General features: G+C 42.2%; 6 protein-coding genes across 22 annotated transcripts in view; 4 read left to right on the top strand and 2 right to left on the bottom strand.

Annotated features, from left to right (window-relative positions):
* The window catches only part of wt1b (WT1 transcription factor b), an 8520-nt gene extending 7527 nt beyond the window's left edge, over positions 1-993 (bottom strand). For 11 of the 13 annotated variants that reach the window (XM_071907056.2, XM_071907058.2, XM_071907065.2 and 8 more), the window contains exon 1: positions 542-993. In XM_071907056.2, the coding sequence (XP_071763157.1) occupies positions 542-962 (421 nt within the window). In that variant the 5' untranslated portion in view covers positions 963-993. Of the gene's footprint in view, positions 1-537 lie in introns of all 13 variants that reach the window. The other 2 variants (XM_071907061.2, XM_071907062.2) reach the window with 2 other exon arrangements.
* Positions 994-12185: 11192 nt separating this feature from the next.
* On the top strand, positions 12186-18795 carry eif3m (eukaryotic translation initiation factor 3, subunit M). The gene is made up of 11 exons (XM_071907075.2): positions 12186-12310; positions 12772-12904; positions 13027-13165; positions 13445-13568; positions 13791-13885; positions 13995-14078; positions 14190-14289; positions 15413-15494; positions 16725-16868; positions 17200-17260; positions 18553-18795. Exons 1-11 carry the CDS (start codon positions 12269-12271, stop codon positions 18674-18676), a joined length of 1128 nt encoding a protein of 375 aa, XP_071763176.1. The 5' UTR covers positions 12186-12268; the 3' UTR covers positions 18677-18795.
* Positions 18796-22295: 3500 nt separating this feature from the next.
* prrg4 (proline rich Gla (G-carboxyglutamic acid) 4 (transmembrane)) lies at positions 22296-26388 on the top strand. 2 transcript variants are annotated; one of them, XM_078283349.1, is made up of 9 exons: positions 22296-22400; positions 22579-22676; positions 22815-22894; positions 23127-23240; positions 23355-23518; positions 23614-23641; positions 24203-24344; positions 24474-24659; positions 24781-26388. In XM_078283349.1, the coding sequence occupies exons 4-9, from the start codon at positions 23135-23137 to the stop codon at positions 24806-24808; spliced, it is 654 nt and encodes a 217-aa protein (XP_078139475.1). In that variant the 5' UTR covers positions 22296-22400; positions 22579-22676; positions 22815-22894; positions 23127-23134; the 3' UTR covers positions 24809-26388. The 2 variants fall into 2 exon arrangements, with proteins under 2 accessions (XP_078139475.1, XP_071763192.1); XM_071907091.2 differs by lacking the exons at positions 22296-22400; positions 22579-22676 and having other exon boundaries at positions 22711-22894.
* A 1059-nt stretch (positions 26389-27447) lies between these two features.
* qser1 (glutamine and serine rich 1) lies at positions 27448-39854 on the top strand. Its single transcript, XM_071907089.2, has 13 exons — positions 27448-27784; positions 29671-29780; positions 29961-30107; positions 30576-33926; positions 34648-34952; positions 35421-35537; positions 35706-35839; positions 35944-36131; positions 36271-36408; positions 36563-36660; positions 37098-37244; positions 37728-37823; positions 38167-39854. The coding sequence occupies exons 1-13, from the start codon at positions 27675-27677 to the stop codon at positions 38305-38307; spliced, it is 5082 nt and encodes a 1693-aa protein (XP_071763190.1). The 5' UTR covers positions 27448-27674; the 3' UTR covers positions 38308-39854.
* A 2309-nt stretch (positions 39855-42163) lies between these two features.
* depdc7a (DEP domain containing 7, paralog a) lies at positions 42164-53523 on the top strand. 4 transcript variants are annotated; one of them, XM_078290788.1, is made up of 9 exons: positions 42164-42267; positions 48212-48666; positions 49617-49747; positions 49917-50109; positions 50569-50789; positions 51537-51679; positions 51791-51916; positions 52640-52718; positions 52848-53523. In XM_078290788.1, exons 2-9 carry the CDS (start codon positions 48215-48217, stop codon positions 53060-53062), a joined length of 1560 nt encoding a protein of 519 aa, XP_078146914.1. In that variant the 5' UTR covers positions 42164-42267; positions 48212-48214; the 3' UTR covers positions 53063-53523. The 4 variants fall into 4 exon arrangements, with proteins under 4 accessions (XP_078146914.1, XP_078146893.1, XP_071763173.1 ...); XM_078290767.1 differs by having other exon boundaries at positions 42206-42267; positions 48207-48666; XM_071907072.2 differs by lacking the exon at positions 42164-42267 and adding an exon at positions 44575-44671 and having other exon boundaries at positions 48207-48666.
* A 2586-nt stretch (positions 53524-56109) lies between these two features.
* On the bottom strand, positions 56110-68459 carry cstf3 (cleavage stimulation factor, 3' pre-RNA, subunit 3). Its single transcript, XM_071907071.2, has 20 exons — positions 68278-68459; positions 67358-67462; positions 67073-67168; positions 62658-62690; positions 60963-61060; positions 60801-60867; positions 60682-60716; positions 60462-60588; positions 60248-60325; positions 59974-60136; positions 59687-59796; positions 59394-59510; positions 59070-59288; positions 58822-58924; positions 58459-58528; positions 58170-58365; positions 57895-58045; positions 57554-57648; positions 57367-57427; positions 56110-57250 (listed from the first exon to the last, which is right to left on the bottom strand). The coding sequence occupies exons 1-20, from the start codon at positions 68302-68304 to the stop codon at positions 57051-57053; spliced, it is 2151 nt and encodes a 716-aa protein (XP_071763172.1). The 5' UTR covers positions 68305-68459; the 3' UTR covers positions 56110-57050.
* Between the last annotated feature and the right edge of the window lie 1564 nt (positions 68460-70023).

Genomic DNA, 70023 nt, shown 5'->3' with positions numbered 1-70023 from the left:
TCACGTTCTAAATTATCAGTTTAACCTCAGCCGTTATTTATAATCAATTTATACTGATATAATACAAGTTTATATTTTTGCCACTGATTGAAATAACACACTTTTCTAACACAACTAGATTTTTCCCCACTGACTTTCATTTCAGTTGAAAACTATTGGAGACACCAGTGGAAAAGAACTGTTTGAGATCAGAGTGGTACCAGTGGATGGAAAGCTGTCAGGCCTTTTCCTGACATAGGACAGAATGACCCAGAACAGCACATAACATCCTCCTCAGACACAACACTGTTGACAAACCCTAAACACAGAGTTACACCCAATAACACACTATATACACACATGGATACAACACATACAAAGGCAAACCACAGAAATTTAGAAAAAGGCTATGGATTTTATAGATAGCTGTGTCAAAACATACAATCCTGGCTATGATTGGTACTCATATGTCATTGTATTTATCATGTATTCTGCTGATGAGAAACCAAGAGAAGACAGACGGAGTGAGCAAGGCGGGACAGAGGAGCAGCAGCATGCTTACCCTGGTTCCTGGGTGCTGGTGGATTGTCCACACAGCCGGGCAGGTAGGCTCCATTAGGAAACACCCTGGGCTGGCCTGCAGTCGGCTCCCCGAACGCCCCGACCCGACAGGGGCCCGTGCCTGTGAACTGCCCGGAGAAGTGCACCGTGAAGGCCCCCAGGCCGCAGTGAGGGTCCTCCAGGGGGTCCGGGGTGCCCCAGCCCGGCTCCTGCTTGATGAGGGAATGGTGGGAGGGCAGGGAGCCGTAGGGGGAGCCGGGGTGGAGGTCCAGGAGTTGGGTCCACTGGCCGCCGCCGACAGACATGCCACAGCCACCGCCGCCTCCCGGTAAGGACGGCACAGGAGGCCCCGGAGGCAAGAGGGTCAGATCTCGAACATCCGACCCCATAGAGCCCATGGCTGCACACGGCTCAGTCAGCATTGGACAGTTAGAGATGGTCCACGGAAACGGAGATGATATCCCAATAGAAGACGCCGTCGGGAGGGTTTACAATTCATATAGTCATAAACTCCTAGAAACTGGTAAGACACTAATTGAAGAAACAATAAGCACGGCAGAAATTAAAATAAACAGAAAGATAAAAACGAGGTGCGTTCTCGTCACACTCCTCCACAGGAACCAGTGGCCATCAGTAAACTACGGAGCCATCTTTCCCTCCTCTGACTGTCTGTGGAGCATTCAGAGAGGTGATGATGGCAGCGGTTAAATCAGGTGGCCAAAATCTGGAACGCCAACTCTCAAGCTCACTGGACGTCTGGAGTCTGCAGTGGGTTTGGAGTGGGAGTGTGTGAGGGTAACAGTGCCTTGTCCCTCTGTCTCTCTAATGTCTGGCTTTCCTTACTCTCCTGAAGGCTCAAATACTGCGTAACTCATTGGGCAGGGGGAGGAGCGAGGACGGCCGAGAGGAGGATGACTCCCTTGCTTTTCCCCAGCAGACACAGACTGCACTTCTGAGTAGATTCTGACTAATGTCGCATTTGCATGAGCGGGTGTTGCATTTTATGTTTGGTTCAAGTTCATGTGTTGCTCATATTGCGCATGAGTGTGTGTCTGTGTGTGTGAGTGTGTGTGTGTGAGAGAATTTTCTTTCATTTCTCTCAAATTGATTGACCAAGTTCCTGAGACAAAGGCTTATGGTATGAAACAGTTAGAGTTAGTGTTCTCAGGCTGTAAAAGTTCATGTTCGTGTTTGTTATGTTTGCAAACATTGGAGTGATAATGAACTGGATTTTACGGTGCTGAGAGTTGGAAAAAGCTTTTTTTCTGTTTCCAATGTGCGTTCAGACAAAATGTATACGGGTATTAAACCACTCAGAATTAGTAAAAATTGCAATTATACAGTCACTCATATTCAAAGCCGACCAAAAGGTAAGAAAACATATTCAAAAAACAGCAAAACTGAGTTGTTTTAGCATTTATACAATGTTAACCAAGGTCTCTCGACGTTGAGTGGGCTGTTTGGACGGCGTTCATCAACATTCCTAACTCTTCTGACTCATCACTTTACTGAGATATATCCTACTTTCAAAAAAACTTGACAAATGGAAGAGGCAACAAAATATGTAGGCCTAATGGCATCTACATTTATGATGTTAATCGTAGAGAGGCCGTAATGGTAATACATATAAAAAGGTGGACATAGGACTGTTTGTATTCACTTAATATATTGGATGAAAGTTTTCCATTTCACTGACTCATGTTAAAAAAAAACAATTGTTAAAAGTTATCTTTTTTTGTTATTAGTAATCAAAATGAATAAATGCATTGCTAAAAAGTCTGTATGAAAATAGCAAAAATGGTAAAACTTGCAGAAAATGTTTTGAGAATTGTCCCATTTTTGGAAATAATACTGTTATGCTAAGAGCAACTGACACAAACTGCATGGCCTTGGAAGAATGCCATATCACACAAAAGGATAATTATTTATTAGCAGAGGAGAGGGGGAGTTGAAGTGTGTGTGTGTGTGTGTGTGTGTGTGTGTGTGTGCGTGTGCGTGTGTGAGTGCTGAGGAGATAGAGGTGGTGACCTTAACTCAAGCTTAACTCAATGTGGAGCTGCAGAGGAATGCAGAAACATGGAATATGCCTATAAATTCAGGACAGCTGCTGTGGATCTTTTTGTATTATATTATTTGTCATATCAGGAGTCGGGTTCCTCCACCCTTAAAAGCTTAAACAGTGACAATATGCTACAATGCAATGACGTACTGGAAAAAAAAAAAAAAGCCACGCTACATTCACACGCTACAGTAATGTGATTACAAAAATTGTACCTTTATTCTGTTGCCATTACTGTAAAAAAAAAAGTAATAAGATTAAAAATACATTTTGGATTACTTAAAAACATGCTTGAAGAGGGGAAAGTAATTTAGATTGTGAGATTATAGACACTAAGATAATTTTGGAGATCTAAATGTTGTAGATCATAATAACACTAATCAAATTACAGTCAGTAGATAGGAAGAAATGGCTCATTAAACAGCAAAATCAAGGGATTGAGGAAGCAATTTAATTCCAAAGTAACTAAAAGTAATCAATTTACATGTATTCCAGTGGATTTGAAGCAGGTAATCGTAATCTTTAATGGTACCATCATGGAAGTAACATTCCCAAAACTGCATTTGATGAAACTTTTTAAAAACAAAAATAGCTTTTATGAGAAACCTTTCCCCAGTTTCCCCTCCATCTCTGTGCCCCGTAGGTTACCCCCCCTTGAGGTTAAATAATGCAGTTGCTCTTTCACTCCAGAAGACAGGAGCAAGAGCAAAAGCAAAAGTAAGTCTCAAGTTATCTGGCTGTGAAATCAATATACCATCTTAACCCCTGAAGTAATGATCAGTTGAACAGCTTTACAAATTAGACCTCAGCATGGTGGATAATGATCAATTATGGTGAATTAGTCCTACAACACGATTTACTACTGTGTCAAATACACATTTGTAGGTGGCATTAAGAATCCACCACCCATTCGAGATGCCCAGACCATGGACAAAGCCAGAGAGCTGCAACAATGCTGTGAAGTGAGGATTGTTGGCCAGTGCCTGTCACCACCATCTGGAATATTAGTCTAGGATTCCAGCGAAAGTCATGACCCCTATTTCAACTTAAAGGAGGTGGTGGGGGGGGGGGGGGCAAAGAGATGGCAAAAAGAATACAGGGGAAGATACAGTGAAGTCAGACTGATCTTCTTCTCTATAAAGTGTTAACCTTGTGTTGATACCTGTTTGGAGTGTCCACAGTAACATTTTGTTACAGCAAATCAGTTTACACTCTATGATGCACTCTTAAAAATGATGAAATCAGCAGACAAAGTGCTGAGGAGGCATTAACAAGCATTACTGTTGTCGTCTTGTCAGTCTGTATTACACAACATATGGCATGCTATTCTAAGACATTGATGAAGAATGTAAGTTCCATTTAAATCACTTTTTTACAATAGCTTGTGATATGAAGCTCGTCGCAGCTTCCCAGACACTGCAGTGGTTGGTGTAACGGTTATGGTGTAATGAGAGCTGGGATGGTGAGCAATCAGATGCAGGACTGCCTTCATTAGCTGGTAGCCTTGACTAGCAGTAACAGCAGCCTGCTAATGGGTCGAGGTCCAACTTCAATCCCTGTGAAGCTGCAAAAAGGCCTAAAAATGTACCGCCCTTTGAATCCTATGGAAGATCCTCACTTGGTTTTCAGTTATTCTGTGTCCATCTAATGTTTTGTCTTCCATTTTGAACCATATCATATCATGAGCTTAATATTGATCTTGCTAAATCTACATTACACCACCTTCCCTTACCCCTGCCTTTGTGAAAGAAGGCAATGGAAAACAATCACACAGTGTGTCCATCTGATAGCATCCGTTGGAAAGTCCATAACCTCGCAAACGCCCCTAAAAGTTAAGCCCAAATTCAGATGGGTAGTTTACGGTCATGAAAACACACAGAGTGCTCTCTGACTCACTCTATTCTGGGACAAAAATGAGTGCAAAGGCAGTCCTGTATCCCTGAGGAACACCCAGGCATTCGGAGGATGTCTACGTAGCTCATTTGAAAATAGTAGCAAAGAAAATAAATTGCTCCCAAAACAATTACAAAATCTTCCTCGGGCCCACCCACTACAAACAAACGCAAATCCAAAAATCCTAAAATAATGTGCCGCATGTACAAAAGGTTCTGGCACAAGTAAAAGTATCTTGCCAAGAAATGAGCAAAGAAAAAAAAATGCGCTGCCTCTGACCCAAGGCGAACGCTGGCTGTGCCTTCCCCAGCGGAGTCTTTAGCAGGGATTCATCAAAGGTGACGGGGCCAGGAGAAAACAAGCCTCTCAGTCCCTGTGACGGATGGCAGTCCCCAAATACGCTCACTCTCCAGATCAATCTCTGGTTAACTCCGGGTTTAAAACAACATCACTGTGGAGAGGAAGGGAAATGGTCAATACTGCCTCTGACCCTTAACTAGGAATATATTAAGGCTGTAATGTCCAAAGGCACGGGTAAGAGGGAATTTGAGTAGGGATTGTCTCAGCCAAAATGTCACATGATAAAGTACGCAGCTATGTGACCTGGCAGGACACACGAAGAAGAAAGTACTTTTTCCATTTAAGTAAACATTGATACTCATGCTACTGCATCAGACGAGTGACTGCTTATTATTAGGCTGTATTTCTGTTTAAATTAAGTGCGCTGGTGTTTTAAAACGTCATGATTTATTCATGATTTTGCAACATGAGTAATCAGTATCATAACGGCTGTGATATGAGGAGAGAGGACTGCAAAAAGCCTGGAAGAGAAAAAAAGCCACAGGTGTTATTTTGATATGCTGACAGTAGCATAAAAAAAACGCCCAGTCCTTTACTTCTCTGTGTGGGCATGGAAACCAGCTGATAATAAACCCACAGCAGTGTGTTGTAATGTTTCATCATTTCCTTTCTGTCTGCCTGCGGCCTCGAGGAAATGCATACAATATAAAACTAGAAGGGCACTCGGAGAGCGCAGACCTCCACCAAGGCCAATTGCTTGTTCGTGAGGCTTGTTCGTGAGTCGGATCCGGATCCGCTCCAAAATTTAATGGGTTCTTCCTTGGCCCATGTTACACCCTTCCACAAAGTTTCATGAAAATCGGGCCAGTAGATTTTCCGTAATCCTGCTGACAAACAGACAAACAAACAAACGGCACCGAATACATAACCTCCTTGGCGGAGGTAACAAAGCCCAGTCAGAACAATATTCCTCTGTCTTCCCTCGCCACTTTCTCAGAGCAATATGTTGAGTTTGTCACTTTGCCACTGCTCTATATAAAAACACAAAATCCATGATTGTTCAAAATTATATTGGGGAACATATAACTAAAATTATGTTGAGGACAGTACCAAAAGCCCAAAATAGTCCGTCCAATACAGTAGGGTTTTGTTCCTGTTCAGCTTTACCCAACTTCCCTATCGCCCACATGGAAGACAACAAGCCTCAGTTTTTTTTTTTGAATTTTCTCTCATATCAACTCTCAGCACACTTCAAAGTGCTGGATATCAGACTGGAGATAAGGAGAGAAGAAGGATCTGAGGGAGAGCAGACATTTCTATGGTTTGTTGTGTGTCAGACGCAACACCGGCCCAGTGTCTCTCCGCTGATGTTTCACACACCCTTTCTCCTTTGTGCTGCTGATCACCTCTACCACCAAACTATGACTACCCTCTCTCCCCCATTCATACTCTCTGTTCGTGTCCTGTAAGTTGTTACAGAAGCTACTTTAGACATGTATGGCTGCATACTCCCGGATCAGATGCATGAGTTCACTTACAAAGAGCTCTTTGACACCACAGAGTAAAAACGCTCAAACAAAACAACTACAGAATGCTAAAACTCGTTAAAGAACAACATGACAATTTTCTCCTTTTGAAGACAAACTGTATGAATCACAATGTATAAGTAGTAAACTGCAAAACCTACCACTCAATAAATAATGGATACATCTTTATGCAAACTCACAATGGACAATGGAAAAAAACACAACTGGAAAGATTTGGCAAAATAAATGTCTGTTAATATTTATTTATTTAATGTATTAATGTATTAATTTATTAATTTAGAACAACAAATTATGTTGGTCCCGTGGTAATGAACTTCATGGTGTGTAGTTGTCATCTTGTTTTAGTCATGTAGAAAAAGGTTGTTGAGGGAGAATTTCCATCAATGAAATGATCAGTGGTCCATCACACATCGTCATCATCAAACTAAGCAGTAGAAGCTGGAATCAGAGGACAAGATGGCTTGATTGAAGGCGGTAGGGACGGCTGTTCGGTCGTTCACTCACACGTATCGCTCATTTTCTCCACAATCTTTGGCTCAGTCAGCCTTGGGTCTCGATAAAAACACAAGAGGAAATTCTGTTCTTGTCTAAGCTGTGATGAATAAAATGTATCAAGCATGTTATCACTGAAAGAAACAAAATGCGTATGTTAGCATCTTTAAAAATTGTTCTACTGAATCTGGAGAGGACTGTGCCTGCGCCCCACAGCCTCCGTCTCATCCCAGCAGGTGCCTGTGAGTCAGGATCAAGGCCACCATTATCAGTTCATTACAGTAAACCGCGGCCTACTTCCATGCTGTCACACCCTAGCAGCTGCGGCTGGGGCGTAAACAGTCATCAGAAAACATTGCAGATATCTCTCGTCTGTTGTCATACCCTTGAGCTGCATTCTGGGGCCAGACAAGCAAAGTTTTACTGCATGACTCCGACGTGTTCTGTGATGATGGGAAAGAACGGAGAGCACGGCAATCGATATGTGATCATAACATATGACTCTTGACTTTAAGGATTGCAATGAACAAGTAGGTGTGTCAGTGGAAGGGAAATGTCTCTTTACTGTAACTTGCCACTCCCAGAAGGACAATATGACTGTATACGTTACTTTCTGTGTTGATCATGGTTTGGATGACTGAAAATAATTTGCCTGCTTAGCAAAAAGTAAGGTTTTCATTCTAGAAAACAGAAAAAAAAAAGTTGCTTGAAGTCTATTATTATTTCAAAAATAATTAAATCCTCAAAATCTTGCTGTTTTGTAAAGGTTTTAGTTATATAATAATTAATGTGCTCTACTATATATGTAGACCAGCAATCATTATGTAGATTAAGTGTCAGTTATTTCAAATGCTGTTTATCATATTTGGAATAAACCTTTTCAAATAAGATATAGCTTTTCTGAGAAATAGTGTGACATCAGCTTGGAAATTTATTGGGTTGTGTGCCTGTGGAGCAATCAAATTTGTTTTGGATAAAGTTTTTATGACTATGTGTTCTCTGCGGTCAGAATTTTATTCATCGGCCCTGATGAAATAGTCTGAACAGTATCTCAGAAGCAAAGGGTCAGATAGCTTTGCATGCGTCTAAACTACATTCAACAGCTATTTCTGAGATCTGGTTATCTAGCTTCAAGCCAAATATTGTGCACTGTATCCCCAAATGAAAACAAATTTGATTCTTTGTTTGACTGTGCCTTTTAAACTTCTATTGCTCCTCCTGGCCAGTGAGTGTGTGTAATATAAACACCCTCTGATGACAAGAGACCAATCCATCATTCACAAAGCCCCATTCCTGCCGCAGCGACTCGACCTATCCAGACTGGAACGTCAGAATTCCTGGAAGACTGTAGCTTTTTGCCGCTGCCATTAGGTTGAAACAGAGCACACACATTCCACATAGGGGGATTAACGACCTCAGATAGCTCAACACCACAAATGCGAACTCGATTTGATTGATTGCTGCAGTCTTTGGTGTGATATGAAGCTGGTCATGCGTGCTCATTAAGTGATATGGCAAGATAACACTGGTATTTCACGTACCACCTTCTTTTCTAGTCAGCCGTGAGTTTTCCCTGCAGATGGCTTGCACGGTGTGGCCGCGTTAGTAACGTCTGGGTGTTAAATAAAAGAAATTTAAAATTCAGATTGAATGAGCAAAGGGAATTGTCAATTAATTTTACTAAGTCTGAGGTGTATCGGACCGTAGCTCCACTGTGTGATTGATCATCTGGAGTTGGAGCAGATAATTGATCACAGGGACTGAACAGCTATCAAAGCAGACCACAGGCATTCAGCACCTATCAAGATGAATATGTGCATGTGCACACACACACACACACACACACACACACACACACACACCCCCTCCAGTTGATCACTTGGTTTCTCTCAAAGCAAAGGGCGTGACCTTTGGTGTTGTTGAGGTTAGTTATCCTTGACTTTCTTTGTTTGTTTGTTTGTTTCCTGACTTAGCTGTATGTGTGTGTGTGTGTGTGTGTGTGTGTGTGTGTGTGTGTGTGTGTGTGTGTGTGTGTAGTGGGGAAGGGGGCGTCATGTATGCAATTCTGTAATGGTCTAAATGACACTTAAACAACCATCCACAACCAATCAAAAACCCTCAGCTTAGCCTCGCTACATCTCCAAGCCCTGGGAAGTGGTAAGAAAACAAACATCAGCGGTTGGATCAGCATATAAGTAATTAACAAGCTATTCACTCCACCCAGGGAAGTTACTCATGCGATGCATCCTGACAAGGTCACTGGCTGATAGATGAGCCCAAGCAAGGGGATTTTTCAGAGGTTGTGGAGGTGGGGAGAACTGTGGGAACCAGACAATTAGTGGGTGGAAGGTAGGCAGCCATGTTGGATGATGACCATGAGATTGATTTACATGGATACTCACTACTTGGCTGGCTGACAGAGAGGAAGCAGACACCTGGGCTCAACTAGCTCAACACACAACCATTTATCTTTGCGCAGGCTGAGCAGGCAATTTGCCAGCAGTTTAGGAAGCCCCTCCACAGCCATCACTCTCAACCAAACATAGATGGATGGGATCAGGAGATATATTGACCAAAAAAAGATTTCAAAACCACACAAACACAAACAGATATTATCCTTTTTTGGACAAATGTGGTAGGCTTATTACTGTATGAGCTTGTGTTAAGGAAATATGTGGTGGTATGGATATACACAGACTCACACACACACACACACACACACACACACACACACACACACACACACACACACACACACACACACACATTATATATCCAGTCATGAACATATTCTGTTGCTATTGGGTGAAAACCTTGTATTTCCAAACTGTCAACTTTTCAGGAACTAAGAAAAACAGCCTTGTTTTTAGCTTGTGCCCCGTGCATTTTTGAGTTCATCCAATGGAGTTTTGAAAGGGCTTCATAAGACCAAGGCCCACGAGAAGAGAGGGTAAAACATTCAACATTATCCAAAAGTGGAGTTACAACATTTTCCCAGGACAGCAGCAAAATGTTCGATATTATTTGAACTTATTTATTTATTATATCTTGCTTTTTACTGATGCCTTTTTTACTTGCTTTTGCACTATCCCCTTTGCTGCTGTAACACTGTAAATTTCCCCGTTGTGGGATTAATAAAGGATTATCTTATTTTATCTCATCTTATTCTCTGGAATCATCTCAGGGGTCGTAGCTGTGAGGTTGGAGATAAAATCTAAAAACTAAAACCTGCAACCTTCAAGATTAAATGTGAATTGATACGACACATCAAGTTTTCCCACAAAAACATGAGATTTTATTGTGTCACAATATCTGTACTGAATGCACAATCCCCAGTGAACTCATATGAGAACAAGAGCAGAATGACCAATATTTTCCCACTGAACTCTGTCTGGATACGCACACCACACAGATATCAGACATCAGCACAAGCTATGGTAAAAATGTCTGCCGCCAGATACATACGGCTCACGTGAAGACTACATTGTCAGGCTATGGCCAGTCTTGGAATGATATAAAACAGGCTAAAACCTCCTTACAGACTGATATTTGTACCAGGTACAATCTCACTGGAATTTAAAGGTTTATTGTGGTCCAAGATTCCCTCAGCAGCTCGTACCCTAACCACATCATTTCCAGGACATTCTTCCATGAAGATTATATAGGCTACTAAGCGTCATATCACAACCCTGGCACTTTAAAGACCTTTTAAAGGAGACAAAAACAATGTCTCGCATGCACCTGGAGTTTCAAAGGCATCCAAAAACTCTTATTCTGGACTTGAAATACACCAGGCACTTGACAACAGCTGTTAATCAGCTAATGAAAGCCTCAGAGTTACACAAGCACACTTGTGGAGAAGCGGCCATAAATTCTTTGCCGTGACAGCGAACAAGGGCAGGGAGAGAGTGAGGGTGGGATTTGGTACCAGGCACTTGCCTTCCGAAAGAGAATGACGCATCGTATGAACGGGATGGTGAAACGCTCCATCAGCCATTTCCCCTCAGCACACTATTTTAAGATATTTGCCCTGCTGAATATAATAAAGCAAGCATTCAGTTCCCTATAACCGTAACTGCTATATGAAATATATATACGGCAAGCATGCTTTCAAGGAATGATGAGGTGGCTGATGTCTCTCCTCAGTGGATGAATCTCAAACAAAATACACACATTTCTATGACGGAGGAATTGTGATAGTGCAGGGAGGAGATCACACAGTTGTTAGGAAATGGAGGACACTCAGCAGCATCTTCACTAGGGCTGGGCGATAATTCAATATTATCGTTTATCATCTTTCAGTGGAATCATAGCATGATGATATGGTGATTTAATCATTACACACAATTCTGTTGTCTAAACTGATGATAACAAGCAAGTTTCATGTCAAAACTCTGACCAAAAAAATGAGGTATGGTAGGAATATTATTTGAAATTTTCAGTTACCTGACATTACCTTTCGGTTCAATGGGATGAACATTAATTTGATTATTTAACATGTAATTTTGCATACGTGAGCCATACCGTGATATATACCGATATCGAAAAACATCATTATGATTATCGTGATATTGATTTCAACCATATCACCCAGTCCTAATCTTCACCCATACAGCCTGTCTGACACCTCAAAAAGTTGCTAACCTGAGTCTATGGTTTTAGGGTGAGCTGGAGCTCCACTTAGCCTCTTAACCTCACCCACCTCAATCACCAAGTGACCTGCCATGGTAACAATACCCAGAATCCCACTTGATAGAGAGGCCCGGGGAGCGCATCTATGGGTCAGCAGGAGCACGGTGGAAGTGTTCCCCTCTGATACTTACATTGTTTCCGGTTTGGAAAACTGCTGGGCCTGTCATGGTGGTCCACACACACACAGGGACTGTAACTCAGTCAGATAACCTCTCCTGGGATCACCTTCACCTCTGTAACTCTCATCCAAGACATCCAGGGCTAATCTCCCACAGAGGAGAGATTGATACCTGGATAAGAAAGAGTGAAAGAATGGGACATGGTGGTGGAAGTCTTTGTGACTCATACAATTTAGGAGGCAGTCTGACCCCTGGGGGGGGGGGTTGCACAAGTTGATGCTATCCAGCCCTGGCAGGGTTTTCAAGCCAACTGAAAAAATGCATAACCTTCCTATAGTTCACGTTGAATTTGTGATAAAGACACATCACGGTATTTGAAAAGTAATAATGTAGGGAGAAAGAATTTGTGCTTGTACTGCTGTTGTGATACTCACTCTTGAGGTTCACCCATAGAGGTACAGTGTTAGTTCAGGAGGTTTTAGCCGTTTTAGCCTAGCTACTGTGCCTTTAACATCGTGACCCGGAAGTGCAAGACCTTCACCGGTACTCTTGCGTTTTCTTTTCCGCTGGTCTCAGCAGTGGTGGGAGCGTGGATATAATCTAGGCTCACAAAATCACCTTACAAAATGAGCGTCCCAGCATTTATCGATATTACGGAAGAAGACCAGGTACGACATATGTCTTTAAAAACCCAGTTTTGCTCAGTTCTGCATGCGGATGACTTTATATAAACAATGACTATCCAACCAGATAGCTTAGCTAGCATGCTAGCTAGCTCGCGAATGCTAACCGCCAATGTGATGATGAACTCAGCAACTGAGACAGTTATACGCGGATAGTTAAATGCTAATTGCGACTTAAGGCTGTTGTTTAAGCATGTTGTCATACGCCATCCTTCAACTAGTTTAGCTAGTTTGTATGTTATGCTATGAGGGTCCTGGATGTAGCTTAGTGAACTCTGTGACAGATGCTTTCAAAACTGTCTGATAGCTAAGTTAGCTGCTTAGCCACACATCCAAATAAACAAAGAAGCCCCCAAAAATAGCGATCTATAGCCTCCTAGTTACCGTAAACCATTAGCGGCTAGGCTGCATTTCTCCATATATAATACTTATTGTCCTGTTGATAGGCTTCAGAGCTCAGAGCCTACATCAAGTCCAAAGGAGCTGATATCTCAGAGGAGAACTCTGAAGGTGGACTTCATGTGGATCTGGCTCAGATCATCGAGGCGTGTGATGTCTGTCTCAAGGACGATGACAAAGGTGAGTGATGATGAAGACCACACATCACACAGAGCCAATTAACAATTAGACAACAACAGGCAACTTATGTCCAAGGCACCTGACACTGAAGCTCCCCCCCCTCTCTCTGTCTCTCTCTGCAGATGTGGAGAGTGTGATGAACAGCATTGTGTCTCTGCTGTTGATCCTGGAGACAGAGAAGCAGGAGGCTCTCATCGAGAGTCTGTGTGAGAAGCTGGTGAAGTTCCGTGAAGGAGAAAGGCCCTCCCTCAGGATGCAGCTGTGAGTCCTACATCGCTTTGTTCCCTTAAATCCCATGCAGCAGCACCTTTCTCTTGTGCGGTGCTGTCCTCAAAATGTAAAAATAGACTCATTCCGGATGCATGGAACTAAGTAGATCGTTGTTTTGATTTTGAGATTGTTAATGTAGAGGCAATGCAGTGAGACTGTTGAAAAGACAGGGAAACTCTAATCTCCCATTCAAAATAAATGGAAGGTGTGTCCAGAAAACCTAGAACTCGTAAAAATCCACCTGTGTTTAAAAAAAATTTGGTTTTCCAGGCTGAGTAACCTGTTCCACGGCATGGATGAGAACACCCCAGTGAGGTACACTGTCTTCTGTGGTCTCATCAAGGTGGCTGCTACCTGTAACGCCATCGCCTTCATCCCCACTGACCTTGACCAGGTATATATCCACTCACTATCCCAACCACTGACCATAAACACTTGCTGTCTCCTAGTTGTATGACAATGACAAGGGCTGCAGAGAGAAAGAAAAGAGAAAAAAGTTGGAATCATAATATTGACTACTGAAATTTCCAAATCTCAACAGGCTGCATTTTTTCCTGCCATTGTTTTGCGGTTTGCCTGCAATTGATTTATGTTATGTGTTTGTGCTGCTGATCAGGTGCGCAAGTGGATTATTGACTGGAACCTGAACACAGAGAAGAAGCACACGCTCCTGAGGCTGGTATACGAGGCGCTGGTTGACTGCAAAAAAAGGTAACAACATGCAGACTATGTGTGAGACAGAGAATGCTTCCAATAGTTGTCTTTTTAAGTCGGTTATCTCATTATAAGAGTCTTCAACAATGTATGTAATATTTCACAGTGAGGCAGCAGCGAAAGTGATGGTTGAGCTGCTGGGGAGTTACACAGAAGACAACGCTTCACAAGCACGCGTTGATGCCCACAAGTAAACATGAAACACTGGTTTATCACCTGTCATTCAACCTTGGGATTTGATAAGAGACAAATGACTGTCTGGCTCTGCTCTCACACATCCTTCTGTGGCCCTTGTCTTTAGATGTATTGTCCGTGCTCTGAAAGACCCAAACACCTTCCTGTTTGACCACCTGCTGACCCTGAAACCTGTCCGCTTCCTCGAGGGAGAACTCATCCATGATGTGAGTACTGAAGGATGTGCTCAATAAATATCATACCAACTGATTACCATCTCCGTGTGCTCGTATGAAGGAGTGTAACGCTTAGAAATGTTAAATATGTAAAGGATAATACTGGCACGCTAGCAACTTTCTATCTACTCCAATAACTTAAGTTCAATCTATTGGTCTGGCAGAAATTTTGAAATAAATGTGACTTTCCTAATAGCTCCCATGACCTTGAAACTGCAATTAAAACCTAATTTTTCAAGACACATATTTTTCATCTCTGATATGTATCATTGCAACCACCATGTCATCTCTTGTGTGTAGAGTACTCACCTGGAATTTTTATTTTAGGAAAAATAATTTATGGGCATTCACATGCCCCAAAATGCTCCAGAAATGTTGATTATGTTCTGTTCCATTTCCACATTTGCAATGCTTGCTAGTAGAAGCTGATCCCAAGTTAACCTTAATTACTTATAACTCCACTTTGTTTATAAATAAACATAAATTGGCATGTTGCAAAACATCAGTGGGTAAGGTCTCGCAATGGCTGGAATTATAACACACTGATGTATAAGACTCTTGACAGTGTTTTAAATGGTTTTTAGATGCACGTCTGAGCTGTATTGTTATCAGTGGAGGCTACAAGATGAGCGCAACACAATGAACAATTAACAAGCCAAAACGGTGAACAGCATGTACATACACTAACAGGTGCACAGGTTGAGACTGGGAAAACAATTTATCACTACAGTATGCTTTTTTTCTTTAAAGGAGCTGTTGTAGTGAGTTGATGGATTGTCAATATTCTGTAAACCTTGATGCATACTTCATCCACCTACCCTGAAAGTATTTTTGTTTTGTCCCCTTGTTCATCGATTCATAATATGCCAGAAGCTTAGAGGAAGGACAAACAAACACTATCTGTGTAGTTGCTCATGCTATGAAGGAGACAGTCTGCTTTGCTGTCTATGTATCTGTCAGCTGTCATTTAAATAAACTTTATTTTTTCTGAATTTGATTATCATACACACAACTTTCAGAATGTCTTGTAATGATACAAAGATGATCTGACTGTATTGCACTGTATTTCACCCCTATAATGACATTTCTCCCTCTCTTCACTCTGCTTTTCCAGCTGTTAACCATCTTTGTGAGTGCAAAACTAGCGGCGTATGTAAAGTTCTACCAGAGTAACAAAGACTTCATTGATTCCCTGGGTGAGTAGCCTTGGCTTAAGATATCAAGTGCATGAATTCAACACACACACACACACACACACACACACACTGTAGGTCTGCACAACATTGAAGAACACTAGGAAGGCCAACCTGTCAAGTGAATCTTTGAATTTACATATCTGTGCACTGATTCCTGGATTATCATGGCAGCCTACAGGCTTTTGAATCTGAAATGAAATTCTCAAAATGGTATTATAAAAGTGCTAATAAAATATTTCACATTAAGGGGTATTCCCTTTTCCTAGATAGCAATCAAATGTTCTGCTCAATTTTTCATTTCAATTTCAACAGTTTATGTTTAGTACTAGTCTTTCATCTTAAATGTATTTTGATTTCATCCCTCTGGTAATTATGGAATCAAAATGATCCATTTGTAAGGGTGTGTTATTTATTTAGGCTTATTTGACTATTTCTTTCTTCATCTTGTTTTTGCCCACACTGAAAGTTAGGCTAATCACCCAATCATCACCCATAATCAAAACGAAAGCAAAACATACTGCTGATGCTGGGTGGGAGGTGCATTCTTAGTGTTCGGCTGGCTCTCCCGTGTGGAAAAAATCAAATAGCAATTTTTTATCCTGAATATTCTGATGCTTAACAATTTTTTCCTGCGTTTTTATTTTTTTTTAAGCGCTTGGAAAAATCTCAAATCTTTTGAGAGGGAAAAGGAGATCCAAATGCTTAGGATTTGAATATAATGGAAGATTTTTTCCAGTGTGAAATTTGATTTCCAGGCCAGGGATTTTGCATAATAACCAAATACCTTGGCGCAATAATACCAGAATACATCTGTCCATCTGGAACACCTTTCTCTGTAATAAATGTCAGCATCGTCTTATTTGCAGTTCCAATATTTGATGGCGAGTTTCTTTATTTTTATTTTTTTTGTCTTTTTTGACAATATGTGCAGACACACACACACAAACACTCGGCTAATTGACTGTGCTGTGTTGACACAGCACAGGAATGTGTGTGTCAGCAGTGTGTGTGTCTCTCTCTCACACCGCTGAAAGCTTAGGTGTAATTACACGAGTGTGTAGGATGGACTCTCAAAACAGACAGCGTAGAGTGGTGTTTGTGTTAATGAGTAGATTCCCTGATCGCATGCTCCTGAATGGACAAGCAATTAACGCAGGGGAAACTCCCCGAGTCCCGTGTAATTGACCGTGTCTGTTGCGTGTTTAATGACCCCTGCGTGTTGCTCCCCAGGCCTGTCCCACGAGCAAAACATGGCCAAGATGCGTCTGCTGACATTCATGGGCATGGCGGTGGAATTCAAGGAGATCTCCTTCGACACCATGCAGCAGGAGCTGCAGATCGGAGCTGAAGACGTCGAGGCCTTCGTCATTGATGGTACAAGCACTTCTCCTCAAATAAATCTTTGCCGTTCACCCTCCTCAAGCATGCCGTTAGTTTTCCCTCTGACTTGTCTCTGTCATTCGTTTACTGCCATCCTGTAGCTAACATTATCTACCGTAGCTCTGGAAAAAGAATGCACAGTGGTGAAGACAGGTTATCAGTAGGATTTTACAATCTGCAGTGATACAGAGTAGCATAGGACCAAGAATTTTAGTATTTTGTGACTGATTAGCTTCCTCTCTGATTTCACTCCCCAAGGTGCACTTGCTCTCTCTGAATGCTACGCCTGTCTCTCAATTCCTTCCTGTCTGCTTTTTCTCTGTAGCTGTTCGGACCAAGATGGTGTACTGCAAAATCGACCAGACACAGCGAAAAGTTGTTGTGAGGTAAGCCGCTGACAGAATGTGCTTTAATCAAACTGTCACTAATGCCGTAACTGTATCAAAATGGTTTGTTTTCAGTAAGTAAAGGTTTGTATCAGAGGTGCGGTGATGGCTTTTGTATTATCAGGAGGATTGGTGCAGATCCAGCTCCCAAATACTCTACCGGGATTGGCAAATGAATTTGTCCCGATACTGATGCTCTAATGACAAGGTTTGGCGCAATAAAATAGTTTTCCAGCTGGAGGGGAAAAAAATGTCTGCAGTGTGGCGAATCTTTGAGCTCAGTGAAGCAAACTTGCAGCTGTGCCAAGTGAAGGTGTCTGGAAGTGTTGAGAGAGTCGGTTCAGTTCACCTTCTCCTAATGTGGAGGAGAGATGAAGCACCTGCATCAAACCAGCTTTAGAAGGCCAGAATGACACCAGAGCTGCCTTCAGAGTCAAATTTGTCATTGTCACTCTTTGGGGAAAAAACGTGAAGCATTTATGTAATGTTGTTATGTGCTGTGAGCAGGACTTTATGGAAAAAACAATTGTATTTTCATTCGCCACAGATTACCTCTTAAATATCTTTATTTTCACTTTCATCCGGCAAAGTTTTTTGAGTAATACCATGTGGTGCCACATGGCACATGTTCGTCAATGAGGTTTTGTTTAGAAAGTTTGGACCAGATGTCTTTTTTTTGGTTTGTTTTTATTCTGGGTGGCTTCACACTGGTAGGAAAAGGTAACTGATATGAGAATGCTGAAATGCTGTGATTTGACTGAGGGTTGTTATACAATGGTCAGTGCATAACTTGATCAAAATAATATATATATATAAATGTATATAAAATATATAAATGCAATTAATAGACTTGTTGCTGTAATTGTTTTATAATAGGCCAATACTAGGCTGCATGAATAACTGCTTATTAATTAGCATGTGGATCAGTTTGTATTCCATTCCTTCCATAAGAGTTTCTGTTTCTGTCTGGTCAAGGTCAAGGCTGCTGTTTGCTTTCAAACAGGAGCTTATCTGCGTTCTTGTCTGTTGTGCAGAAAAATGTTTCACCTACATACAAACTGGAAAGAATGCTATTGCTCATAAATTTCCTCTAAAGAAATCTTTTATTTTTTTGTAAATCACAGGAAAAAAGGGGGTTTGCACTGTGATATTTAGGTCCTGATATGTAGAGCAATGTGGTGTCTTTGTTGTAGTTACATTTACTTTTATTTCCTCAAGGATGCCAGACCTCGTCCTTGGTCTGTTCTTTTGTCAATTTAACGTTGTTGCCTTTCTGTTTCCAACCCAATCAGCCACAGCACACACCGCACCTTTGGCAAGCAGCAGTGGCAGCAGCTGCACGACAGCCTCACCTCCTGGAAGGCCAACCTAGTGACCGTCAAGTCCAGCCTGCAGGCCCTGTCACCCTCTGCTTAATTCCACCTTCACCCAACTGTCTAGATCGCTAACCCCTCTACTCTCTTCTGCTCTCCAGTTTCCCAAGCTGAATTGATCACCGTTTTTATATTCATCCAATAAAAAAACAGTGGAGATCATCTGTGCTTGCCTCTTGTTTGTTGTATAGTTAAAGATGACTAGAGTTATGTTGGAGTAAAGCTGTGTGGTAAGCACAGGCACAGTGTTAAGTGCAGGTTGCATAACATAACACCCACAGAACATGAATTGAATAAATCGGTACAAATTCTATGAAACAACCAAAATCTTAACTGTGGTATTGGTGGATGATGGATGATAATAAAAAAGAAATTTCTCCGCCTGGTGATCTGAGCAGCGCTTGGGGTCGATTTTAATCAGTATATTTAAAAAAAACTAGTCCACCAGTTGCTTTATCATCTTTTCAGAAAGTCATACAGTGATTTTTAATGGGGGCTCGTCCTCTAGCGTTCCTCCACATCTGGCTTTAGTTAAGGACAGATTGGCAGTATTAGATGAGCTGTGACTCGGGGTGAGAAATAGCCTGTTACAAAAGGGTCACTTTTCTGGAAACGCTGGAGAGGTGACAATGCGAGCGTGACCTGGAGATGACCCCGTCTGCTGAGGTCAGAACAGTGTTACTGTAGCGTCAACAGTGAAGGCTTGTGGTAACGCTGATTCAGTGCCACCGAAATGTTGGAACAATGCACTGGGTTGATAGCTATGATTCGGCTGTGTTGAGTATGACTCACTGTCTCTTGATCTTTTGCATGTGTGTGTGTGTGCCGCTGCGTACGTGAAAAGTGATCAACAGGATTTCTAAATTCCGTCTTCTATTCCTCCTTGCCGTTGCCCAATAAGGAAAAGTAAATTGCCATATCCCCCAAAGTGATGCAGAAATCTGTTCTCAGGCAGCGGTCCAGAGCATTAGGATGTGAACTCTGATGATATATGGACCAGGCATTAGGTGTAAAAGGGGTCTGTTGGAGTTCTCTCCCTCTGGGGCTGTGATGAAATCAGCACAAACTGACAAAGTGCAGACTACTGACATCGCACTCCTCGAAACCCCTCCTCCCACCCCACATACACAGTGCTTCTTCTGTGACCGTGTTGTAAGGCTGTAATTTAGCCTGTTTCCTTCCTTTGTTCAGTGGTCATGCCATTACTAAAGTTTTTTTTTTACACATCAAATGAGAATTAGATTATTAGATTATTCTGCATTTCTTACAAGGTTGTTATTCTTATCCTACACATCCATCATGCACGCTCTACTATACAAACTGAGAGAAAAAGATATAATTGTCTTGTTCCAAAGCCTCTCTGGTGAACTCTATACTTTACCCATCTAGCCAGTGCGTTTGTTTGGTGATGTCACTGCTCTCACCCTAAGTCTGCAGAAGCTCACCGCTCACTTCTGTCCAATTGTCCACAGGGAGCAGCATCTCCAGGCCTTATCAGGGGGAGTAAATCACACAACACATTCTCAGGAGCACAACCTCATCACAGTCACCCGCAAGGTGGAGCATAGATAGAAACTAATGTGGTGACCAAGGCTTAACAAAATACTGTAGCAAATTCTCATGTTTTGCTTTGTGTCTCTCAATATATGCCCCTTTTCTCTCCCTCCAATTCGTTTTTCTGACTCTGTTAAGCTACCTGGGTTTTCTCATGCCAGACACTGATCCCTCTCTGTCTTATTGTCTCTAATTTGTCTCACTGGCTTTAAGTGACTGTTTCGTGGACGGTCCGTCATGTGAGATCTCCCAGATGTGATTATCATGTGCTGTGGTTGGTTTATCTGGTGCATGCTTCATGACCCTCCTCTTATCATCGTCAGATAGAGGCAGCTCTGCATTGTTCAGTGATGAAAAGAAAAGCAAATGAGCTGATATTCTGATTGTAACCTAATTACCTAACTGTCTCTATTGCGTATGCAGCTCAGGTTATCCACTGTGTGAGCTGATGTTATGTGAGCCGCGGATAGGACCAAATGAGTTTCCCAGCAGCGGGGGAACACTATCAATCATTATAACTTTGCCATTATATGTAGTGCAAGGGGGCAATATCATCTAACATCACACACTAGATAAAGTCTGGAATTTCTCATTCACTTCTTTGTATCAACATTCCTCTGGGTAAATCTAAGATCCTGACAGTATCCAGAGACACAGTCGAGTACAGGAGAGGGGCTCTCACTGCCCTTCAATTAGCACCATCCAGTAGTCAGCTAGATAATGGTTGATTGCATCCTATCTCTTCTTTACATAAACACTGGCCTCGAACCTCAGAGGCAGATATGTCTATTTACATGGAGAGTGTGAGACATAAACACTATTATGCCGGACGCTTTGCCAGGCAGAACAGGACACTTTATCTTCACTGTGTTACAGTGTTGCTGGATGTTTTGTTGTTTGTGATGCATCTCTAAAGTTGCTATAGTCACCGTTGTTTGAGGCGGACAAAAGCAGAAACAAGTGCATTTTATTACAGATGGCTCTACTCTGTCAGAAGTGGACTCCGGAGCCCATTAAACAACCTCTTCCCATAAAGGCCTGTGCATATAGTCACAGGCTCCCTGAGTATATTTCTCTGAGATCTTATGAGAGGAGGTTTAGTGCCTTTAAAAGAGTCCTAATGCATAGATCCCAACAGACAGCATTGTGTTTCAAGAGTAATTTACACACTCCCATTAAAAGTGAAGAGACAACATAAAAAAGGAATGGAAAGGAGAGCAGTTTGGTTGTTTATGCTGAAATATGACATACAAGCACTCTTTTTTGTTCCATTAAAGGGTCATTAAAGTAAGCTGACCCTTTAAATCCCAGTAAATCTTATCAGACAAGGGTCACCTTGTTGAGCCAGAGGTTACAAGACAAAACTTAAGAATTCAAACCATGAAGTCACTGCCTGAAGTGGAGGAAATGTATGTCACCGGAACAGGGTTTAATGGCCCACCAGGTCTAGTTGTGTATTAGATGATAATCCCTTTTTGGAGATTATCTATTTATTATGCTATGTTTTTTCTTGTTTTTCTGTAGGCTATGTTTAATAAATGCTATAAAACAAAGCTCATACAATATTTAATTGAGTCAAAATGTAATTTCATTGATTGTTGTGTGCTTTGAAAACCAAAGAATGTTAAATATGTTGTGATGAATATCTACAACATTTTTACATATTTTTATCCTCTTCTCTTATCCAGACCCTGTGCCATTTGAAAACCCACATGAATTCAAAGTATATGTGCTATTTGGACACATGTTGGTTTTCAGACGTGAACATGTGAAATTTAGTTTTGAAATATGTGTTACTAATGTAATGTAGTGTGAGCTGAAAATAAGCAAATAAAGTTCACGTGGACAAAAAAAACAAAAACACTTATGGATTGAAATGTTCACATATGAAGTAAGAACTGACAAAATGTGATGTTAGAATACAACATGAAAAAGTTCACATATTGAATTCACATGTTTTTGTAATGGAAGCAACTTTCAATGACTCCAACTGCAGAATAAGCTTAAATTCCCACATCATCAACATGAAACAGAAACAGAAACTAATAGCAAGGAGATCAAGGCTCAAAGCTACATTGCCCTGACAGTAGACATAATAAAGCATTCAGCCAAAATACGAGATAGAGAAGTGCTAGGTAAGGAAATAAGAGCTGAGGACAAAAGGTAGAAGTGATCTGGCATGGCCTGAAAGGTTGGGAGGAGTTGGGTTTTAGGTAGGAACTGACTCAGGCGTTACCACATGGGGAAGTCAGATGATGCTGACCACAACATCAGTAAGTGGTGAGAGGGAGTTGTTTTGATGGTCGATCTATGAGTAATCCCTTTGGAAACTTCGGTCTAAAGACTTGTAAAGATGATCATGCTTTCACTTGTTTGCTTTTGTGGTTCCAGATGCCATCTAGCGTCCACAGCTGCATCTCTATGACAGATCAGCTCATCCAGGTGAAGACGATCGATTGGTCGGGCCTGCGCAGGTAGTTTCGGAAGAGGTGAGGTCACATCTGTTGGGAGTAAACAAAAAAACTTCTTCCCTGCTGGAACACTGTCTCTCGGCACTCTCAATGACTATCAGACCATTGATTACGGTGTTTACAAATGATGAACCATTTTAATTGTTTTTCCCAAAGGAATTTGCGAAACACCACTGCTGTTTCTGGCGATCGCTCGCGGCAGAAGACGTTTCCTGGTTCATCTTATCAGCGTCGAGGTTAGGACACCACTCCTTCAGATAGGCTGCTTGTTGGCGTTGATCATCAATCTGGGCCACCTTCGAGCCTTACAGTTTTCATGATTGGTATATGTATAGGTCTAACTGTAGCTTGTTGATTGAAAACGTGTACAGGTAGTAGGCCTACCTTGATACAGCCTACTGGGCTGATCTGATCTGTACTCGGCGCTATATTTATCCACAAATTAATGCCCCACCCACGCTCTTACAGGTGAATGCATGGCCATGTTTTTCTATCTATTTATACTCTTTCAACTCCTGTCCTGTGGAGACTTTGCCTGCATGAGAAGGTTACTGCAAAATCCAGAATCACAAGACCAGGAAGGTGAGATCTTTTACTGGAAGTCAGCAGAGTTTCAATTTACTTAGGCCCGACGGTGGCACGCGCCCAGCAATCTGTCACTTTCTAATCATTTAACCTGATTGGATACACTCTTAGTGTTTGTTGGAGAGGAGGACGCAAAGGAGTTCTTGGGACGCCATCTGCTGTTCAACCGGTTCGACTTTGAGATCTTCACTCCTGGAAATTTGGAGAGGGAGTGTTATGAAGAGGTCTGCAACTACGAGGAGGCGCGGGAGGTCTTTGAAAACACCCCGGATACAGTTAAGTGATGCTGTCCTAGAGGAGGCAGATGATTTGATGAGTAGCAGATGCCTCCTGTCAGAGTCCACTAAACTGATGGTATTTTATTTTGCAGGATGCTTTTTGGAAGAAGTACAATGAGGGTAAGAGATCAGTGTGTGTGTGTGTGTGTGTGTGTGAGTGAGTGAGAGAGAAAGAGAGTAGCTCTTCAGTTTTATAGCCTGCTACACGGTTGTCACATTTTTAAATAACATTATTATGAATATAATGACCAAAACAGCCTGATTGGATCAATGTCTGTGTTTAGGAACTTGGTGCTGTCTACATGATTCGAGGACATACTGGTGCTTCCAAAACCTGTTCCACCACTTGTTCAACTAGCATAGCTTGGTAATTTACTGTTTCAGCTAAGGAGTTGCTCAAAATCGGCTGGTGGGTTGTAACTTAGGCCTACCCCTGCAACTCCCATTTGTTCAGCATTAGTGGTGACTGAATTGTGTTTTGATGTTGACTTTTACCAGAAACCAAACCATGCACTCCTTGTTCTGCTCTCAGGCCATTATCAAATGAACATCAGATGAAAACAAAACAGGAACGATCCTTTAACATTCAGATGGCTGCTTCTCGTTTTACAACTCACTGCCTTGTTATCTAACAAGCTTTACGCTCTCCGGTTACTTTGTGCGGTCTGTGATGCTCCACAGATAAGGACAAGCGCCCGTCACGGCTGGATGTGACGTCTCTCCTGGTGGGATTGATTGCTGCTGGGGTGGCTGTTGTTATCGTCGGCCTTCTGCTCTGGTATTTCTGCCAAGGCAAATGCAAGGACGACTTCAGCCGTACCAGGTAAGTGAGATCTTTATTATTGTTAACGGCGGCTACAAAAGCTTGAACACATCAAGTAGGCTGCCTTAAGCTACACACTCATAAATTAATGACAATATCTATGCGTGTGCGTCTACTCTCCTCTTCCAGTTCCATCAGGGTGCGTCCGAGGCGGAGCAATGCGTCTCTGATTATGCGGCGGCTGGAGGAGGTCGCCCTGCAGCCGGTGCCCCCACACCCGCCCATGGAGGACATCGACCCCCCTGGGCTGCCCTCCTATGAGCAGGCCATAGCGAAAAGTGGACCGCATGACGCTCCACCTCCTCCCTATCCTGGGTATTTACATAGATGTCCTTACATTGTTTTTTCATTCTCCCATCTTTATTTGTGCACACATAATCCATAATCCTGACACAGATAATTCTAACATCTTTTTTTATTGTTGTTTTCCCATTAGCTCACAACCTGGAAGTATTCGGCGGTAGTATCTTGGGGATAGCTGCATGTCTGTCGACATCAAGCAGATGTTTTTACAACTTAGATTTACATTGTTCTGTTCTACGTCACATTGTACACCAGTTAAACATTCAACATTACAGAATGTGAGACATTACATGACATAATATGATATTTCCACTCTTACTTTTGTTAATTGATTCTGGTCTTTTGGTATACCCTTTCTTTTCTTAGCATCAATATAATCTTGTAATATTTTGACTACCTTTTCTTGTGCTGCTAGTGCCAAAATGTATTTTATCACCATGTCCTTAACCCTTTTCTAGTCGCCTCTAGTAACTATTCTCTCAGGTATGATCATGTTTAACATGCTTTGTAATATAACCCCAACCCCATGTCAGATAAGTCCTTTGTAGTTGATTTTACCTAGTTGGCTTTTTACCTAAATGAATGGAAAATGAAGAAACCATAACGTGTTGGAAGTTAAGGCTGTAAATTGTTTGAATGTTAGTCGCTCTAAGTTGCAGTCGCTCCAAGTGTGAGACACAGCATGTATAGAAGGGCTGAGACCAAGGTTAGGATTGTATTACATTACAAGATAAGTATTAATTTTAAGTGAAGGGAGACATACTGATGCGTGTCAAGAGTACAGTTCTCCTTTTAGAAGGAAAAAGAATAACAATAGTACTGCCTTTAATGGCATGGCTGTTGATACTGCAATAAGGAAAAGCTTTTAAGGATACAAGTGTTTCAGACACATTGGTCCAGTAGCTTGCTTTGATAGGAGTTACAGTATAGCTCAAGACATTTAGCATATTTTACCACTATTTACACAACTGATTTTTTTTGCAGATTCCTCATTGCCATATGAACTTCTAGTGTGTCTGAAGATGTAGGCTATCTTACGCCTTGATTCCCCAGCTAAAATCACCACATTTAATGAGTATTCATTAAATGTCATTAAATTCATTCATTATTACATCTAAAGAGGAGGAGGCTCTTCAGTAGCACCTGTATTATTGCACAAAAGCGTTATTTTCCTGAAAAAGTGGCACCTCTGAGGTTATCATGGCATCTTCATTAAATAAGGTAGTTTTAGGGTTTTTTAGATTAGATAGATTTAGATATATTTTGCATTTACACAGGAAGGTTGTGGCTGTGCTGAATCAGATGGATAGAACATCTTTTAACAATGTAAAAACATGCAGAGCAACAGTTTGAGATAATTCCAATCAAGGCAAGAATAGTAAAGAGCCAACATGTCAAAAACAACATTACTATCATTTAACCATATAGTTTGGATAATTAGTTAAGAATTTTTACATTCTGGATAAAACATTATCAACACGCCTGCTGGATGCTGGTGTCTGATTCTTGTTAATGCAGAAATATCTCACCAGAGGAAGACACTACATGGCCCTTAGCAGCAGTTACTGTGTCTCTTCCTGTTTTTTAGGATGTTTTGTCCCTGTAACTCACGATGCTAAAGTTCATCATGACATTGTGGGCCAATTTACTGAAGGCTAAGTTTGTTTCCGCTTATTCACGTGATTATAAGCAGAACTTGAAATGGAAAACTATTAGATGTTTTTAATAAATTTATATTTTAATTAAACTGTTTCATATTTGAACTGTGCTCTCTTGAGTGTGTGTGTGTGTGTGTTTGTGCATGTGTGCATGGTGGTATAGTGACAAGAGCTACTGAGCTGTATATTTACCTCCACATGATGTTTTGCTTCTGTACTCTTATTACTTTGAATGTGAATTGCCAATGACCATGAGGTCAAAGTCCAGATTATCAGCTTTGATGGTATTTCCAGCCATATCAGATGAAAAATGTCATATGCTCTGCTTGAAAATATCCTTAAATTAAAGCAGCCAGTCTGCACTTAACAGCAGTCATTGTGTCAAAGTAATGAGATTATGGAGCCAAGTCATCAAATAGTGTGTTACTGTCAAAATACTTAACAAACTGCACTGCAGTTGTATCAGTCTGTCTGTGTGTATGTAACTTCAAAAGACTGAGGATTGTTTTGAATTGGCTACAGGCTGCTACAGCCTTTTACCAAGCTTGTGGTTGAGACCCCATGTGGGATTTCAAGATGAGGTCCCTTGAAAAAAAAATCCTCTAACAATAACAATGGTTTCCTCATGAAATGAAAAACAACTGAAAAAAAAAATTTGTGTCTCAGTGACAAACAGGCTCAAATTTGTAGCTTTTTTTGCTCTGCATTCCTACTCAAAACATTAATGCACAATCTTCATGTTAAATGTCGGGGTCAGAGGGATTGTCTTGACCTCAATATGATTGTCAATGCCCAAAAAAGTTTAGGTGCTCCTGGGCTACAGTGAACAGAAAATGTATATTGCAAAAGCATATTGCAAATTATTTAATTCACTAGAAGTTAGCACTAGGGGAATGACTACTTGGATTACTTGGATGGTGTTATTTCCTAAAGTTGAGATGAACAACAAAAATCATGTCAAATGGGGATCCCTGGGACAAAACATGAAGTGGAGGTCTGTGGTTTGGGGGTTCTTGCCCTGAAAAAGTCCGGTAACCCCTTGCCAGCCTGCATGACTCCAAGCACCGCATGCAGGTGGGAGGAAGGAAAACCAGAAAACTTCCAACCAAAGTCTGCGGTGCATCCTGGGAAATCAACTAACATGGGGACGTGAAACCATGCAGGGCTTCTCGATGACGGGAGATGAACAATAATTAACAAATTCGCCGAGAAAGTAAAAAGGTACGCCTCGTCCGGGATATCGCACGGCTACACGGCGCTTTTTGTCGTACTGTGCATCGCTATGATGTGATCGCCCCGGCCGGACCCGTGCTACAATGTGTGCCCGCTGCTCCACGAAGCTCCGTCGGGGAAGTGAAGCTTTCACCGGATGATGGACAGGAACTACCCGACCTCCAGCTTTGCGGACGCGCTGGCTCCACCAGCACAGACCGTAGCTTCTTGGGCCTATGACCGAAACACAGCGAATATCAAGCCAAGGTAAAAGATGAAGGAGAGGGCGGGTCACCTTCCGAAGGAAATTTCGGTGATGGGAGGCCTAGCAGTGCTCATAGAAAAGTGCCGAGGCGCTTGTTATTGTCGGAAACATTCACCACAGTGGAGGGATTTAGTTAATTTGGTCTGAGTTGTAGCTATTTTAGCTGTGGCTATCTATCGTTACCTGTGCGTCACGGAGAATTGGACTTGTCAGTAATTTTCCAGCCGTTTGTTGCTGTCTCTCACCTAGCTAATTTCGCTAGCGCACCGTCTCCTCAGCATGGTCATGGATAGAGTTAGTGTTAACTAGAAGCAGATTGTTGGATACCCACCCGTAATAAGTTGGCCATCATGCTAGGCGGCTATATAACTAGCATATTACTGGCCTGCTTTCTTGAACCACAGGTGCTTGCTAACAAAGCAAAAACCCATTTTCATTCAGATAGGTGTCTGATATTAATTTAAGTTGGGAAACTGAAAATCAGTGGTACATGTTGTTATGGTTAGCTAAGAGCTAACAGCAGACTTGTCGATGTCTGTGCCTATTTATTGTTAAACGTTTGTGATTATTCTAGAGTTACATTGCTGTCTGTGAAATTGTTTTATAGTTTATATTGTGCTACAACAAACGGAGTTAAAATAAGCACACTAGCATCGGTTTTGCCAAAGTTTCAAGGCTCTAGCCAAACTCAGTGATATTGCACTGTCTGTTGTATAAACACCACATATTTTCACTGGTTAAAGTTGCATAATGAATAGGGATCATGGCTCATACTTAATGAGATAATTGTAGCATCTGCTACAAACAAGAAGTGAGATGTTGCACACCAGCAGAAGGTAGTGCTTCTTACAGCATAGCACCTGCTGTGGAGATTTAACAACATGCTGTCAGTGTCAGTCTGATAATCCTATACAGCTCTGAAGTCTTTTCACTTCATTCATGGAGCTTTCCAATGCACAGACAGAAAGGCGGGAGCAGATTAAGCAGAATAATATTTACTTGTCTCTTGTCTTCAAAACTGGGATCCCTCTCCACCTCATTCGCATAATGAGGAACCTGAATGTCTCATTAGGTGTTGCTGTGTTACACTTCTGTCCTAACTGGAACATGCGAGGTGACACTTGATGAACACGCTCCATCTCTGTGATCAGCTGGAGGGGGACATAGTGGGATGGGAGAGGAAGGAGATGGTGTCCGTCATAATTTGAAGGAAGACTGCTGGTCTTGTTTTTTATGCTCCACTGGTTTAATGTGGGTGAGTGATGTCAGAGAAAGAGAAAGTTGTGAAATTGTCTCTTAAGAAACTAGAATAAGTAACTGGCCTGTGCAAATTCTTCAGTGTGTATCAGGAAAAAGGCCTGGTAACGGTAACTGATTGAGCAGTGCACTGATTGAGTCCTGCACACTTTGTAGTAAATTAGGAAAGAAGAGTTGCATGAAAGAGAAGAGAACATAGCAGGTGTGTGTTGATGGGGGTAGAAAGAGAGGATGATGACTCCTTTTCAGCTCTGCGTTCTCCTTCCACAAATGTTTACCTCCTGGTGAATAGGGAACACTCAGGTCAGACTGGCTGCATCTGATTACCTCTGACTAAAAGCCTATTTCTTTTAGGAGATAAATTCATCAGATTGTCAGATATTCAGCATCCACAGTTTTAGTTTTCACTTTTTAAAAAATTTTTTTTTATTAATTAGAGCAATGTCTGACTGCAGACAGTGAATGCATTTGTTACTCAGTAGACATAGCCTAGGCTCTTCTGAATGAACAGTTAAAAACGATCTTGCTGTGTGTCAAGGAAAGTGATTTAGTCGGGTCATACTGTACATTCTCCTTCATTCCAGTATTTGAAGATGAGGGTGTTAAAGTGTGTATTTGTGTGTTCTTGCAGTTCCAGTTATGGTGCAGCACACCTTGACACAGAGCTCCTCCAGCGGCAAAGCTACGCATCCACCCATCAGCTTCCCACCTACACTACGTCACACCATCCTGCGGCTGCAGGTGAGTTGTGAATGCCATAAACATTGTTTTTAACTGCTCTTGTCCATGTTTAGATCAAAACACAGGATTGTAATCTATTGGATGAATACAATTGTGCTTGCTTTGATAATGTAAAAAAAAAACAATCTACCACATTCTGTCCACTGTCCATTTCTATGATCATCTTCATCTTCCTCCTAGGACTGTCAGGAGCCCTTGACTCGAGCGGTAATACCTCTGAGACCTCAATCATGAGCTTCCTGTCAGCCATGGAGTCCAGAAGCCTTCAGGCTGGTCCTGTTAGTGCCTCACTCCTTCCTCCTTTCAGAACCCCATCATGGCCCGCTGGTGAGGACAGAGCCACTCATTGACTGTTTTACCTACACACCAATTTACTATTATGTAGGATACCCAAATATAAATGTTTTTATTGATGCATGTAAGCTTTACTGTAACCTGAATAAATGCATGGCTGTTAATGATAAACCCATAAAAGATACTGTTATTATATGGGATACTGAGACATGTGAACACATCCCATTTACTGTTTACTGTTGTTTGAGGAAGTGTTTTCATGGTAATACTTTGTGTGTGGTGTTTGTCTATGCATGCATTTGTTAGCACCTTTATGATAAAACCTAAACTCAGAGCCAAGATCCAAAATACTAGTACTGTGTGCATGTAAATATACTCATTGTACACTGTACTGTTTGATCTGTGTTTGTTTCTTTTTATTACGCTACATTTTACTTGCACTATATCTCTCCATAGGTTGCCTGCCCTGTACTTACACTGTCTTAATTCTTCACAATGCAGGTACCAACGCCTCCACCACAGAGCTGTATTTGACTGGTGCCCTGCCTTCTACTGCCACCTTCCCCTCCCCTGCTGCTCTGTCATCCTATCAGCACACCGGTGCCTTCCCTTCCAGGAGCTATGCTACCAACCCTTCCCTGGCCCTCCAGGACCCTGCCTTCAGCACTTCCACCAATGGCCTGTTCTCCCACCATGATCCGCTCCTCCATCTCAAAACAAGCCAGACTGTACTTCCCACTGCTCTGGCCTTCAATCACCTCTCTGCCCCCTCGTTAGGCTCCACTCTCCCTATCCAGTCCTCCACATACCGCTCTGCCCAGGAGTCAGCCCCCCACCTCCTTCAGCCCCAGTTCAGCCTGCTACCTTCTCCTCTGCCTGCTCCCCATGGTGCCCCCCAGCATTATGGGACCCCGGTTTTCTCAGGCTCCATTGAGAGAGCACTTCAGCGAGAATGTAGTGTGATCAAACACCACCAGAGGCCTTCTAGCAGCCATACGGCCTCAGAGCAATTGCCCAATTCACAGCACTCCTTACAGGGGTACTTGGGCTCTGGCAGTGAAGCGGAGGTGTCCTACCAACAGGACCCTTCTCGTCAGACTCCGGTGTCCTGCAGTCCCTCAACAGGAGTGGATTCCTCTCAAGGGGTCAATGGTGCCCCACAGCCCAAAACAGACTCAGCAACTCAGGCCTATTCGTCCACTTCGGTGACCAAGGCTAAAGACTGCTCTTCTAAACTTGCTCCACACCCCTCTGGGGGTGGAGAGAGTCACAGCCACTCGCAGAGCCTGACAGGAGGGTCGCCTGAGAGTTATTCCTCCCCAGGACAGAAGCAGAACTCAGTTATTGCTAACCAGCAGTCAGTCCAGCTGCCCAGCCTGCTGTCCAACAGTCTCTCTCAAAGCTATATCGCCTCCCACACCCAGTCCCAGCCCCCCCACTCCACCTCAGACAAACTGCCTTCCCTTTACAAGACTCTGCCTTCCTTCTCTAGCCAGTCTGGCAATGTGGCATCTGTTAGTCAGACCCTTGTTTACTCCAGTCCCGGGCTCAGCCAGGAGCAGGAGGCTCAATATGGAGCCCAGGTCCAGGGCTTGTGTCAGGGGAACCTCTCTGAGAGCTACCCCACTTCCCACTCTCAGGGTGCCCCTAATGTGTCTTACCCATCTCATTCACAGGGGCAGGCTTCGGGGACTCAGTCTCAGAGCTATGCCACAGGACAATCCCTTAACTCTTCTTACGCACCCACATGTGCCCGGAGTCTACCCACATCAAATTCTACACAGGACTACAACCTGATGCAGGCCTCAGTGGGAGGTAAAACACATAACACTCTGACCCAACAGCAGACGCAGTCCCAGAAATACGTTTTGTCTGTGCCGTCGCCCAGCTACTCTTCAAATGCTCAAGCCTTACAGAATAATGTCAGACCCTCCGTACAGGACATAAAACCAACCTATGGCAAACACAAACTTGAAGAGCTTCCCATTCAGGACCTAGAGGCTCTCCAGCAGGCCTCCATGGAGGCCCCTGCTGCAGACGTCAATATGGCTGCTCACAACAATGTGGTTTATGTTGTCTCAAAAATGGACGACCGCTACAAGACACAGAGTGTAATCCGGAGCAACTCACGTTCTGAGGACCAGCTCATGGGACTGGGTCAGACAAATGCGCCCCAGGTAAAGGATGAAAGGATGGGCTCTCTCAGTCAGCAGCACATCCAGCTAAGCAGTGCCAATAGTCGGGACACAACCGACCCAAAAACTACAAACTCCAGTATTATATCTTCGCACATACCCCTGAGCTCAGAGCAGCTCAAGCAGCACTCTCTCCTACTCAAATCCCCCGAGCCACATCAACAAAACCACCAGAACCACAGTCAGGCCCAGAGCCAGACCCCAGCAGCCCTGACCCAGTTCATCAGGGTCCCCAGCACTCAGGTTCTGCTTGAGCCCAACCAGATGATTCTGCTCCAGCAGCCCCTAGTCCACCCTGGTCAGAACCCCTCAAAGGTAGTGTCGGCACAAGGTATGCAGCCATCCCAAGGTTCAAGCTCTGTTCAAGTCCAGTACCTTCACATGGATAGAGAACTGCTGAGTCCCAGTGTCAGTGAAACCCAGAGTCAGCAGGGCACTGTAGTGTCCGAACACAACTCGGTAGGCTCTGATTCCTCTAAACACCTTCTGTCCTCAAAAGACCACTACAGTCAATCAGCAAATCAGCAGTCAAATGATGCCAAGAACCACTTTGCTCTTAACTCCATTTGCTTCCCTGACTCTATGCTACTGGCGGATGACAGAAATATTCTGTCAAATGTTGACGACATCCTGGCTGCCACAGTGGCCGCCTGTGGTGTCACACCACAAGACTTTGTCAAAGTTACGTCCTCTGCTGAGGCTGAAATGGTAGTGATGGCAAGCCCCGTGGAGTCCAAGGGTCACTTTCAGACTGTGGACATGAGGCATATGTCACCTAGTTTCTCCTCAGCACAACAGCCGATCATCGCCAACACTAACTCCCACACCATGACAATGACACTAAATGGAGCTCAGATGACCACAGATTGTCAGGTACAGTCTATTCACCACAACAATAGTTCTGAACTTGACACAAATGGAGATGGAGGAAGCTCTGAGAATGACTACCACCTAGCCGGCCAGGTGTATGACCCCTCAGGTCTCCAGAACAGAGTCAAGGGGAATGCAAAGTGTATTAAAACAGAGGATGGCCTTATGGAATGCCAAGGCTCTGAAGGCTTTCCCAAAAAGAAGGCTCGCTCCAAGTCCTTAACCAAGCCAGTCGGTCCTGAGGAGGAGGGTGGACAGGCCAGACAAGCCAAGCGCAGCGGGCAGGCCAAGCGGCAGAACTCCCGGGGAAGTGACATCAGCTCCCCCTCCACCTCGCACAATGTATATGATGGTTATCCGCAGCAGGAGAGAATCAGGCAGAAGATCCGTGAAGTGGAAGAGAAACAGCCAGAGGTCAAAACTGGCTTCATCGGCTCCTTCCTAGACTTCCTCAAGTCCGGACCCAAACAGCACTACTCTCCTAGTCCTGCACGGACTATTAGTCGCCCCAGAAAGCCCTCCACCTCATCCAGACAACCACCATGCCCCTTGCCTGCTTTGCCTCCCAAATTACAGTCTCTGACAGGGCCTTTGATTTCCCATGAGGGCAATGGAGCGAGCTCTCAGCAGAAACGTCTGGATGAGGATCTGCAGAAGAACTTGGAGACGCTGCCATCGTTCAGCTCGGATGAGGAGGAGAATACCGGGAAGAACCAGGCCCTGCGGAACAGCATCAGCTCAGCCCTTTCGGCACTGGATGAGTCCTCAGATCGGAGGACCAGGACAGGTAATGACACCGTAGCTAAGCACAGCCTTGTCAAGAACTGCAGTATTGTTATCATGAATTAAACCATATGTCTCCCATTGCTAGAAGCAAGAGAGACGAGTTTGTCCAGAACCCTAATCTGTAATGTCACACCAATGTACAGATCCATAGACAGCGAACTGCGAAGGATAGACGACATTAGAGTCTGTGTTCCCTGATTTATAGCTGTATAGGAGAATTGTCGACAGGCTATATCCACAGCTAATGAGATGATAAGCTTTGAAGTTTACAAAGTGTTCAGGGTGTTCTGTTGGCTCATGAGGCTAAAGTGCATACCATGTACTCTGGATTCAAATCCAGAACTAACCTTTGTCACGTCATCCTCTCCCTCTCCCATCTTTTCCGTCTTTTCCGTCATGCTCCACTGTGTGCTGTCACATAATAATACCTAAAAAATGTAAAAGTCAACCGTATTCTCATGCTGTTTTTATTTATTTTTTTACCATTCCTGTAACATGAATGATATGTGCATTTGTCACGTTGGAAGTATGCAGTTAGATCTATTGTGTGTGAACTTTAAAAAGCTTTTACTGATGAGCATTTTTTTTTATCATATCCCTTAAATGCCTTGATTCATTCTCTGGAAATGCATGAGCAGTCTAGGTGACCTTTCATGGTTTACTACAGTACATTCTGCAAAAACGTTTTTCAAAAAGTTTCTATTTTTGCAACCCTCCTCCAGACAACAGAATTACTACTTCCGTGATGAAACCAGACCATGCTCCCAGCATGCCACAGTCTGTCTCCGAGATCCATTTGCAGCAGGCAGCTGCTCCTACGCAGACGATAAACACCTTGTCAGGCGGGACTGTGTTTGCGGTTCAGGAGGGACCGAAGGAGACCCCACCAGGCCAGCTGGCTGTTCAGTTGTCCAGCGTGGCCATCGAGGGACTGACCGATGAGGAGCTATCGGACAGCGGAGGGGAGGGAATGTACCGGGAGAGAGACGAGTTTGTTGTCAGGAATGAGGATATCGAGAGCCTGAAGGTACGGACAGCAAAGGAAAGCATGGGTGGACATGGGAGATGAATGCTTTTAACCTTAGAGGGCTTTCTCTTCTTGTTAAGTGCCTAAAGTGGACATGGTAGTGTAGATGAGGATAGTTGTGATAAATGTTAAGAGTGGGTGTGGGAGTTGAGTGGGATGCCAGAGCTAGACTGTTGAGCCTTCTGGAGGTGTGGTGGACCTAATTTAATGAAACATCTGTGATGGGAGGTGCCGACTTGATAAACCCAATGACATACTCGCTCTCACCCACCCAGCCTTTCCTCTAACATCCAAGCTATGTTTCTGCAAAGGCGCTCAACCCCAAAAATGTACTAGGGATAGTCATGTCAGATCTTGTGTACACGCATAGTTGAGTGTTCATTGTTGAATGTTTGTATCTGTACTGTAGCTGTTTCTACATACTGATGCCTGTTCTGCACTGTGTTATGTGTGCATGCTTGTGTCTAGGTGACAATGAGAGCAGGGACGGAGCCTCCAGCCATCTGGAAAGTCCAGAAGGCTTTGCTGCAAAAGTTTGTGCCTGAGCTGAGAGATGGGAAGAGAGTGTTCTCAGCCACTAACAGCGTAAGTAAAAACACACACACTCCCCTACAGTTTTATGAATAGCAGGAAACTGGAGAGAAAGGTTTTGCTCACCCAAATGATTTTTCTTGATTCTATGATAGGTATCATCTTTTTTCTGATCTTCATGTATTTTTGTGTGTGTGTGTGTGTGTGTGTGTGTGTGTGTAGTATCTTGGATACTTTGGCGATGCTAAGACCATGTACCAGAGGGTGTATGTGAAGTTTCTGGACACAGTTAACAAAAGGGAGTATGTACGAGTTTGCAGCCGGAAGCCACGCTGCAAGCCTATGAACTCCCTAAGGTAAGACAGTATTCAGAGACTGATATAGTTCAATCCTTTTTATATAGATACATACGATAAACACAGCTCTTCACTGGTGTCTCTTTCTTTGTTCTGGGACCCAGGGGTTCACAGGTGAAAACTTTGCTGGGCCTGACAGCCACGCCTTCCTCAGTCTCCCAGAGCCAAAAGCCCCGACCCAAACAACCCAAGCCCAGGGCAGAGCCCCCACCCAAGAAGAGGAGGAAATGGAAAGAGGAGTTCTCACCTACTCCCTCAGGCTCATCTGCTGAGGAGGGCGGTGAAGATGATGGTGAAGAAGCCTTTTGACTGTTCTCATTATAGCTGTTTTGGCTTGTTATCTTTTCCCTACGATTGTGGTCTAAATCGCTTCCCCTTCTCCCCCTGCCTCTTGATCCCCTCTGGTTCTCTCATCACACACACTCTCTCAGAGTTAACCCCTCCAGTGCCGTTTGCCTCACGGTTCCTCAACACTCGGACTATGAAGGAGACTTTCAAGAGCTTTGTGGAACTGCTCATCAGCGTTGCCTTAGACGAAGATGTGATGACAGCGCTTGAGAAGGAGAACGGTGAGTGACTTCACATTCTAGGCATTCAGCTGTTGTTTTCAGCTGGAGTGACTTAATATTAATAGTACACCAAAGTTAAATCTAAGAATATGGATGGTGAAAGAGTCTGTCAGATAGCTGAGTTTAGCTGACTTGTCCCCATGTCTTGTTTCAGATGAGTTGCTCCTGCCTCATATGAAGAGGGTGGATGGGATGATCACTGACAACAGGAAACGCTTGCTTCACAAACTACACATGGGACAGCTCCTAAAGGTGGGTGTGTCTTTGAATCTACATCTTTACTCATTTTGTTGTGAGTGCCTTGTGAAACCGAGGGAAGAAACGTTTTTTTAAAATGTGACGATTTCTAAGATGATTGTGGCTTTTCTGTTACCAAACTCCCATGTTCAGTGCTGTATCTCTGATAGAAAAAGAGGCCAAACAGTAAGTGGAGACAGGCGATTTTTGTTGTTATGTAACCTTGGATCAGCACATTTCCATTCAGATAATGTTTCAATACACTGAGTGAATGCGCTGCACAGTTTCCTTCGTTTCAAGGGCATTATTTCCATTGAATACCAAAAGGATTAAAAGTCAAGCATAAGAACTAACTTTCACACTGGATCTGTTTCGATGATGAAGGGAAAAGAAAGATAATGGGGCCCTTGACTGTGGAGTATTTGAATAACTCTCGTCTTCTGTGTCTTCAGACGGCTCTGGACAGCTTCCCAGAGATCTCAGTGGTGACTGAGCTGAAGAAGGATGGGGAAACCCCGGCCTTTAAGGTGCGACTTAGTGGGAAGGCCTACAACAAGAAAACCATGAAGCCCTACAAAATGCCCAACAAAGTGCCACTGGTAAGACCACAAAACAAGTGAACTGTTGGGATGTCTGACATTTTCTGTAATTTCACGCTAAAGCCAATTCACAATGTGGATATGCTTGTATACATACCAAACATTCTGTACAACATAATTTACAGCTGAAATGCCTTTTCATTCACCTATCATCAAGGAAATTCCAACAATTGTACACAATTAATAGAAAATGTTTTCAATTTATTGAAACATTAGATTTTGTTCAGCATCACCGTTTGTTGAATTGGACAATTAAAATGTCTTAAGTGTGGATAAACAAGGCTTTACTGTGCGCTCAATATTTATCCAGCAGAGGGCACAATGTCACCATTTGTGTTTCTCACACACTACTGTATACTGTTTACCTAAAGGCACTGTTCACATTCTTGTCACGTTATCTGTTTATAGACTAATATGTGAAATCATCTGCATTTCCAGATGTCTTCGTAATCTGTTTTAATACTTTGCTCTTTCCATTTCAAGGAGTATACAGTGGACCAGCAGAAAACTCAGTGGTTCTCCCTCTACCACTCTTTGCAACATTACAAGTACCACACGTACCTCATGTGTAAGGACGAGGTGAGACATCGCTACGCACACACACACACACACACACACACACACTTACTTGAAGGACGTGTGCTCCATGCATGTGTGAATGTATAATCTCTCTCAGCAAGCTGTTCAGCACGTCCTGTCTGCGATCTAGCCTGTGCTAGCATGTTGTGTTGACTAATGAGCTGTTTCTTATGCAGGTGTTAACTCAGTATAGATGATGGGCCTACTCTCTCACAAGTAATGCTTTGCGAGTTTGACAAACTGCAACCGTGCCGTTTGACATCAGATGCTTGTTATTCATGGTAAAACTCTGCTGCATTCACCTCTCTCCCATGATACCCTTGTTTGTGGTTGTGCCCTCCAGATAGCGTCTCTCCGGGTGCAGGCGGGGGAGCTGGGGCAGGAGGAGACTGTACAGAAGTGTCTGCAGAACGGAGCCTGGGTGGAGGGGCTCTTCGACCGCTTCGGGGATCTACTCAATCAAGTGCAGCAGGCCTGCCGATAGCCCAGCCTGGACGGGCTTGGTAGAGAAAGAAGCCCTTCCCACCAAGACTTAAAACAAGAGGATGGTCTGCCTCCAGCGCAAAATGGCAGCAAGGAAGGACTGGGTGAGGCTCTGCTTCGAGCCACTGAGAGACTTGAATCAGGGACCTGTCAGCTGACACGCCTGAGAGACTCTTGGGGGCCTGTGGCCTGTACAGTGGCAGTAGGAGAAAAGTGGGAAAGCAGTGGAAGTTTTTTGGTCTGCACCACTGCATCCCTCCTGTTAGAAAGCAGCAACTGGATCAACAGAGGACTTTGTTTTTGGTCAGCATTTTGGAGGGCCTCCTCATAATGCCTCCTCTGGTCTTTGTAGGTTTTTGTAGTTACAAGCCAACTTTTAGTGGGCCTTTTAATAGATTTATATTATGTTTTTTTTTTTTTTTTTAAATCAGTCTTTTTTATTAAATCATGACAGATCGTAACCAACGAGCATGCACTAGATAGAGCAATTGGCATAGGAAGTAGAAGACAGCAAATCAGGATGCAGAACTTTGATTACCTACAGTAAGCCTTTGTCAACCATTTGATAAGTAGGCCTAAATACAGAGAAGTTGATTTATTGTAAAAAATCTATATATATAATCATAGATATATACTGTATGTAAAACATCCATTTTTGTAATGGAGGCCAAACTTATATATATAATGTACATTTTGTATAAAAGAAGGGGGGCAGTGGGAGTTTGTTGCAGCAATTCTTTTAAGGAAGAATTTGATAAACGGTAATATAGATATATACTTATCTTTTGTGCTTCAAAAACCCCTTTGCTTATAACATGAGTTTTGATCCTGTTGGAGTCGAGGTGCAATTCCAGTACTGCTTTTTATGATAAATTTTGGTAATCAAATGTTATTACCTTGTTTTATCTGAGGGTAAAAGGAAAAAAATGAAAGTTGTCTTTATACTCTTTCTTTACAGACATAGCCCACATTTTATCACAAATAGATATATTTTTCACAGAAGTAAATATTGTTATATTGGTTGCTTGTTCATTACAATTTGTAAGACACTTTTTCATTGTTTTTCAGAGATTTCCTAAATGGACTCTTTATAAGTCAATTACCAATTTTATGCTATATCTAAAATAATCTTGTACTTTAAAGATGCAGTTTGTAAGTTGTTAGTGAAGCGCCCCCTATATTAGACATTTGTTAGGTTATGTTGTCTTTGACATTGTTGCTAACAACATGCAAATTATATTGGACTTTGAAACACCAGATTTTGAAAGTGCTGTAGTGGCACAAAAGTGTTATGATAGCAGGTTTTTCCATTCAAATTCATGATCACATTTAGAGCTATTTCAGTGCCTAAAATCTTACAAACTGCGTCTTTACCACAGGATCCATGAAATTGCATTTGAATAGTTTTTGCTTTTCAAGTGTAGTCACACTGCAATTATTTTCTGACGTGAAAATAAATTTCCTACTTACTTAACGTGGACACTGATTGCCAAAGTCCTAGGAAGACGGTGCATTGAATAAAACTACTAGATTAGATGTCTGACCTAATATTTGTCAAGAGCATTTAAATTACACAATCTGAGCAGTTTCTCTTTTCATATTCCTCATAATCCTCACAGGGACTGAAAATTGTGCACGTGCGCCACACTTATCGCCAGTATTTCACCAAACCATTCCCAGAACCTGAAAGCATGCCTAATCAGTAATCACTGCCTTTATCAGCAGATGGATAGATATCTAGTGGAATGAATATGCTTTTAGAGCAGGAGATATAAATAGTGTTGGTGTAGGGAAAACCACTGTGAAGTATTTTGTCTCACAAGGAAGGCGACGTTGGATTTCTTTTACCATTATTGAAAGTGATTGTCTTGCCAGTTGGTTTGCCACATAACATTTACCATAACACAGGATCTGATGTAACTACTGTATGCTTTGTGTTATATTGGGAGAGCTAGCTGAAACCTAGCTTTGGTGTTAGAGGAAAGAGGGGTGGGTGAGAGTGGGTATGTCATTGCTGTTATCTCCCATCACGGATGTCTTGTTGTTGACCCACCATGACCCCTCCAAAAGACTCCACAGTAAGTTCTGGCATCCCAGAAACATCCACTCAACACTGATCAGAACTATACTTATATAGACTCAGGTCACACCTAGTTCCCAACACCCAATAACTTACAGCCTTGCAATTAGTTTTAACGCTAAGCGAATGGGACGGCTGACCCTACTGGCTTGAAACAGCCAGTTCTGCAGCTCAGAAACTAAATTATATCAGCAAAAAGTTTAATTATGTAACAAATTATGTCAGCAGCTGAGAATGGTATAAGGCTACCCACTTCTAGACACAATCACTGCAATGTCAGTTCAATTTTGTTTTTCCATCTGATAGTGTGTTGTCAAATACAAAAGAAACTGGACTAAACAGTGGCGGCTATTGAAGAAACTCTTTTTCCTAACTGCACACAGAAAGGTCAGTTAGTGTCAAAACTTCACCTGTGTGTGTGTCCCGTTAGTGTTGGCTCATATCCGTGTGAGGGAGGACACTCCAAGGCGGGAAACTCGGGAGTGATGCTCGCCCACCATGCTCTCATGACCAAACTATTCGCCCTGGACTGGGTGGCTGACTTTGTGTCGTCTGAAAGAGTCGTCTGGCCCTGTTGAATAAAATATGATTGTCCAGCCAGGCAGCCACAATGCAGAATTATCTGCACCCTGAAAAGACAAAAGAGTCTCTGTGCTCCGGCGACGGCTCCGTGAAGAAGGCCACTGTCCTCTGTCTTTTGTTTTGGAGCCGGAGAGGAGCGGGGGCGGAGGAGGGCCAGCTAGGCAAGCGTTTGGGATTCCAGTACGGGCACAACTGGTAGAGATAGTTGTTGAAAGTCTTGCTCTCCAGATGAAAAGCATTATGAATTTTAATGCGCCGCATTGTTCCATATGTGGGAGATAGACTGAGAGGGCCCTTTTGAGGCAGCGTGAGAAGGCGAGAGGAGCACAGATAAGTGGAGGGCTGTGTATGGGATAAGACTGGAGAACACAGATATGGGGAGCCACATGGTTTGGGAAATGTCATCTAGTAAAACCTAATGTGCTGTGTAATGAAGCCATAGTTTTAAAGCTGTATTTAACCAGTCAGGTACACACTTGATACAGCAGTAGTCTGTGGATGGGAGGGTCACTCAGACACACTCAGTCTGGCAGATGCTCAGCATAACCAGACATGTATTGCTGACAACTGGGCTTTGATGATAGTTGCTGAAGGTGTGAAAGCGCTTTTCAATCACTTCACCCACCCAGTTTCAGCGAGGGATCTGAACCAGCAACACAGCAGTCACAGGAATGTTTCACGCTACACCTGCCAGCTAGTCTGCAAGTTGTCTTAACCTGAAAGAACTTTTCCTTGACTTTTGAATGCCATCGCCTCAAGAAAATTCCTCAGAATATTTGTCATCATTGTGCCTATAAATTAGCTATTCTTTAGTAACACTGCATGACCGATAAGTATGAAGGGGAGAGAAAAGGAAATAAACACGGTTTTCCAGGCACGGGGAAAGAAACGAGAGAGCAAATATTGCTTTGACCTTGTCGACTAGGTTTCTGATTGTATTAACTACAGTTCTCTATCTCTGTTTCTCTTTCTTTCTCTCTCTCTCTCTCTCTCTCTCTCTCTCTCTCTCTCTCTCTCTCTCTTGCTGTCTTGTTTGTATGTGTGAAACATTTTTCCATTCTACAACAATGAAGTAAGCTTCGTGACCGGTTTACAAAATACCAGCACATCTGACTGCAATGCATTCAGTCACAGAGTTGTAAAACCAGTTTTGGCATCAACCAAAGGCTTCTCATGCGACTTGGGTAACTGAAGGCACCGGGCTAACTTTCGTTTAAGGAGTGGATCTCCTTTGTCTTGTTCTATGTGGGCATAATTGCTGTGTAACTATTAAAAACGTCATCTACAGCAAGAGAAAAGGTGAGTTCATATACGTTCATACACAAGTTCAAGTTACAACTAGTCATACTGAGGTATTATGAATTCAATACTCTGGGACTCTTTTATGTGATGTAGTCAGCTGATAATACATCAATGTAATGATTATGTTATGACTATTTCTTCAGAGGTAGTACTACTGGTACTTATTGTTAAATTGATTGACAACAGCATTATACCTTTACTTTGGACTGGAATACAAGAATTACTTGTGGGAGCTACTTTTGTGACTCTGCGTACCAACATTATGCCAAAGTTCAAATACACTATCATAACATTTCTGTATAAAGAAAAGCTTTTGTGGCTTTTAATCTCCATAGAGATGTTGAAAGATTTTTTTTAGAAGAAGTTATATAGCCCTTATTATCATTCATTGTTGTTGGTTTTGGAATAGTTCATATTTCATCTGACAACTAGCCTGTATTTATCGGGGGAAGGGTTTTGATGAGCACACATGCTCTTTTTCCATACCACCCTACATCCTTAAACTTACACACGTTCACACCTGGGAGACAACCACAGTCTTCTACTGGTGACCACTGAGCAGCTCCACTGGACCAACTGGGGCTTAAGTGCCTTGCTCAAGGGCAGCTCAGTGGTATTTGTTGACAGAGGGGAAAACATCACTCATTAATTTCCCCTCTCAGCCTGATCTGGGGATTCAAACTGGTGACCTTCTGCTCACAACCCAGCTGCTCTAACCACATGAGTCTGTCCAGCGGTCAGTACTGTTGACTTTTCTGTCATCCTAGGTGGTTTTAAAGACTAACCATGTGACAGATCTAGGACCGGTTTTATGCTGGCGACACACCCCTCTCTGTCTCTCTCCCTTCCTCTCTCACTGTCTCACTTCAAAAAGCGTTTTCATGCATAAAAGAGGCTAAGAGGACAGTGATCAAACCAGTTTGTCACAGTCGCGCTTCTCACCCCTTGCACCACTCTTGTGTCTCATGAAGATAATTGTTGTCAGAGTCTTCCTTTCAGCAAGTGACCAACATTGTGACGCACTGTACACCATGCGTTTACAGTGTCACGTTACTCCTTTTCCATTGTCAGATTACACCTCAGGAAAGAAGGCACCTGGTTCACTCCTCAGTCAGTTCATGCAGTTCATCCCTAATATGGGTCGTGTGTATTTACCCCGGGATGTGCATGTTTGCTCTTCATCAGCAAAAAAAACATTTGAGACAATTTATAGAGGCTGTTTGCCTGTATACAGGTTGCACAGCTTCATATGAATAGCATCATGACCGCTTTGACACCTGAGGTACCTGCAGTCAGGTGTTTTATTTCAGAAGTATGTCACCAGTGACATTTGCTTTTTTACTTAAAGACACAGGTATCTGTTTTTCCATGCCTTCCCCATTCTTGATTTTTTCTTAGGAACTTCCTCTTTACATTTCATTTAAGCCACCTTCTCTTCTCTTCTCTTCTCTTCTCTTCTCTTCTCTTCTCTTCTCTTCTCTTCTCTTCTCTTCTCTTCTCTCTTGAGTGGAGGTAAATGAACTTGAAAGACTGAAAACCACACACAGCTGACATCTAATATTGTCTCAAATAGTGGTTGCTATGGAATAGGTCTTTATCGGCATAATCAGACTTACCTCTCCTGTATGCTTTTAGGGTGCGGCCTGGTGAGTGAAAGGTAGTCTGAGAACTTTGTAGAATTTCATCATTTGTTTTAATTTTCAAGTGTTTTATTGCATCAATAGAAATATTTGAAGTAAGAGAATTTAAGTGGTTGGGTAAAGGTGCAGCTTTTCTCATTAACATTGTAACGACATGCTGCAGAGCAATGTCAAGGTTGGCTTTGGCTACTCAGCATTGTATTATAATGACTAATCCTTTCACATGATAAAAGAAAATGATTTACCTCTGGAGGTGAAACCTTTTGATGGAGACAGGTGGCGGGTGGTAATTCAAGTAATTCAGAACTTTTTCAACAGTGCCAGGAAACTTTCAGTTCAGACAGATTGGGCTAAGTAAAAAAAGAGAAGAAGAAAAAAAAAAAGTGAGTGTGTGAGGCTTTGTGTTGTTGTGTACCTTCCAGTTAGGGAAACAGAGAGAGAGAGAGGGAAGGAGGGAGGAGGGAGAGAGCGAGGAAGGGAGGAGGGAGGAGGGGCGGGGGGGAATTTTAAATTTTGACTGAAAGCTTCATTATTATTAATGACCAGGCAGGGAGGGTTTATATACACTCGGGCCATGAATAATGTATTGCGGTGGGAGGAGACGGTTTCGGGGTTGACTCTGCAGCTAGTCGTGTGCGTCACGTTACACCGGACAGGAGGACTTTGGGACATTTCAGGACCAAGGACATTATTTGAATGGCTGGTTTTCACAGTCACTGTAAACCGCACCGGGAACAAGTTTTTCATGCACCGACCACCAGGTAATAACACAGACTCAATCACTTGTAATAATAAGTATAGGCTATATATGTACAGATATAACTATGATTGTATTTCTCTCTCCCTGTGTTTGCAGTGTAATTCTGTAGCTTGAAGAGTTCTGCTTATTGGAGTTTTCTAACTTATTGGAGTTCTGTATTGTAGCTTTTCTTTCTAAGAAATCAAATTGTTCTTGGGTCGCCTATAGTTGGGCTTCAGACTGAAAATACAGGGCTCGACAGGGACATACTTCTAACGTGTCATACTGAAAAAACACATGTCCATCATAAGTTTAGAATTATGTTTCAAATTATACAAAAATCGCCGACAATGTATTTAAAAACTGTATTCAAAATATATTTTGGGCACTGGAATTTTTTTTAAATATTTTCCTCCCATGCCCTGTTGACAAATATCTCTAAGTAGCCTATTAAAAAAAAAAAAAAAAAAAAAAAATGAATGTCGTACAAATATATTTTTGGACAATTAACGTATATTTTGAAACATATCTTTAAACATATTATAAAGTATATATGAGAAATGTATCTTGGTCCTATGGCATTGGCCAGTCATTTCTGTTGTAGGCAAGTAGGCCTACCTGGCATTTCAGTGTGTTCTCACCAAAACGTAGGTATAGTAGTATGGAGAATGACATGGCTTTTATACCTTATCATTGCATAAGGATTCAAATTCAAACGCACCAATAGCCCACTGTGGTTCAGCATTTTCGTGTATTGAATCCTCAGGTTTGATCAGTCAGTCTAACTAGTCTCAGCATGCAGGAGGAATGAACGCATCTGCCACTGTGGACACCTGCCACATGGCCGCAGAGCTACAGTAGCCTGATATCATTTCCCCAAATCAACCTCTATGCTTTCTTGAAATCATTTGCAGTAGTATCATAATATAGGCTATCTCCAAACCAACTTTCCTACTTGTTGCAGTAGCCTAGTATTGTAAAATGTCTCCAAATCAACTTTGCTTTTTCTGGAACCATTAGGCCTATAGGCTACTTGTTGCAGTAGTAGCAAATATTATTTAAGTTTTATTTTTCATTGGTGTGATAGTCACCATGATCATGAGGGGCAGACCCATGTGTTGACAGCGCTGCTCCCTCTGCGATTATTTACCCCCACTGATGTGTGCAAACACACACTGCTGTTTTGCCCTTGACTGAAATGCAAGTCAATTCCCTCCTGCATCGCCCCGGTCTGTCTGCTGGGAAACAGGAGCGGCGTCAACTGTGCACAAGGGGCTCAAATCTCAGTCCGGTGCGAGCAACACGAGGTGACAGAGCAGCCGGGTTCCCACACCGCGTGACCCCGCGACCCCAGGTTTTCAACCCAATAATTCTCTGATTGATCAGATCCGGATTTAGGTTTAGGTTTAATAATCCAGGGCCCCCGACGGTTTTTCCAGATGGCCGTGCTGTTAACTCCTAAATCAAGGATTTCATTCTGATAATGCAGTTTTACAGTTGAGTGTCTATTGAGCCTGCTAGACCTGTTGAAAAATCACTATAATATTCCTATGATATTCCTACATGAACGTGTAGGCTAGTGTGTATGCCACTTAGTAATGTTGATAGTGACCCTTATTATAAGATTACTGTAGAACTTTTTTCTTAAGGAGTCTTGAAGAATTGAAAAAAAAAAAATCCATCATTTATTTGTTTCATTTAGGATATTCACCATCAGCCTATTCTTTATGATTCCTATATCAGACCTACATGCTGTTTAAAGGAATAGCGTTCATATTGTTTTAAAGGTATTCTATGTAAAGCAGATGAAGCCTTGGGCAACTGCTGCAACCCCAGTGCTATCAGTTGTTCCTCCCTGGAATGCAAATCCCTGGTCCAGGACAATCTCTTCTACCACAGAGGGAAACACAGTTTGACGTAGATGGATCTCATTAATCAGCAGGTCCATCAAGATATCTATTACACACCTTCCTCTGTGCTCAGTGACCTGTTGTGTTTTTGAATGAGTGGGTGAACATATGCTCGCTGCTGTAGTCTTCCCAAGCCTTTGTGTTTTTTAAGGTTTACAAATAGGTTGCAAATAGTATTTGTCATGTCGTGTTGTTGTAACGTGGAGCCTGGCTGCTGCCTGATTTATGGCCACAGCGAGTCTCTCAGATCCTCCCCTAACCCAGGTTAACATTTGCTTACCAGACTTTAAATGTTTCCCGCTGCGAGATGAAAGCCCCATCACACACCAGCATCTCTATAGGGCCAGCTCCAACACCACCCCTCCTCCATCGCCCCTTCCTCTCATTGGTTTGGTTTGTGGTGGATGACGTAAGCGCAGACTCTTTTTGTTGCAGCCAAGACAATCATCAATCTTTGAGACGAAGACCTATCAAACCCAGAAGAGCAGATGAGATGTGTTGGGAAAATGTATTGTGGGTTGGTGAACGTGTCTGTGCGTAATTGTATCTGCATGTGCGTTTTGATATGTTGTCATGAATTATCTACTGATTTAAGCGTGTATGTGTGTGTGTGTGTGTTAGAGGGTAGCGATGCAGCCCACCCAGTTGAAAGTACAATGGAAACATATTAGGATGTCTCTCGTGAGAGCAGGCTCACAATCTGATCATTGTGTGTCTGTTTCCTTGTGCATGTGTGATTGGGTGCAGCAAGATTCTATCAGGTTTCTGCTATAGTGGGAAGCTGCCAGACAACACTCTCTGTGTCCCTAAATGTCCTTAAACCATGCTGAACCGCTGTGGTATCTGAACCTTAGGTGTTCTCATTTGATTAGTGAAATCAAATAAAGCGCTTGAAACGCTCACAGACAAGCACGCTGCAGAAGAGGGGTTGGGATAGGTTATCAGTCCCATGAGATAGACTGAGGCTTGTACTGTTACACCCAGAGAACTTGAATTGACTTTAAATTCTGTGGTTGTGTCACGTTACACAGATAATACTGTGATGCTCTGTGTGTGTTAAAAAGAGCAGAATTCTTTGCGATTTACATGAATGTGAGTACAATATTGACACTGCTTAACTGTCTGTTTTGGAGGAACATTTGGTTAGTGTAGATAGCATTGCATTCTAAGGGTCCTCATGCCTGAGAGATTTAGTTTTTTTTCATGTCCACTTTTGGGTTTTAGTTGCAGTTGACATGCATCTATGTGTAGAACTGGTTTCATAGTCTGGTTTCACTGTAGTCACCATTTGTGGGTTAGTACGTCATTCTTGTGACATCTGAATTGGGCTTCTGTATGAATGCTCATCTTGGATTATGGCACAAAGGATTGCAACATCAAATCCTATGTATTGGTAAATGTATGAGTTTAAGATGCAGTAAATGTGTTGCAAATTGTCTGTGCAAATATGTGCATCAATGAAAATGTGAATCCTGACAAGTGTCTTCATGGAGTTTCAGGTTTTCCAAGGACACTGATTAGATTTATCCCCTCCTACATTTTGTTGGCTAATTTAAGAGTTTTTCACAACTATTCTTCACTCACTCTCACCCCTCTCATTGTCTTTTCCACCCTCCCTCTTTTTGTTCCTGTCTCCTCCTGGGTCAGAGCAGGGCATGGCCGGGAAGCCGTTCCGAGCCACCTTCATCTGGAGCAGCATCATCACCAACCTCCAGTCTCATGTGGAGGTCAAGCGGCGGCGCCACAACCTGAAGTCCTACCATGACTGCTTCCTGGGCTCAGAGGCTGTGGACGTGGTGCTGGCACACGTCATCCAGAGCCGCTTCTGCGGCGACGAGGAGGTTCCCCGCTACAAGGCTGTCCGACTTTGTCAGGCCCTCATGGACTCGCGGGTGTTTGAGCCGGTGGGCACCAAAGTCTTTGGCAAGGAAAAGAGGCGGGCCACATTTGAGGACAGTAGTTGCAGTTTGTACAGGTTCGTGAGCCCGGCGTACGGCTCCGCACTGTTGACCAACATCAACTCCCACTCCACCAGCACCATCGAGAGCGGCTATGACTCGCCAAGCATCAACAGGAACAAGAACAACTACAGTCCATCGTGCACACGGTACAGGCCCACATCAGAACATTTTCACATCTGATTTTGATTTGTTTTGTTCTCCTTCCCCCTGATAGCCGATTAAGGAGTTAATCCCAAATCCAATATGGCTTTAGATTGGGTTTAAATGTCTAACCTAATGCGTCTCTGAAGACTAGTGAACCATGGCCTGAAACTCCTGAGGCTCCATCATTCAGTCTTTCATTCTCTTAATTTGCAGTTACCACCTGATTACAGCTGATATGAGTCCCTTCATCTTCACATTTAAGACCTCTAAAACTTTATTTCAGTGCACTTAATTATTTCAGTTGAAATGTCAACGGAAAAAAAGACAGAAAGGCATGGGAGTGCTAGGCTCCAACTAATTTTAAAGGCTCAAAAATCTGAATCCTTGAACTCACAGTGACCCCCCTTCACTCTGAGGCTGGGGAGAGCTAAAATTCAGGAAGCATTACCCATGTGCTGCTATCACATGGCCTCAGCACTTTCTGTTGGCACCCTTTTGATCTGATGTGGTACTGAGAGTGACAGCGCTTGACTGTACCAGGGAACAGGCCTGATGCGTCTAATCTGTGTCTGAGAGATGAAAGATACAGACGCTGTTGTTGAAATGAAGAACCATGTGCTGTAACCGTTTAAGAGAACCTCCTGTTATTTGCCAAGTCGTGTCTTCATGGAAATAATGTAACGGAAATAGAATACAGCTTCAAACGCCCTATTTAATGTTCATCAAAAATGGATTAAGGCTGGAAATTGGACAGTTGTTATTTTGTCAGCTATATTCGCTTGGGTTACCTTGATGTGAAATGAATGTAATCAAAACAGCACCAAATTATGACTGAATCAGCAGTACTAGAAAACATTTGCTGCTAGATGTGACATTTGTTCCAGTAATAAGTCTGCTTTTTTCCCCCTCCAATTATTTCCACTGATTGCTGTCATTATGTGTCTCTCTTCAGACAAGAGGTGCTGAGCTACTCCACCCACTCCCCCGTAAAAACAGACAAATCACTGGAGGACGTTCTGGGAAACCTCAACCTGAGCTCCACCATCACCCCTCAGATGATCAACCTTGGCCTTTCACAAGAGCGTAAGTCATATTCCGTGACATGACAAGAAGTGGGTTCCCTGTTTTCATATACCATACCATTACACCAGAATCATTGTCATAGTGGCAGATGCTTGGCAGTGGCACGTGTGTGTGTCTCTGTGCCTATATGACCCTCATGAGTATTCACCCTCCTTTGTGTTTTTCTCAGTGGTGGATGAGGTGTGGCACCAGCAGGCGGTGTTCAGGCTGCTGCAGCTGATAGAGCTCCCCCTGTTGGAGAGCTTGCTGGAGGGCAAGGACAACCCCCGGCCCCCCTTGCACAACATGGACAGCGACCCGGACCTGTTGTACACATCGAGCTACCTAGACAGAGAGGTTCTCAAGGCCTTCAGTGAAGCACAGTACGTCTTACTAAAGCCCGCTGGAATCTTCTAACTCTTCTAGAATGGTTCCTGTTCTTTTCATTCTGCAGGGTTTCTCGTGTTCTAGAACTTGTACCCCTCTGGCTTAAGGTTAGGGCTTAGCCAACTTGGATGCTTCATAAAAGTCCTTTCTCGGTGCATCTGTCCAGCCAGTTGCTTTACAGGCAGATGTCTAGCACAACCCTAAGTGTTATGTACATATGAACTTGCACACTTTGCATTTTTGCTTGTGTTGTGCCTTCGTCTTTGCCCTCGGGCTTCTCCAGTTATTAGGGAAACACAGCCATTGATGTCTCTTTAAACTGCTGTGTTTATCTCAAGGGCTTAACTGACCTACTATCTATCTCCATCAACTGGGTTCTCTCTATCTCCCAGTTGCTTCAAACTTTTGGCTGGATTGCCTGTGTTTAAAATCCTGATAACTCACTCTTCCCTCAGGGCCGATGAGTGGATGTCAGTGGCGGTGGACTGTCTGGAGTTTCTGCCAGATGGACTGGTGGTGGAGGTCAGCAGAGGTTTGGCCGGTTGCGCTGACGACCAGGCCCAGTGTAAGACGCTGCTCTACGGGGTCCTGGCTCAGCATTACGGACACGCACAGCACCCGCCTCTGCTTAGCAACCACATTTTCGACATCCACTCTGGCATCTCCGAGCTGCTGGGTGAGAGAGATCTCTTTGGTGTCGTGTTGTTTTCAGGTGGGGTGGGGGTTTGGGGGTTTGGGGGTTTGGGGTGGGGGGTGGTGAGGTTTTTATAGTGATGGCAAATAATGGCACGTTAAACTTCAGTTCACTACAATGCTTTGATACTAGCAAAGCACAGAAGGGACTTTTTTCTCAAATGACATTTTTCAAAGCAAAATAAAAGGTCTCCTAATGTTTGATATATTTGATTATAAGCTTGAATGAAGATGTAATGGTGCATTAACTCAACAAGTGCGCTATCGCTTTATAGGTGCTTAGATGGAGGTGGGGGGTTATGCATGATTGGAGTGAGTGAAACTATGTTGACTTTAAAAACTCCACCTGTTAACATCAAAGTGCTGTGACTAAGAATTACTGAACATAATATTGAAGTCATGCCACTACAGCCTCTACAGTTAGAAAATCACCAAGCTACTTCCTGGTAGTGAATGTACCATGCGCCAAGCCTCACCTTACTGACTCTGCACTAAAATGTACAACCATCCTATCATATATTGGCTTTTGGCTTTGATGTGATTCCTCATAGGGTTTCTACACAATATACCAGATCCATGTCAGTCTTATTGTTTCTATAGCACAAGGGGTAGTTACATCAGATAGTGTGTATTGGTAAACAAAGAATATAATACAAAGTGAGAGAATGTGTTTCATACTTTTCCCAAGCTCCAGTGTACTCATCCTGGTGTTTTGTGTGGTTCTTGTCAGTGAATGGGAAGCAAGAGCAGGCTCTGGAGGCTCTGCAGCTCAGCCTGAAGCTGCAGGACTCTCGCAGCAGGGAGGAGCTGCGCAGGCTCCTGAGGTTCATGGCTGTTGCAGCCAAACCACAGGAGGTCAAACTGCACAAAGAGGTGAGCACTTGTGTGTGTGTGTGTGTGTGTGTGTGTGTGTGTGTGTGTGTGTGTGTGTGTATAAGTGCATGTGTGCATTTGATCTTTGCTAACCCCAAATGCATCCCTCAGATTGAGAACAGAATGGCAGTCAAACGGTCTTTCTCAAGTGCCATCGTCTACAGCAGGAGACTCCCCAAAGGAAAGGTGGACTTGATGGTTCTCTTCATGTTGGATAACCACTGTGATCTGTTTAAGGTGAGTGTTGCCTCTTTGCCCGTGTTTATAGGTGTATGTGCTGTATTCTGTGAGAGCCTAAGACTGCTGGGTTGATAAACTGCTGTTTACCCAGGCTGTTTCGAAGCAGGTTTACAACTCAGACATTGGAAATAACTTGAATGGGAGTTCATAAACTAGATTGTCTGTCTCCTCTCCAAATAAAGTGAAGATAGTGAGAACAGCATTTCTGCAACCCTATCTCTGATTGCTCCAATATCTACAGTGTAATGATGACAGCAATACTCTTATCAGACCGCTCTATCAGTGAAGTGAAATGGATGAAAGCCTGTGTCACTGGGGTTTGGATCACAGCTATACAGTACTGCTGTTGCTTAAAGCTACAATATGCAACTTTTTGCCTTGAGGCAGTGAAGTGTATTGCAAGTCTTGCCCTCCTAACTTTTGTTTCACTGTATGTTCTTTTTACTGCTTTCCGCTATTGTTGTTGTTGATTTGACTTCCCTTTGCTGTGGCCGCTAGTCTCTTCTTGATAGCTACACCCATAGAAAATGGTTTACGCCCCAAAACGTCCCAAACATCATTGAAAAGCCAGTTTCACAGGGGATTTAGGCATGATATATCTATGTATGATATATCTGTGTATTTATTTATTGTTATTTTAATGTGAAAAAGTTGCATGTTGCAGCTTTATGTCAAGATTAATGGAAACTACATGTTGTTTTTGCTCTTTTTTTCCACCAGATTCCTGTTACATTGCACAAGTTGGTCAGTGACAGACTAACGAATATTGTGAAAGGGAAAGATCCAGATGTCATTACAGGTTTGCATGTTTTTCTTTTATCTGTTTATCTTGTACATATATTCAGTTGTTTGACTGTTGGTTTATCTGACCCAGCAACAATTTATAAGATGATACTCTGCATTCTCTCTCCATCTACCTCTCCCTCAGGCTCAACGTACTGCAGAAGAGTGACTGGTAAAGCCTATGCAGAAAGTGTACAGAAAACCACTAAAGAAGAACTTTGGTCTTTGCTCCGGACAATCCACGAGAACCCTAAACTCTCCATCAAGGAGAAGAGGCGGCTGCTGGGACAGTTCTATAAAGGCCACCCTGAGATTTTTGTTCAGTACTTTGGAAATAGATTGTCCAGTGTCAACACGTAGCTACAGTGATATTTATTTGTCGAATCGTTTGTGTATTATAATGTAAAAAAAAGATAGATGTAAGAACAAAGGCTAATGTGATGTAAATGATGTGAAGATGTGCAGTCCAGGTGGATTTTATGTACTTGTATGTGAAAAGTGTAATTTAAAATGCTGAACATGAATGTGAATTTTAGTGTAGAGATTTTTCATAAGCTGCAATATTTAAGGACATGAGGACCCATGACACTCACATGGAATATCACTGTCTGTCAGTGATATGTGAGACTTTGTTTGGTGCAGAGAAAAACAAAATGAACAGAGTATTCTTGAGAGTTTGGATGTTTTCACTGTGCAATGCGTCTTGACAATACTCCAGCCAGTGCGAAGAAGGTCGACCGTCTGCGTAGCCTGCTTCCATGAATGTATTCTTTATGGTTGTGCAACAGAGACAGTGCCAGGAATAAAGATGTGTCTGTTCATGTGGTTTCTTGTATACAGTGCGATGCACAGTACAACTATGTCTGGGGGAACCCTCAGAACGGAAATTTGAACCTGAACATTTGAAAGTCTGATTTTGAGATGTTGTAAACAGTCATAGACATTCATGAGAATCGTGCCGTGGGGTTTTTGTGTTTGTTGCTACAAACCAACAAAGCAGATGTTTGTAAGCTCTTTGACTACTAACCATACCTTCATTTTTGTGGCATCCTCAGTTTTCTGTATCAAATTGGTTTATAATTCTTTTTAATCAACTGTGGAACTTGCTTCCGCATTGCCGGGTGACAGGAAAAATCTCAGCCTAACCCTGAACCACAAGCATCTTTTTCATAGTTTGGCAGAACTTGCTAGAATTCGACAGGAATTGTCTAACATTGACACATTATGAACATTGCTCTCTTTCATGGCAAGGACACAATGTCTATATTCTAATGAAGAGAGGAATCACATTAGCATTTGACATCTGGAGTGTCACGTAATTTATTCGCAGAACATAAGACAGCATTCAGTCATATTGTAGGATTTCCTTGTTGTACTGCCTGACGATAACCAGCTGTTTTGTGACAACAGCACGTCCAAATGTCTTATAAATAAGAAAATGAGAAACCCTGCAGTACGTTCTGTCCATTTTTACTTAACCCATCCACAAGCCTTACACATGGCTTTTGCTGTTAAATATAGGGTTACAATCTCAAGTCCTTGTTTCATTTGAGAGTTGTATGTTAGTTGAATCTAAAGCTGTCCCATATTTCTAATTGTAGATGTTGTAATAGTCATCAGACTTTGTCATCTGACCAGTCCATTCAATCACCAAATCTGTGAAATAGTGTTAATCACATATGATTTTCCTTAAGTAAATGAATGTAATCTTTGGAATAACATGTTAGATTTGCTCTTTATCAAAGACGAATAGTGTTCGTTCATATCCTGTGATCCCTTGTCTATTTTAGAATTTGCAGGCTAACCAAGTATGCCCTTGTCTCAAGATATGAGATGGCTAAATATGAGATTATTAGAGGGTTCAACATTCAAACAGTAGATCTTCATTTCAAATAGCAACATGAGCTGTCCTCTCCAGTACCGATCATCCAATTTTACTTTAGTAGCTCACATCAGATAATACAGATTGACTCTGTATTTTCCTAGCTGTAATCCCTAAAATCAACTTCACAACAGTCATAACTGGACAGTGAGAATGGGCCAATGAGCTGTTAGTTAATTTGCTTAAAGAGTAAGAATACTGGGGTCTTATGGGGAGCTCCCCTCCAACACCATTTTAGGGGGAAAAAATCATTATGTGGAGTTTATCATTCAATATCTGTTAAATATAAACAATCCACAATTAATAATACATTTTGTCCACCAAGAAGTTAACTAACCTTCTAAAAAGTACAATTTTTTTGCTATCAGTCATTTTGTGAGAGCAGCTGGCACATCTTTCCAAATGGTGGACATGTCATTTTGGGATTAAATCCTTTTTATGTGGCAGTACTATGGTCTTCTGCGTCACAATGTTACATGGGAATAGGCTCAGAGCTCAGTGTGAATAAGCCAACAGGGTCTGGCTCATACAGAGAACAAAGACTGTAGTGGGTAGATAAATAATGATGTAACCAATCCAATGTGAATATGAACAGCTGGCAAGCATGCGAGTTACACATTTTGCTTGTTGATGTCTAAACAAACAGAAGTATAGCCCTGCCATAGAAAAAACACATTATAGGACTGGACACATTTTCAATCTCAAATAGAGTGTCAGAACTCTATTACTGTCAGTATATGACAGCTAATGATACATTCTAAAGTAATTTTAATTTGCTTTAATTTTTCCAGTATTTTCCATCTGAATGTTATACCGTACAACAGTCAATATTTACATAGCCAAAATGCATACAGCCTTCCAACAGCTAAATAATAGATTTTAATAACAATGACATTGTGGTCAATCCCCAAATGATGCCTCTTTGGCCACTTTGTTTCATGAGCGATTAAATAATTCAAGTGCAGAACAAGATCAGTCACTTTCTGCCGGTTACATAATTCTAAAAGGTTTACCACTCCCAGTACTAGACATTCAGCCTGCAAGTGAGTGGCTGTGTTTACTATCTCTGAAGGCTGCTCCTGTAACATGAAGATGCTGCCTTAGGGCACCCCCTATTTTGAGAAAGCAACAGTCTTCCTCAGGCGTGACATCTAATCAGACTTAGAGGACAAAAGTGCCCTTCAGGTGTATCACTGACCCACTCTCCCTCTTTGCGTTTACTTCAGAGGATTGCACAGCCCTTTGGGAATGTTTACTCTCTTGAAGCACTTAAACACTCTAAGCAAAAAAGTACGCCTAGTGACTGTCTCCCTCTTGTGTATGCCACTGGTACATAACATCTAAGTGTTCACTGGGGAAGTTAATGAGCGGCTGTGTATGCAGGAAATAACACTGGATACTCATCATTGAGTTCTTCTGCTTTGATGGGTCTCTTTACAGACTCCAAACAATACATATTAGCCCTCAAGCTATCTTGTGAATTGGTCACAGCGATATAGATCTACCTTAAGAGGGTCAGTACATATGATCTGAATTTGAGCAATGTGGGGACCGGGAATTTCTTTTGTGATTCACGACTTAATCATTCCTGGTCCTCACGTAGATAAAAATATACTTACAGCATATAGCTAGGTACCATAATCAAATCCAAAATCCATCCAGACAACACTTCAGACAGGCACTTCAACACTCCTTTACCCAATTAAAGGCTGTCAAAGGTTTTTAAAGCTCTCCTTTCCTGCTAATGCAGACCTGCTTGGATGCATGGTCTGATGTTCTGCTGTCTGCCATGGTGAGAATATGATTAGATAAATAGAGGATGACTGTTCCTTTAAGGTCAACTGCTAATTCAGATGCCTGGCGAATTAACTGTATTTGAATCCTGGGCTTCAACTACAGTGGCTCTGCCTGTCCTGTACTGCCCTATGCTGCCCCCTAGTGGTAACCATAACGCCTGACACGGATGTGCTAAAGTAAAACTCATATAACAAAATGTGCAATCTAATCTGGAGAAGAATGGGATTTATTAAGCATCAGTAACGTTAAGTCAAATGAAAAAGCAGGTCTGGTTGGATTCTTTCCCCCGTTTATTGTAAGGAAATGTGTTTTCTCCATTTACCTAGAAAAAAAAAAAAAGAAAAAAAAGAAGATCGATTCCACTTTGCCATCACTGGAACGTCACAAGGCCAGAACTCAGCTGTGTCAAAATCAATGGTTGAATTAAAAACTTTGTACAGTATATTGTTCAGTTTTTAAAAATAAAAACTGTTAAAAAAACAAAGCCACAAAAAACACACAAGTGTGCGTCTGTGTGTGTGTTTATACGTATGCGTGCTTGCTGTACAGGGATCAACAGAAGTAGAATCTGTCAGACGCACTCACAGAAATGTAGACATGTAAGATTACCCTATAGGATCACCAGTGAGGATTACGTCCCTGTAGGGTTCACTGTGTGTTTTAGTGAGTTTATCGAATCCTCTTCTGCTGGCGTGCGCGGTAGATGTCATGTATGGGTGGAGCTACAGCTCCTTTGTCATCCTCCTCATCAGAGTCTGCGTTAGGCCTCTTGAGCGACTTGGCAACAGCGTGGTTCTCCATGGATCCGTTGCCCTCCCCGGCTGCATCGGGCTGTCTACCTGTGATCAGCTCCACAGCAGCATCCACAGCTATCGAGAGCACAGAGAGGTCATCAGCATGTGTCAAATACAGTAGGGCAGATAATCATAGCATAACCCACAAAAACAGAAATGGACTGACTGAAATGTTGACTAAAGCCACTTACTCTCAGGAAGTGTGCATCTCCTGAAACTTTCCATGATCTCATCCACTTGAACAAAGGGACCCTGTAGCAAGAAGACAACCACAGACTCAGTGCTTGAATCCGAGAAGGAAAAGTCTGCTGCTTACATTTTTCTCATTTATCATCAATTATGGGAGCTTGAGGGTATTAAGCTGCTGCTGTTACTCACAGTGAAGCACGTAGGCGGAGGAAGCAGCTTCATGAGGACAACAGCAGCTGGGGGGACTGGGAAGACTCCGCCCGGGACAGGGTGCAGACCTGGAGCTGTGGGGAGGAACCCGAGAGGCAACATCAAAGCAGAATCGTTTTATTCACCAAGTACGTAGAGACCTTGGTGACGTCGGTGCAGAGATACATCAACAATATATCAGCAAACATCAATGAAACATAAGCACAATACATGTGAAGTCTCAATGCACTTGTGCAATCCCTTTGAGACCCAGGAGTCAGTGGTCTGGGGTAACTGATGTAACGTCCAGAAGATCTTGGGGCAGTAAAGGGGCTACGTACGGGCAAGGTGACGAGGCTGGAAGGGGATCATCTGGTTGGTGTCAGGTTTGGGGTACTCCGGTTTGCGATCAGCTTCGTCCTTCAGTGTGGGCACAGAGGGGGTCACCACAGTCTCTGGGAGCAGTGCCGCCAGTTTGGCACGAGACACATCCTACAAACACAGAGTGGACAGAAGTTAAAAGTCAGTCCAGGCCCACAGAAAAGCCTGATCCACTAAGCTGCTTTTGGAGCAAGAGATCCCATGATGTGCCATCTAAACTGGGCTAGGTACACACCTTGTATCCAAGGGCTTTGAGCTCGCTGGTAGAGCAGGGGTACAGGTCCATGAACTTGTACCGGTCTACGAGCAAGGCCGTCTCTTTGCCCTCGTACTCGTCCTTGAAGGCTGTGAAACGCCTGCGCTCTACTTTCAGAATACTAGCCAGGTCTCCTATGTTGCTCTCAAAGGCCAGGAACCGAGCCCAGATCTCTCTGAAGAAGAAAGTCAAACAAACATCATCAGAGCCATGGGTTTCTACATCACACACATACACACATGTTCACTAATTAAATACTTGACATTACCCAGATTTTTCTGGTGACAAGCTTCCTGAGGTGAGGACACGCTCAAACAGAACCCTGGTGTTGTTATCCTCTGGAATGAGGATACAGGAGAGGGAGAGAGAAAAAAAAAGCATGGTCATACACCATCTTCCATTATTATTCGAGAGACAATCCTCCTTTAGAGGCCATAGCTACAAGCTTAACAATGCAGGTTAACAATAAGGCGAGTCAAACTAAAACATAATTTCTGAGAATATGCATGTGTTTTCATCTCCTAAGTACTGACAGGACCCCACTGCATGCCTAATATCCAATGCTATCATTAAAGAACAATATGTCCCACATTCTATGTATCAATTCTGTATTTTGTCAGACATAACTTACCATTAAGGTGTGAGAGGTAATCAATGTATGCAAGTATGTACTCTGGAATGTCACCATATTTCTTCAAACCAAGTTCAAATATCTTGAAGGCCACAGATTTATCCTGTGAGGAAAGATCAAAAGAGATATAAAAAATAAAAAAATAAAAAGAAATTTGAGGTATACAGTTCTTGCTGATTTTGATTAAGAGTCCATCAAACACCCTACTCCAGCTAAAGAAGGGAGTGAGTGTTTATGTGCGTCTTCACCTTGCTGCAGTAGTACTCCATCAGTGCTGCGGTCACGTAGACGTGGTGACGTGTGCGCAGGTCTTCTCTGGCCTTCTTGAAGATCGTTCGACCTGACTTGATGCCCTCTGCCCTCCTTGCAAACTTCATGTACTGGATGTAGACCAGCGTGGGGTCAATGTCCTCAATGGCCAGCAGCCGATTGTAGATGCTGTGGACCTTCTCGTGTTTCATACGACTCTATGAGGACAGCAGAAAGTTAATAAACTAGAAACATGCAGACGAGATCCTGCGCCTCTTGCCATCTTGAATACCAGTTGCTGCTCTATGTAGCTGAACACTGACCTCTTCATAGTCAGCGAAGGAGAAGTATAGCAGCATGTTCTTCTTCAGTAGAGTCCCGATGGCACGTTCGTAGATGTTGGCTGCCTCATCACTAAACAGCTTGGCATTGTTCATGTCCTGAAGGCAAAAAACAAACTCTTACAGGACTGTTTTGAGCACACAAACTGGAATTTCCCCATTGAGATCATTAAAGCTTCATCTCACCTCATCTTATTTCTTAAGTCCTAAGAAAACAAACTCCATGGGTTTGACAGCTTTACATAAGACCCTAATCTGATAGTTTCATCTCTTACCCCTTTCTCTGCCAGCAGTTTGCTTGACTGTTCCAGGTACTGCGCTGCCTCATACCATACGTCAGGATGGTGGCCCAGCACCAGCAGGCACTGCTCATAGGCAAACATCACTGCAACACAGGACATAGCCATAAAGACCCTGATTATGGCAATGCTCAATGAATGTTGGACAAGAAGGACAAAAAATATATGAGTGTCCCCATGCTGCCTGCACTTTCTGGTCTTCATAAAAATACTGAATCAATGCCATCTCAACCATGAGCACATCCTGACCACAAATAAGTCACCTCTCTTTGTGATGAGGGTCTGGTCTTCTGTGCGCAGCGGGTTGCTTTTTTCCCACTGGATGTATTTCTTCCACATTTCCACTTGCTGGGCTTCCTGAGGAGAGTTCTGGGGGGGCACCGAGGGCGCATTCCTGTCCAGCCCCTTCATCACGGTCTCATACTCCTGTATTACACATACCAGAGAGCAGTCTGGATCAGTTTACAAAGACAGCCAGATCTATAAGGATGTAAAATAGGTTCATACATTTTTATGACACTATGTGCGATGTCTCACCTTTGCCACTCTCCTGGCATTCATGTAGTCTCTGCTGCGGTCCTCAATCATCTTCTTGGCCAAGTGCACATTGATGCCCTGCTCGAGAAACAGAGAGGTCAGCCGGACAATCCGCTGCACTCTGACCCTTTCACATTTAAAGGTTTAATACTCAGTCCAAACACATGTGGATGTGGGGTAGAATGGCAAAGGGTCAGGGGCCTGGGTCTCTCACCTCTTCATATTTGCTATAATCTCTCCAGAGCTGCTCGATGTTGATCATGGGGTTCACACAGCCCCTCTGGTACACCCTCCGCACTGCGGTGATTCGTTGGTTCTCTGCATACGAGCCCACAGCCTCACTAATGAAACACATTATTAAAAAAGCACTCAACAATTAAGAGTTGGTTCACTCAGTTCCTGGCAGATTACAGTTGTACTTTAAAACCACTTACACTCCTTTGAGGAAGTTGATGTAGTCCACCCAAATCTGTGAGAGGACAGAATATCTGTTAGGTGACAGCAATGACCAGAATTGTGCAAATACTATTTAATAGTAATCAGATCCGTTTACCTGGTAAGACATGATTTCCATGCCAATTTTATCCAGGGCAAAGTCATACGCCTGGGCCATCTTCTCTCTGAGGACAAGGAAACACGGGTATGAAATAAGTCAAAGCAAAAGGCAGAACGTAAACATACTTCATCCAGTGTCCAGAGTAGCTAATACTCTTACTTGTAGCTGGGCAGCTTCCCTTTGGTCTCTCGGACATATGAGAGGTAGCATTTCCACAGGTCGATGTGCAAGACTTTCATTAGGCATCTCTGAAACAACTGAAGGGGCAGGGATGGGGAAAGATAAAATAACTCTGTACTGAAAACATATGTGGTGGAAGGAGAGACAATTTAGAGCATTTGCACATAGTGACAAAAGTAGGATTCATCAGGTGGAAAGGGTAAATGAGTGTGTATGTATGTGATGGTATCTTCAATAAACTGCAATTCAGAAAACCATTGGGCTTCAGTGTTTCATTAGTTTGATTCTCAGTGCAGCATTTCAGTTAAAGAAATATAAAGGAACCTTGCCCCGGGCAGGATTATTTGCACGGAAGACCCAAAACCCCTTTCATCAATACAAAATCAAACTTAACAGTCTCTGTGAATGTTGTCAACTGCAAAAATACTGTGGCGATTAATCCTGGACCCCTTGGACATTTTGTTTTTTTACATACACTGTCCTCGTTGCGTTTGTGTAATCAATTGAATGAGTTCATTGCCCTGAGCAAATTCTAAGCCAGGGCACTGTGGTGAAGTCAAACATTGCCGTACTGCCCACATTCCCAGCTATCATAGAAACTCTGAACTCATGCTCCAGCTACTGTGCCTACCATCAGATGTGGCCTACATTTCAGTGAGCTCCACATTTGCTCATTGATTTCTATGGTGAAATGAGACACAATGAATGCACCAATCTGTATGTCACCCTTCCTCAGACACCTGTTTTGAACATGTTTGATGGCCAAAAATGTGGACATCAAGGCAATAACTGAACCAAGTAGCCATAGAGTTCACTTACATAATTTATTCAAGGCCAGTGAGATACAGCAGAACATTCAACATGTGATAAAACCAATCTAGTTCTTGGTTGTGGGTGCTAATAACCTAGCACAGGCTATTTTTCTAGCTGACTTGTAAAAATGCTACTTTAACTTGTGGAGTATTGCTAACAAAGGGATGAAACAGTAAAAAAAAAAATGTTTCAACCTGTTTATGAAGACATGTTAATCATCAACCAACCATGCCAATAATGTAAACCAGATAATGGAGTGTGTGCCAATTAATGGCTTTGGGTGACAGCCAGTACTCTGCATTAAATTCACACTTCAAATGCTCTCCATCCATTAAAAAAACAAACAAAAAAAAACACTGACTTATTTTTGATAAATGTACAAACTTTCAGGACTTTCAGTGGTCGTTGCAGCCTTGGTGAAACTGCCAAGCTTACACTAATTCTAAGAAGGCCTTGCAATACACTGATGATTTTATTAATTGCTGGAATAAAAAAACATGGATGGATACTCTGCCAGAGGTCAGAAAAACAAATCATTATCAAATACTACATTTCTAGAGCAGTTCTCACAAACATGGATTAAGGCTAAAATAAGAAATCTTTTGTCCCTGAACCATCAAGAATGAAATACTAGTCATTAAGCAACATCAAAACACAGACAGGCAAGACACTAACCAAAGTTGCAAATTTAAGTATATATGTGTATGAAACTTGCAATTGGTGATATAGTTGTGAAAAACATAGTCAGACCCATTAGACAGTGTGTGTGTGTGTGTGTGTGTGTGACAGATGCTGTAACTTCCTGGGTGTTAAACCAATAATTCCTACTAGTCAGTTTTCATGAGTGTGATTGACACTTACCTTTTCTACCTTGTCATAATTTTTAGCCTTGATCTGTGAATAAGAGTGTAAATGCAATGTTAATTCAACAGTCTTCTCTACTTTCAATGGCTTATAACAAACATGCTTTCATGCAAACTTGACCACTCACACACACACACAGCCCCTTGAGGATCAACAAAGTGAAATTCACACAAGAATGACAAGTTACGTTTTTAAGGGGTTTATTCTCTTTGTATATCGAGTGCCACATAACCCAAAAAAAACACCTGTGGCCATGGGTTACAGAAAAAAATCCTGACAGAAAGCTTGGAATGCAGAATGCAAATATTCAATCCTGGAAAGTAGAATACTGAATAAGCACTCAAAAGATGAGAATAAGAACAAAAGTTGACATTCAAACAAAATCTCTTCCTTTTACAGCCTCAGTTCAGTGCGCTCCCTCGGTAAGTACAACGCATTGTTTCTGCAACAAATCTCATTTGTCTCACTGCTGATGAGTAGAAGAACAGCATCACAGCACCCTCCAGTGCAGACAGGAAAGGTTGTTGCCTACTGATGAGCAAAGAATGATACAGGGAGGCCTCTCTGTTATTAGCAACCCAGGCCCCATGCAGCTGGACATAACCCATCCCACTATATTACACTAATGGGCCCTATGAGGAGAAACACCCAGCATCATCTGTTTGCATGGCAGGGAAATCTTCCACAGAGACAGTCCAGCAGGTTGTGCTCTGCTGTACTATGGCCATTGCTTGCAGCCAGGATTCAATAAATAAGTTACAGAGAAACAGTAAAATCAGCAGCAATGCAATAACATAGCAGCTGCCAACATAACCAGGTTCAAAGTATTCAGTCAGTGTTCTAGCAAGAATGGACGCAAATAAGACCTTTTTAGCTAGATTGGCTGAGTGACCCGACCAAATTAAAATCCCCACATTACACTAAGTGGTTATCCGTACATTTGTATTTACAAATGGATTGTTATTGTGGCTTTTTTTTTTTTTTTTTTTAAATCAAGATATAGCCTATATAATAACTCATAAGCAATTAAGATGGTCCTATGTAGTATTGGGACAATGATTCACTGTCAACATTTTCAGGCCATGTAGATGGCAATGTCGCAAACAGTTGAATTACAAACATTATTTTTCAACTTGAATTCATGCTGCAGGCAGGCCTAACTACATTGCTTGTGTAACACAGCTTCTTAAGCCACCTCAAGAAACTATTGTTTGTACATTATCCAAATTAGCTCATTTTTATAATTTCTTAAATAAATCAACAAAGGACTGCAGTTTGAAAGCCTGAAAACTGTTGCAGGCACTAACCAGAATGCTTAGAAAGGTTGTTTGAACCCACAGGCCCTGAATTTATCCCCCGTGACGGCATGGGTGGGGGAAAAAAAACAAAACACACACATGGGTCAACCAATACACTAACGCTCTTTGAAGCTCATTTTGCTTGTGAACAATTTCTCTAAAGGCTAGATCCTGATAAATGATACAATCCTTTTAAACACCTTCTGTTTAGAGTGCCTTGGGGGAAACATCCCTGAAAAATGACTGACCCACATGACTTGCACATTCCAGGCACAGCAATGTCACATTAAACTGGCACATTCATTCAAAATACCACAGTCACGCAACAAAGACTACAGCAGTGGGACAATCCTTTTAGGAAAGTATCTCCATGAAGTAAGATAGGCCTGATGGAATAGGGGCTAATGTGGTTTAACAGGGCCAACAATCAGTAAGACCACACATACTGCAATCTACTATTATGGTAATCAAGTAATGCCGCAGAGACACAATAATTCACAATGCACAATTTCTATGATTACTTATTTTATTGCACAGGATTTTATCAAATCACTCTTCTTCTGATGTACACTCAAAACTGAGTGTGGCTCAATGCAAGAATTTAAGTGCTCCTGTATGCAGTTGGTGAGTCACAAAGATGGTGTGGAACTGTATGAAATGGAGCCTGAATTGGTCAATTCTGCAGAATCAGTAAAAACTGCGCCTTTCCAGCATCTGATGGAAATCTGAATGACTGACCCAAAACACGCTTCGCTATGCTACCCTAAAATGGTTAGACTACATAATGAGCATTGCTTAGGCCTAAATATTGGAATATTTTCAGATATGTCAAGCAAGAGATTGTTAAAAAAAAAATCCAATTGTACCAATTTCCAATTTTACATTCTCACAATATCTGAACTACCAAGTGTGCCCAGCAAGAGCCAATCTAACCACATAATTAGCACAAATTCTACTGAAAATGACAATCAGAAAAACCCCTATGTGATCCTTTGAGCTAGCTCCATTCAAACCCCTATCACTACACTTTTTGCATACAATGAAAAGATTACATCAATTTACTAGAATCAAAGAAGACAAGGCAACTAGGCAAGAGTACCAAATGTGACCTTAACAATTAGGCTACACAACCATCTTAAGGTAGGGTAGCCAGAAAAGGGAAGGTAGAAGGCGGAAACAAATTTGTGAAATCCTGTCTCTGTCCTGTCCCCGTTTGAAAAATAAGTCTTGACCTCCTCATAATTTGTGGAGGAAAATTGCCTTAATTCTCAACTATTCCTTTCAAATTATAAGCTTTGTTCAGAAACATTTCTTATGACAACTCAACTTATTTAAAAGGGTTTTAGTAGTAGTCAAGTATACCATCAAGGCTATGATGAAGCTTGATGTCATTCACCCTACAAATTGATAGTGTACACAGCATCAGAATTAAAAAAAAATAATTAAAAAACAGTTTCTCAATTATTCATGCTACCCATTCTGAGCGAACACTAAACTGTACTCAAGGGAACATAGCAGACTCAATACTCCCACCGCCATTTCAGTGTATGCAAAATGTAAAATATCCCTGGTCGAGCTGGACTGGCTAGACTTGGGCCTTGAATCACTTGATACAAATACAGAACTAGTATGACTTGTCTACATATAGGCTATGCATCTTACTCTATGAGGCTTATGTAAAATCTAGAGGAAACCAAACTTTCACAAATTTACCTACAGATATGAGATGAGCTTCAGTTTAACTCCTTTGCACTGTGTGACTTAAATCACAAAGTAATCTGGAACAATTCCACGTAATTGGGTTGAATTGTGTTTTGTAAGGTGATGAGGGCTTCCACAGTTAACAGAAATGTAATGGGTCAGCAGATAGAAGGACAAAACGGTTGACTAACCTAAATCTGATTCTAATAAAAGGGCATACTTACCAAAATAAAAAGGTCAGTTCCCCCAATGCATAAACAAATAAAAACAAAAACACACAACCCCCTAGTATTTGTCATTTGTTGCTTCCCTAACAAATGTTGCTCTAAACTATGAATGGCAAAGTGAGTAGTAGGCTACTGAAATATCTTATGGATGCTGTGTTTGGTCGAAATCACTGGAATGAATTCTGAAAATCAAAAAGTAACTTGTGGAACCTACAGCCAAATCCTACCTTAATGCTAGGTAAAGGGAGCAAATGCATGTGAGACTTTGAGCAATCATTTTAATACCAATTGCAGTATTTGATTCCAAGCGTCCCTGACAGGGAACTGTCTAAGCAAGTGCGCTGCATCCAGGTGAAGAAAAAAAAAGAATGCACAAAAGAAATCATTCCATCAATAACTGATGGCATGACAGGAGAGGCTGGGTGTGGCATCAAGGCAAATGGGTCAGTGGCCATAAAAGTTCTTTTTTTTTTTTTAAGAGGGGTGGGGAGAACTGGCTCAAGGAAAGAGAGTGGGCCACACAATCAGAGTGTATTTGTTTATAACAAAAATTACCCGAAATAAATGACACAGGAGGCAATAAATTGACACGACAAGTGAATAAAAGGCTAATGCACTCCAATACTATTAAAATAGTTTTAATACTGTTGCAGATCAAACATGCAACAAATGCACTTTACCCCATTAAAAAAACGGCGCAGAAAATATTTTTTTTTAAATCCTGTGAACATAAGCAGACTTTTCTGAAAAAGAAATGGTTAGAGCTAATTTCCCCTTTTGCTGGTGTTTAAAGGCGCAATCCTTAATGAGCCCAACTCAAGCCGGACAAGTTCAGATGTCCTGCATCATCAGAATCCTACAACTATGATGAATCCAGGTCTTCCATTGTGTAGTTTTCCCATAACCTTTTGTATATAAATGTTTTCCACTATCAAAATATAATCAGGTATAAATAGCATTCCTGGCATCAACAATTGCATTTCAAACTTGTGATAAAAATGAATCCGGTCATCTAAGGCTAGAGCAGATATCTGTAACCACAGTGACCAGGCTCAGTGGTTCAAATTAAGGATTGTGTCTTTAAATGTCAGTAAGTTAGAAACATTTTGTTTGTGTGAAAGTCACATTGTTGATCATGTTAGAAAATACCCAGCCATGCACACAAAGAAAAGAAAGGAGTATTAACCTCTGCTTCAATGAATAGTTTCCAGAATCTGCCAGAACTTGGGAACTGCGTGACAAGTCGCTCATATGTCTTCCTTGCTTTATCTATAGGTTGGTTCTAAAGAAGGAGAATGCATTTACATTTATACTAGTTAACATGTGGAGAAGCAGTCATGTGGGAAAAGGATGTAATGCTAAGTCACTTTGAACTTTAACAATCCATAGCCCCCTTCCTCCCATCCCTTCCCCCCACCCTGGTTATTCCCAGTTTCATTAACCCCAGGAATGCAACCCTGTGTCACTAAACCTGTGCTTCTCGAATCAGTATGCTCCATGCGTCAAGGTCATATGGGTTTTCTTCCAACTTCTTCTCTGCCTTCTTCACCTTCTCTGGGATATACTCTGCTGCTGCCTGCAGGAAAAACAAACACACAGGGCAAACATGTTACACTGCTGCTGGGTGTACCTGCAGAGTCAGATCATGTGGAAGAAGAACCAATTTGCGACTACTTGATAGCTCATGTTACACTCAACGAAGATGTTTTTCCACTCTCATGCAGACTTTAATTAGAGCACAACAGGCACCACGAGGTAGCAACCTGACCCATATTTAACACAACGACCGACCACACGGGAGATATCGATACGGAAGGGAACGTTTGCGCCATTAACATATCTGAGAAAACTTGAAAGATTTAAACAATAGCCATCAATGCGTAAAAGATAATGACTTGGCAAAAGTCACCATATTCGTTACGTTAGCCTTATTTGTTGCATTGATTATGACTAATTATACGTATTACAAACAATGCAACAAAATGAAGCACCCTGTAAACTAACGTTAACTTTAGTAACGTTCCGTGGCGTCGATTAAACGTTAACGTTCGTTTTAACAGGTAACGTTAACATTAAGTTAGTTCAGAACGTTAGCATAACGATAAAAGGCTAACATTAGCCAAACAGTCAACATGGCGTTCGACAGCCTTAAGTTACAGCTTCACAATAAATGTCTCAATCACAAGTTATTTACGTTATTGTGTAGTTCTAACGAATATTGACTATCTAACCAACAGCAACAATTTGCATAGACCGCAACAATGCTTGCTGGCTAACGTTAGCAGAGACGGGCCTAGCGGACTGCACTGCAGTGCCCAGACGCGAAATTATGCTAGCGTTGATTAGCTTGCTCTTCAGTTAGCAAGCTGGCTATGCGTTTGCAGTATCTACCTGGTCGGCTGCTCCTTCGGTGGACATGGCTGGAAGTATAAACTATATGTAAAATGTGATAGCAACAGTAGTTACGAACAAAATATAACGCTATAGCAATTTTAAAAACGACTAGGTAATCGGCATAGCTTCAGAAGGCTCGATCGCACTGCCCGCAAGCAGCAGCTCAGTAGCTGGCCGTTCTCTCAAAATGGCGTGAATGGACTTTTTCTACTTCCCTGCTAGAGAGGGCACGGGAAACCGAGAGAGTGGGAAAAGAGAACAATCCCGGGTTCACTTCCGGCTTCGAGCAAGACCCCCGACTGTTTTGTGTCACAGTCAGTCACAGTTGGCTCATTAGAACAATTCCTGGCTCATTTGTGTTAGGCCAGGGTACAAGACTATGTACATAATGTTTTTTGAGCGGGAATGAACTACTGCCATGCAGCACTGCGAGTAACATCATCGATTCCCTTTCCCTCATTTTCCACAGTGATACTAAAAACTCTAATAATGTAATAATGATTACTGTTTTGTAATGATTTTCATCTCTGTGCACACTGTTCTACTCATCTTTAAAAAAAAAGGAATCATGTCTCACAATGTCATCACTGATAGCCTACAGGTTGCTAACCAACTTACAATACTTTGCTGGCTACCAACTATGCGACGCTTTGGAAATGATTCTGTGGTACGAGCAACATCTCCCGGTCCCCCATTGCTGGGAACTTGCTAACACTTGTATGAATTTCACAAGGAAGTTAGGAACTCAAGAATAAATAATGATTTCTTAACAACAAAGTTGGAATCAGTTTGCCTGATGGCGTCGTTTCTCAAGCTGGTAGCTCACAGTCTACCTTACACCGTTAAAACATAACGGCTGATAATCAAATTCCCAAAGGGAAAAAATAATGGGACATTTACTTCCGCAACCTGACTTTTCAGATCAGACAAATTTGATCTTTTATTTATGTTATCTTTGGAAAGTTTTATGTTTGAGAAAATCTCCATTATTTGCCCATTGACAAGTTAAAATGTTTTTATTAAACTGTAACCTCATTTTAATTTTGCTAGAATGAAATATATTAAAAATAAATAGCTTTGTATGGAAACCGTGCTATGGAAATAGTGCTATTGTCACGTTTTTTCAGGGTGGCATGTAAAGCAATTTTATATATATTTATATATATATATTTATTATATATATAGGCCTATATTGCCTCTTTCTTCTTGGGACCTGACCATTGCATAGGTTGTTTGGTTTGATTGTTTTGAGTTGCAATTAGCCTACTTACCTACTTACCCGTAAATAAGATGGGGCAATTTCTTTCTCCAGTTTGCTACTTTCTAGTTAACTTAGAACAAGTGAGATGGAAAAAAATACAACGTTTTGGCGGTCTTTTGTTTACCAGGGACGCATGAGGGGTTGGTGTGTCCATTTCCCTTTGTGCTGTTTCCATCTAAATACTAACAGTATTGCATTTAATTTGTAGGCGAATTGCTCATGTTAATAGGCTACATTTTTGAAAGACATTTAAGATTCATTATTGGCTGTGATGTTACGATTTTGTCCGATTGTGGAAATTGTTGTTTTTAGTTTCAATGATTATGACAGAAGCAAAAAGAAACAAATGCATTTCAATATTTTCATTAGGCTACTGTAAATGCCATATTCATAAATGTAAGTTTACAGTTAAAACCCCCATTCTTAATATAATTTTATTGAACAATATATCCTAGGCTAAATACTAACCTATACTTCCTATT

Source organism: Centroberyx gerrardi, chromosome 1, assembly GCF_048128805.1.
Source record: "Centroberyx gerrardi isolate f3 chromosome 1, fCenGer3.hap1.cur.20231027, whole genome shotgun sequence".
Classification (NCBI taxonomy): domain Eukaryota; kingdom Metazoa; phylum Chordata; class Actinopteri; order Beryciformes; family Berycidae; genus Centroberyx; species Centroberyx gerrardi.
The sequence above is the reverse complement of the archived record's forward strand: the minus strand, read 5'-3'. Positions and strand labels throughout refer to the sequence as shown.

Bases quoted from the DNA above. Each gene is read 5' to 3' on its own strand.
- prrg4 (XM_071907091.2), top strand. From the start codon at position 22,783: ATGATGAACCATTTTAATTGTTTTTCCCAAAGGAATTTGCGAAACACC. The intron at 23,241-23,354 runs GTGAGATCTTTT...ATACACTCTTAG, and splicing joins AGAATCACAAGACCAGGAAG to TGTTTGTTGGAGAGGAGGAC. The intron at 24,660-24,780 runs GTATTTACATAG...TTTTCCCATTAG, and splicing joins CCACCTCCTCCCTATCCTGG to CTCACAACCTGGAAGTATTC.
- cstf3 (XM_071907071.2), bottom strand. From the start codon at position 68,304: ATGTCCACCGAAGGAGCAGCCGACCAG. The intron at 67,169-67,357 runs GTTTAGTGACAC...CTCCTTCTTTAG, and splicing joins TACTGATTCGAGAAGCACAG to AACCAACCTATAGATAAAGC. The intron at 60,137-60,247 runs GTGAGACATCGC...TGTGTAATACAG, and splicing joins ATGCCAGGAGAGTGGCAAAG to GAGTATGAGACCGTGATGAA.
- eif3m (XM_071907075.2), top strand. From the start codon at position 12,269: ATGAGCGTCCCAGCATTTATCGATATTACGGAAGAAGACCAG. The intron at 13,886-13,994 runs GTAACAACATGC...AATATTTCACAG, and splicing joins CTGGTTGACTGCAAAAAAAG to TGAGGCAGCAGCGAAAGTGA. The intron at 16,869-17,199 runs GTACAAGCACTT...TTTTCTCTGTAG, and splicing joins CGAGGCCTTCGTCATTGATG to CTGTTCGGACCAAGATGGTG.
- depdc7a (XM_071907072.2), top strand. The intron at 50,790-51,536 runs GTGAGAGAGATC...GGTTCTTGTCAG, and splicing joins TGGCATCTCCGAGCTGCTGG to TGAATGGGAAGCAAGAGCAG. The intron at 52,719-52,847 runs GTTTGCATGTTT...CCTCTCCCTCAG, and splicing joins AGATCCAGATGTCATTACAG to GCTCAACGTACTGCAGAAGA.
- qser1 (XM_071907089.2), top strand. From the start codon at position 27,675: ATGATGGACAGGAACTACCCGACCTCCAGCTTTGCGGACGCGCTGGCT. The intron at 34,953-35,420 runs GTACGGACAGCA...GCTTGTGTCTAG, and splicing joins AGGATATCGAGAGCCTGAAG to GTGACAATGAGAGCAGGGAC. The intron at 36,409-36,562 runs GTGAGTGACTTC...GTCTTGTTTCAG, and splicing joins AGCGCTTGAGAAGGAGAACG to ATGAGTTGCTCCTGCCTCAT.